General features: G+C 42.3%; 1 long non-coding RNA gene across 1 annotated transcript; it reads right to left on the minus strand.

The window, feature by feature from the left end:
- Positions 1–43205: 43205 nt before the first annotated feature.
- Positions 43206–46385, minus strand: LOC111090305. Its single transcript, XR_005371536.1, has 3 exons — positions 46220–46385; positions 44216–44560; positions 43206–43556 (listed from the first exon to the last, which is right to left on the minus strand). It is a non-coding gene; the product is annotated as an uncharacterized LOC111090305 (long non-coding RNA).
- Positions 46386–72089: the final 25704 nt, after the last annotated feature.

Consider the following 72089-nt stretch of genomic DNA (forward strand, 5'->3'; position numbering starts at 1 on the left):
GACACAGAGACACAGGCAGAGGGAGAAGCAGGCTCCATGCAGGAAGCCCAATGTGGGACTCCATCCCGGGACTCCAAGATTACGCCCTGGGCCAAAGGCAGGTGCCAAACCACTGAGCCACCCAGGGATCCCCTCTGATAATGTTCCTTGTCTTGAAGTCTATTTCGTGTGGTATTAATATAGCCTCATCTGTTTGCATATGCTTTCACTCATTCAACCTTTTATTTTCTACTTCCTTATATTTTTAATATATAAAGTGTGTCTCTTATAAATAGTATACAGTCAGGTTTTGATTTTTTAATCCATTCCCTTATACTACCCCCACCCTATTTTTAAAAAAATATTTTATTTATTTATTCTTGAGAGACACACAGAGAGAGGCAGGGACATAGGCAGAGGGAAAAACATGCTCCTCATAGGGAGCCTGATGTGGAACCCAGTCCCCAGACTGGGATCACACCCTGAGCCGAAGGCGTAGCTGGACAGCTCATTTCTTTTTTATCACTGAGTAACATTCCATTATTATTATATGGATATTCTATGGTTTATCCATTCACTTACTGAAGGACACCTTGGCTTCTCCCAAGTTGTAGCAATTGTGAATAAAGCTACTATAAATATTTGTATAGGTTTTTGTGTGGAGATAAGTTTTCAGATCCTCTGGGTAAATACCAAGGAGCACACCTGTTGGGTCATATGTTAAGAGTGTTTAGTTTTTTTTGTAGGAAACTGCCAAACTCTTCCAAAGTGGCTGTACCATTTTGCATTCTCACCAACAATGAATGAGAGTTCCTGTTTGACATGCTTGCCAGCATTTGGTGCTGCTGTCCGTATTTTGGATTTTAGCCATTCTAATAGGTGTTTACCTAATTGCTTTAATTTGGAAGTTTAATTTCCCTAGTAATATATGATGCAGAACATCTTTTTATTTGTTTATTTGCCATCTATATGTCTTCTATGGTAACATGTCTGTTTAAATCTTTTGTTCATTTTAAAATTGGCTACTTATTGTTGAGTTTTAATAATTCTTTGTATGTTTTGGGTGAGTTCTTTATCAAATATATGTTCTGCAACAATTTTCCCCAAGTGTGTGGCTTGTCCTTTTATTCTCTTAATAGTATCTTTTGCAAAGCAGAAAATTTTAATTTTGATAAAATCAACTTAACAGTTTTTTTTTTTCTTTCATGGATCATGCTTGTGGTGAAGAGTAAAAATCCATCACCATATCCAAAGTCACCTAGATTTCCTCCTGGGTGATCTAGGATTTTTACAGTTTTGCATTTGACGTTTAGGTCTGATCAATTTTGAGTTAAGTTTTGTGACAGGTGTAAGGTCTATGTCTAGATTTCTTTTTTCATGTCACTGTCCAGTTTTTCCATCACCATTTGTTGAAAAGACCATGTTCTCTACTATGTTGCCTTTGCTCCTTTCTCAAAGTTGATTATTTGCATGGGACTATTTATTAGCTCTTTTTTCTGTTCCATTGATCAATGTCTATTCCTTCACCAATACTACAATGCTTTGATTACTGTAGCTTTATAGTAAGTCTTGAAGTTAGAAAGTGTCAGTCCTCTAACTTTGTTCTCTTTCAATACTCAGTTTGTCAGTCTCCACAAAATAACTTGCTGCCATTTGACTTAAATCGTGATGAATCTACAAATCAATTTGGGAATAACTGACATCTCGACAGTGTTGAATCTTCCTATCCATGTACCTGGGCTATTTCTCCATTTGTTTAGTTCTTTGAATTTGTTCATTAGAGTTTTGTAGCATTCCCCATATAGATCTTGTACATATTTTGTTAGCTTTGTATCAAAGTATTTCATATTTTGGTGCTAATATAAATAGCAGTCTTTTATAATTTTATAATTTTTTATTTTTTTGTCTTTTATAATTTTAAATTCCACTTGTTTATTGTTGTTTATAGGAGAGCCATTAACTTTTATATGTTAACCTTGTATCTTGCAACCTCTCTATAAACAATTATGAGTTCCATGGGATTTTTTTTATTGTTGTTGTTGTTTGATTTTCCATGTAAACAATCATGTCATCTGTGAACAAAGACAGTTTTATTATTTACATCCAAAGATACACAGATCTGTGTATCTTTTATTTCTTTTTCTAGTCTTATGGCAATAACGAGGAATCCTGGTACCATGTTGAGCAAGTAACAGTGGGCATCTTGTCTTGTTTCTGATCTTATTGGGGAAGCATGTAGTATGCTGTTAGTTATAGGTTTTTATAGATGGTCTTTATCAGGTTAAGGAAATTCCTATTCTATTTATAGTTTGCAGGGAGTTTTTATCATGAATGGGTGTTAGGTTATGTCAAATAATTTTTGTGCATATATTGATTTGATCTATGATTTTTTTCTTTAGCCTACTGATGTGATAGATTATATTAATTAACCTTTTCCCCTCCTTTATTGATTTATAATTGACATATAACACTGTGTAAGTTTAAGGTATACAACATAGTGATTTTTTTTTATTTTATTTTTTTTTTACATAGTGATTTTATATATGTATATGATGCAGGAGGAAATGATTACCACAATAAGGTTAGTTAACATAACCATTACCTCATATAGTTACAATTTTTTTGTGTGTGTTGAGAACTTTTAAAATTTACTGTTAGCAACTTTCAAGAATACAATAGTATTAATATAGTCTCCATGCTGTACATTGTATCCCTAGAACTTATTCATCTTATGACTGAAAATTTGTATTCTTTGACTGCCTCAAACCATTCTCCTTGCTCCATACCCACTGCCCCAGCAACTACCAATCTATTCTGTTCCTACAAATTTTTTTTTCTTCAGATTCTATATTCGTAAGATCATATAGTATTGGTTTTTTTTCTGACTTATTTCATTTAGCAGAATGCTCTCAACATTTATCCTAAGGTTGTAAGTGGCAGGATTTCCTTCCTTTTTTATGGCTGAATAATATTCCATTTTCTATTAAGTGAGTTGTGAATGATGAGCCAGTCTTGCATACCTAGGGTAAATCCCATTTGGGCATGGTGTATGGTTATTTTTATACAATTTTGGATTTGATTTGCTAATACCTTGTTGAGAATTTTCACATCTATGTTTATTGGTCTGTAGATTTCCTTTTTTATAATGTCTTGGTTTTAGTATTAGGGCAATGTTGCCCTCAGAGATTGAGTTAGAAAGCATTGCTTCTGCTTCTATGTTTTGAAACTGATTGTAGAGAATTAGTATAATTTCTTTCTAAAATACTTGGTAGAATCTGACAGTGAACTTATCTGGGTCTGATCGTTTCTGTTTTGGAAGGTTATTAGTTATTGATTCAATTTTTAATAGATATAAGCCTACTCAGATTATCTACTTATCCTTATGTGAGTTTTGGTAGATCATGTCTTTTAAGGAATTAGCTCATTTCATCTAGGTCATCAAGTATATCAGCATGGAGTTGTTAAAAATATTCTTTTATTATCTTCTTAATGTTCATGATATCAGTAGTGATGACTCCTCTTTTTAATTTTGATATTAGTTGTCTGTGTCTTCTCTCTCTTTTTTTACTTAGTCAATCTGGCTAAACACATTCTCTTGATCATTTAAAAAAACTTCTGGTTTCATTGTTTTTTTCAATTTCTTTGATTTCTACTTTAATTTTTATTATTTCTTTCTATTTACTTTGTATTTAATTTCCTCTTCTTTTTCTAGTTGTTTAAGGTAGAAGCTTAGATTTTTGATTTTATATTTTTTTCTTTTTAAATTTATGTGTTCAATGCTATAAATTTCCTCCATGTCATGCTTTTGCTGCGTCATCCCTAGTTTGTTAAATTCTATTTTCAGTTTTTAGTTCAAATATTGTAAATTTTTCTTGAGACTCTTTTTTGGTCCATCTATTATTTAGAGGGCTGTTGTTGAATTGCCAAGGAATTTGGGATTTTATCATATCTTTATGTTATTTGTTTCTAGTTGAATTCTGTTGTGGTCTGAGCATGCTTTGAATGATTTTTAGTCTTTTAAATTTGTTCATGTTGTTTTATGGTCTATTTTGTGGTCTGTTTTGATGAATGTTCTGTGAGAACTTGAGTATGTATGTTCTGCTGTTGTTGGATGAAGTATTCTATAGTTGTCAATTATATCCAGTTGATGGATGGTGTTGTGCATTTCAGTTATATCCTTACTGATTTTCTGCCTGTTGGATCTGTCAATTACTGATAGTGGGTATTAAAATATCCAACTATAAAAGGGATTCATCTGTTTCTTCTTGCAAGTCTATTAGTTTTGGCTCACATATTTTGATGCTTTATTGTTAGGTGCTTACATTAAAGGTTGTGATATCTAATCAGAGAATTGACCTCTCTATCATGATGTAATGCTCCTCTTTATTTCTAATTTTTCTTGCTTTGAAGTTTGTTTTGCTAGCTACTCCTGCTTTCTTTTTATTAGTGTTAACATGATACGCTTTTCTCCATCCCTTAACTTTTAATCTATTTGTGTATTTATATTTAATATGGATTTTTTGTAGAAAACATATATTTGGGTCTTTTTTCTTTATTCTGACAGTTTCTGTGTTTCAATATTTAAACATTGAAAGTATTATTGATATAGTTAGATTAATATCTACTGTATTAGTCACTTTTTTCTACTTGTTACCCCCCCCTTTTTTTTAATCTGCCACTCCTTTTCTCACATTTTTATTGAGCATTTCATTCTTTTTTCCTCTCAGCCTGTTATACTTCTTTAAGTGGTTGTCTTGGAGTTTGTAATGTCCAAACCTTATCCTAGTCCTCTTTCAAATATCACTACTTCTTCAAGGGTAGTGTAAATAAATTGTAACATAATATGCTTAAATCCTCCTAATTTGAAAAAACATAATATCCTATATGCATTCTTTGATTACTATTGAGGATTAACATTTTTTCACCTGTGATTGTTTCCTTTCTCTCTCTATCTCTTTAGTTATTTGTTGAAATGTAGTTTTTGGTTGTTTCTTCACAACAAATTATTCAATTGAAATGATTATTTTAATGACAGGTTCAGACCAATCTAATCCAATTAGTTGGGTTTTATATGAAGACTTCTTGGGCTAAGGAAAGAAAGATGTATAGAAGTGCAGCCTTGTTGCAGACCTTTTGGATTAGCTTAGCCTGATTGGTAATGAAGTTATCTCTGCTGGACCTCACCCACTTTGTCTTTTGAAACTCCTGCTTTGTGAAGAGTAGAGACATGAAATGTAAGATGTTGGCTGAAGTGATGATTCTTCTGAGCCAAATTATCAGTCCAGGAAGTTCCTGAATCCTAGAATAAGGTTAACACTTCAGACCTGTTGCTAAGGAAGAATCTGGAATGTTCACCTCCAAATGGCTACTTTTATTGTGACAGCCTCAAGCCTGCTCCTTGCCCTTTTAAAATGGAAAGAACAAAGCATTTAAATCTTTTAAAGAATTCAGAGACTTTTGAGATCCCAGAGTGTTAACTTTGTAATATGATGGCAGGAGACCTTCCGATGGGGGTAAGCATAGTTTTTGGGGAACGAGATTAGGCAGTTTAAGGACTCTTGCCTGGAGATTTATTTTCTCTTTGCTACAGGGAACCTGTTCACCCGGTTCAGTCCATTTAGATGTCAACATTGATAAATAAATGACAGAAATGTCTCATCCCCTAAGATGAATCTAAAAGTTGCTTCAGAAAATGCAGTGAAAATTACAGCCTTGTTTGAATGACTGTGAGCCAGCCAGGACTCATCACTCCTGTGAGGGCAAAAGGATGGATAGTTCTGGGAAGCCACTATACAGGAAGAATCCAGGGATTGAAGGTTTCATGGGCAGGGGAAGCTAATGAACAAAATATATGAGTGAGTCTGACGTATGAATGTAGGTCTGCAGGATTCAGTCTTCTTCTTCTTCTTCTTCTTCTTTTTTTTTAAAGATTTTATTTATTTATTTGAGAAGGGGGAAGGGCAAAGGAAGAGGGAGAAGCAGGCTCCCAGCTGAGGAGGGAGCTGGTAGGGCTTGGCACAAGACTCCACATGGCACTTGATGTGGGGCTCGTCACAGGGCTCCTTGCGAGGCTCTATCCCAGGACCTGGGGATCATGACCTGAGCTGAAGGCAGACACTTAGCCACCTGAACTACCCAGGCGCCCCAGGATTCAGTCACCTTTTTAACTGAACTTGCCAGCTGGATATGAATCTCTGAGGAATTGTGATCAACATTAGCAGTTTTTGTATACCCACCTGATCTTAACATCACTCTCTCCCCAGCCTGCCCCCGTTCCCCAATGGTGGTGTGGTCCCCAAAAACCTCTCTGTGGAAGTTCCTTGGCCAGGCCCTATCTTCAGGGAGAAGCTGACCCCTCACACAAAATCCCACAGTCCCTCCCACCCCGATAGGTTACTGAGCACTTTTGAGATCCTGTTGCCTTCCCAGGTTAATAAATGGAATTTCAGACTCTGAGGAGGGCAGAGGCAAGCCAGTCAAGGTAGGCAGAATTAACTGCATTCTAAGGTGGATATAAATCATTTTGGCATCATGATTCATTTGACATTTTAAGGCTGAGTCAATTCTCTTTGGCTTTGCCCTGGAGCTACTATGATGGAGAGTGAGGCTGCTGGCTGAGCAGTCATGTACCTTTAAAGGTGGTGAAGGATGTGTGGGGGCTTCTAGACTTGGCAAGTAATAAATGAAGATGAAAGCATGATACTCTCCCTTGAGTAGTTTATAATATACTAGATGATTAGGCCAAAGATAAATAATAGTAGCAAACAAACAAACAAACCCCCAAACCCCAATGGTACTAGCTATGTCTACTTACTGTGAAACAGTCATTATACTTATATATATCTTTTCATTATTATGAAGGATGCAGTGATGGTCAATTTTATGTGTTAATTTTACTGGGCTCAGGGTGCCCAGATAGCTGTTAAAATATTATTTCTGGATGTGTCTGTGAGGGTGTTGGCTCTTTGGCTCTTCTAGTTCTCAGGCTTTGGACTTAGTGTTGTCTCTGGCTTTCCTGGCTCCCCAGCTTGAAAACAGTGGATTGTAGGACTTGTTAGCCTTTATATCCACGTGCATAAATTCCTATAATAAATCTCTTTTTCAATTGAGGTATGATTTGCCTATGCCGTATTATATTAGCTTCAGGTGTACACTTAATGATGTGATATTTGTGTATGTTACAAAATGATTCTCACAGTAAGTCTAGTTCACAATCATCACCATTGAAAGTTACAAAAAATTTTTTTTGTGGTAAGAATTATTTTTTTAAAGATTTTATTTATTTATTAGAGAGAAAGAGTAAGCATGAGTGGGAGGAGGGGCAGTGGGAGAAGCAGACTCCCCACTGACCAAGGGACCTGACATGGAACTTAATCCCAGGACCCTGGGATCATGACTTGAGCCAAAGGCAGATGCTTAACTGATTGAGCCACCCAGGTGCACCAAGAACTTTTAAGATCTACTCTCTTAGTAACTTTTAGATATGCAATACAGTCACCATAGTGTACATTACATCCTCATGATTTATTTATTTTATAACTGGATGTCTGTACCTTTGACCCTCTTCACCCATTCTGGCTCCTTTTCTTCCCCTTCTCTGCACTCTTACCCCATGAGCTCAGCGGCCTATGGTCTGAAGCAACACTATCCAGTAGAGATATTATGTAACCCCCAATTTAAGGCAAGTATATATTTAAAATTTTTCTAGTAGACACAGTAAGTAAAGGAAAAAGAAACAAATATAATTCATTTAATGATATATCTTATTTAATCAATATATCTAAAATATTATCATTTGAACTTGTAATCAATACAAAAATTATTTATGAGCTATTTCTACACTCCTTTTTAAAAAAAAAAAAAAAGATTTTATTGGGATGCCTGGGTGGCTCAGTGGCTGAGCATTTGCCTTCATCTCAGGGTATGATCCCAGGACCCACATCAGGTTCCCTGCATGGAGCCTGCTTCTCCCTCTCCCTATGTCTCTGCTTTTTTATTTAGTCACGAGAGACACACAGAGAGAGTGAAGCAGAGACATAGGCAGAGAGGGAGAAGCAGTCTTCCTGTGGGGAGCCTGATGTGGGACTCTATTCCAGGACCCTGAGATCACAACCTGAGCCAAAGGCAGACGCTCAGGTGCCTTTCTACATTCCTTTTTTCAACTAAGTCTTCTAAATCTGGTATTTATCTTTTTTTAAAAAAAGATTTTATTTATTTATTTTAGAGAGAGAGAGCACAAGTGGGGATACAGGGGTAGGAGGGAGAGGGACAAGAAGATTCCACACTAAACTCATAGCCCAATGTGGGGCACCGTCCCATGACCTTGAGATCATTACCTGAGCCAAAATCAAGAGTTGGACACTTAACCGACTGAACCACCCGGACAGCCCTAAATCTGGTATATATCTTATATTTATAGCACAGTTCAGTTCGGACTAGCACCATTTGAAGTGCTGAACGGCCACATATGGCTAGTGGCTACTAGATTGGACAGTGCAAGTCTAGAAGGTATCTAGCTTATTCATTTGCCTATCTATTCATATTTATTTGATACTGATTCAACAAATGTTTCTTGAGCAACCACTCTGCCAACCACTGTTCTAGGTTTTTGGATACACTGGTTAAGTCCAGATCTTATATTTTACTGGGGGGAGGGGAGGGACAAAATCATAAATTAATAAACAAAAAAGTCAGATACCAGAGAGTGCTATTGATGCAAAGAAAACAAATCAGCTTAAGAGAGAGAGAGTGAAAGGGTGGAAGGGCTGCTATTCAGAGAGGGTAGTCATGGTAGGTGTCTCTGGAAAGGTGACATTTGTGGTTAGGTCTGCATATTAGTGTGTCATGTGTTAACGGAGGGAAACACACTCTAGACTGAAGGGACAGTGTGTATAGTTGCAGGGGTGGGGCTGAGGTCAGCATTTTGAGGATGAGATGAAAGACCAGTGAGGTGGGAGAGGGGTATAGGGTCGATTTGGGTAAGGTCCTACAGGTTGTAGTATGGAGTGTGGCAGCCAGGGGAGGATTTTAAGCAGGTGGTCATGATTTGAGGGTTGCTTTAAAAGGATCACTCTGCTGCCTGTGGAAAGTGGGCTGGGGGGAGCATGAGTTGAGCCTGAGGGAACCATTGGGGCTGGCTAACACTGTGGTGCCAGGAAAAAATCTATGGTGGTGGGGAGAAAGTGGTGGAATACAGATTGTGAGTCTCCATAGGGCCCACAGCGCCATAAGTGGGCTTGGAGGCAAAGAGTGAATTTGGGGATGACTCTGGAGTTGGGAACCAAGCAAATGGGGCCATGAAGCCATTAACTGAGATGGAGAGGTGGTTTTAGGAGGAACATCAGAGGTGTGAGTGTTTAGGGAGAGAATTGCTGCAAGAGGCACTCACCAGGGCTTAAGGGAAAGACAAAGTAGAAATCTAGGCCTAGCTCCTCATTCCTGGCCAGGCCTCTCCTAGATAGGGTTCTAAGATAAAAGACAAGACAATGTACAGTTAAGTGTGAATGTCAGATAATCAATGAGTAATTTCTCAGTATATATCCCATGCAATATTGGGGGCATACTTAATACCAAGTATTATTTATCTAAAATTCAAATGTAACTCGGCATCCTCTATTTTTGTTTGCTAAGCCTGGCAACCCTTCTCCAGGCCTATTTTGCCAAGTGTTTTGGAGGCTGGGGTGAAGCTAGGGCAAGCACCCTCTGTATTGCATCACATGAGTGCCCCATGAGCTATGGACAGTGGGAGAGACCTTGTATATAGAACTTACAGTTTTTAAAGTGCTTTTATTTCCATGATCCCTTTTGATGCTTCTGTGGGACTGACATTTCCCCCCTTTTTTACATAAAAGTGAGGCCCAGAAAGGTCAAATGACTTGCTCAAGACCACACAACAAGTAGGAAACAGAGCCAGGACTAGTATACTGGAGAATGTTGTGTGCCTATCCAACTTTATAGCATGCTTTCCCTTCCCTGTCAGAACTGTGGGGTCATTTAAGTTCTGCTCATGTCAGCTCTAGAGGAGAACATAGTAAGTATCAGCCCATCCCACCAGGCACTGCCCTGGTGGATGTTAGTGGTCAGGGTAGACTTGTGACCTAAATTGGCTCAACCAGACTACAGGGAAAGATTTCTATGTCATGGTCAGTGGAGATGATTTCCCTCTTGTGCTCTCTATCCAGACATAAATGAGGCCATATACAGAACTCATCCCTCTGGGCAGCCATCTAGCAATCATTTGGGAAACCAGCCTGGAATGAGGTGGACACAGAGTAGAGCAGAGCAGGGAGGCAGAAAGAATCTGGGTCCTTAATGACATCTTGAGCTGCTGGTCTTTGCCTGGCCTGGAGCCATTTGCCTCTGGGCTCCCCCTTGTGTAAAATAATAAATTGCATAGTAGCTCAGCTACTTTGACCCTGGATTTTCTGTTTGCCGTCCAAATCATTCTGACTGCTGCAATGAAATGAAAATTCAGCTCTTCTTCCTCCAGTGTTTTCCCAACTACACCACCTGGCTGCTATACACAAAAGGAGCCAAGTGCTAATGGTTTGCACAGAATTATTCAGGACTAGCTTCAAAGATTAGCACAATTTAAATAGAATTTTCAAGTAGGAGGCAGGGGTAATGTGGGGGCTGGTTGGTACTTGTAATTGCTCAGAGGCAAGAGCATTTTCTTTCTTAAATTTTTTTTAAAATTTAAATTCAATTAACATATAGTGTTTTATTAGATTCAGAAGTAGAGATCAGTGATTCATCAGTTTTATATAATACTCAGTGCTCATTATATCATGTGCCTTCCTTAATGTCCATCACCCAGTTACCCTATCCCCCCACCCCCCTCCTCTCCAGTGACCCTCAGTTTGTTTCCTATGATTGAGTATCTTAAGGTTTGTCTCTCTCTCTGATTTTTGTCTTGTTTTATTTTTTCCTCTCTTCCCCTATGATCCTTTATTTTGTTTCTTAAATTCTATATGAGTGAGATCATATAATTGTCTTTCTCTGATTGACTTATTTCGCTTAGCATGATACCCTCTAGTTTCATCCGTGTCATTGCAAATGACAAGATTTCATTTTTTGATGGCTGAGTAATATTCCATCGTATGTATGTACCACATCTTCTTATCCATTCATCTATTGATGGACATCTGGACTCTTTGCATAGTTTGGCTATTGTGGACATTGCTGTTATAAACATGGGGGTGCAGGTGCCGCTTCAGATCAGTACTTTTGTATCTTTGAGGTAAGTACCTAGTAGTGCAGTTGCTGGATCATATGTAGGGTAGCTCTATTTTCAATTTTTTGAGGAACCTCCATACTGTTTTCCAGAGTGGCTGCACCAGCTTGCATTCCCACAAACAGTGTAAGAGTGTTCCCCTTTCTCCACATCCTCACCAACATCTGTTATTTCCTGATTTGTTAACTTTAGCCATTCTGACTGGTGTGAGGTGGTATCTCATTGTGGTTTTGATTTGTATTTCCCTGATACTGAGTGATGTTGAGCATTTTTACATGTATCTGTTAGCCATTTGTACATCTTCTTTGGAGAAATGTCTGTTCATATCTTCTGCTCATTTCTTGATTGGATTATTTGTTCTTTGGGTGTTGAGTTTCATAAGTTCTTTATAGATCTTGGCTACTTGCCCTTTATCTGATATGTTATTTGCAAATATCTTCTCCCATTTTATTGGTTGTCTTTTGGTTTTGTTGACTGTTTTCCTTGCTGTGCAAAAGCTTTTTATCTTGACGAAACCCCTATACTTCATTTTTGCCTTTGTTTTCCTTACCTTTAGAGATGTGTCTAGCAAGAAGTTGCTGCAGCTGAGGTCACAGAGGTTGCTGCCTGTGTTCTTTAGGATTTTGATGGATTCCTGTCTCACAGTTAGGTCTTTCATCTATTTTGAGTCTATTTTTGTGTATATGGTATAAGAAAATGGTCCAGTTTCATCCTTCTGCATGTGACTGTCCCATTTTCCCAACACCATTTGTTGAAGAGACTTTTTTCCATTGGATTATCTTTTCTGCTTTGTCAAAGCTAAGTTGACCATTTAGTTATAGGTTCATTTTGGGTTCTCTATTCTGTTCCATTGATCTTTGTGTCTGTTTTTGTGCCAGTACCATACTGTCTTGATGATTACAGCTTGATAATAGAGCTTGAAATCTGGAATTGTGATGCTACCAGCTTTGGTTTTCTTTTTCAAATCCCTTTGGTTATTTGGGGTCTCTTCTAGTTCCATACAAATTTTAGAGTTATTTGTTACAGCTCTGTAAAGAGAAAGTTGATGGTATTTTGATAGGAATTGCATTGAATGTATAGATTGCTCTAGGTAGCAGAGACATTTTAACAATATTTGATCTGCTAATCCATGAGCATGAACGTTTTTCCATTTCTTTGTATCTTCCTCAATTTCTTTCACGAGTGTTCTATGGTTTTCGGAGTACGGATCCCTGGGGCAAGAGCATTTTCACACTTAAGAGCCAGGGGAAAAGGAGGAGGTGACATTCAGGATGATTGTGGAGTCTTTTGCTTAGGAGTTGCAATTGATCTGAAGACCACTTGCGAACCCTGAGAAAGGAAGTGATGTGATGAAACTGAAGGTGTGAGAAATGCTCCTGGTTCATATGTTTTGGGAAGAGTAAGCATACTTCATCCTTTTAGATGCATAGGAAAGTTTCAGAAAGCAAATAGAGAACGGGTACTCTTGAGATCTCTCCCTGTTGGTTGGTGTTCATGCAAGTAATTGCCTGGAAGGAAGAAAGTCCTCTTTCTATTTGTACAAAGATATACTCTTCAGCTCTCTCAGTGTTTGCCCAGAGGAAAGTTTTGATTGTGTCAAATATCTACATGGAGCCTTTATTTCCTTCAGGTGCCTTTAAACCGTTGCTTCACCTGCAACTGTGGGGCAAGGCTCTTTCAGAAAGGACAAGAATTTTTTGTTTGTTTGCTTGGTTTGGTTGGGTTGGGAAGAGGGTAGGGCAGATGGGACTAAGGGCTGAGGCTCTGTGCCCTGTAGGACTCCTTTCTAAGACTACCGTGGTCCTCATGTTAGAGTCTGGGGTGATAAAGTTAATCCTTAAACCATAAGAGTTGGGTTCCACCTTGTACTGGTTTTCTTGGGGCTGCTGTAACAAATCTCCCCAAACTTGTGGCTTAACACAATAGAAATGTATTATCTCAAGGTCTAGAGGCCAGTATTCTGAAATCAAGGTATTGGCAGGGCCAAGTTCCCTGGGAAGGTTCTGTGGGGTTCTTTTCCTTGCCTCTGGTGGCTGTGGTGTTCCTCGGCTCAAATTCTTTGAATCTTAACACTCTCACCTGTGAAATGGGTATATAGTCACTGACCTCCTAGTCTCACAGGTTTGCTGAGATCCACCCCTTCACCTGAGAGAATGACCAAGCCTTGGAAAGACAGGATGGGGTGATGTGAGGGAACGGTCACTGTTATTTGGGTAGCCATGGGGTGGAGCAAACAGAAGGGATTGGAAGACAAGGAGAATGTGGTGTAGCTCATTTTATGAGGGAAGGAATGCTTCACAAGAAGCAGCCAGAGCAGGAGACTGCAGGTGGGGTGATGCAGGTTGCACCCAAACATATGCGTACATATATCTGTTTTCTCCTGCCTTCTTGGTCAGGAGCACCATCACTGCCTGCTTTGATGGGGGATAGGCAAGAAAAACTGAGGAGGTGGGCAAGGTATGGCAAGAAGGAGGCTGGAAAAGGGGAAATAAGGAAGAAAGAACTATTCTTTCTTTGGTTATCTGTGAGGCTAAAAATGGGAAACCTCTGTTCTTCTTTGGGTTTGTTTGTTTGTTTTAACCACAGAAGGAGAAAAGAGAGCCAGCAGCTCAAGGGCTATGATAATCTGTTTGAGAGGAAAGTGTCCTGGACACTTGGAAGTGAGGTTTTCTCTGGTAACACTCTCTGCAGTTGAAAGAAAGTGTATGCAGGGGATTTCACCAGCAACAAAGCCCAGGAGGAGCCCTGCTTCGAAGAAACAAACCAGAGTCTCTCTGAATACCATGAAAGAAGAGGAAAATAATGTTTATTGATCGTTGACTCGGTGGGAGGGCTTTTACACCAGACTTCTTGCCTCTTGACAATCTCAGAAAAGGAATTGGTTTTTGTTTTTATTTTTTTTATTATTATTTTTTTTCAAATAGATGAAAACAGTCAGGCTCAGAGCAATTCAGGGACTTGCTAGAGGTCGCCTGACAAAATCCATCTACTCTAGGGTTCTAACTCGAGTCTGTCTGTCATTGAGGTTTATGTTCTAACTACTCCCACCCACTGGCCTGGAGGATGAGACGGATGTAGTCACCAACTGGTGCTTACATATGGCGTATTTTTACCTCTTGCCTTAATTCTTGTTTTCTCTTAAATTTAAAATGTAAATTTCAATCATCAGTGCTTGGTCAAATTCTGTTATTGAACTACACTTTTTTGTTTCATGGCAAAAGACAACTGGCAGACCAAGTATGCCCATATTCATATTATTTCAAGTGCATAAGATAATCCTAAGTGGCTCCCCAGACAGCACCTTTGAGGGTATCCAGCTTGATGGAAAAGTGCATCTTGCAGATTCAACTTGTAATGTACTTTGCAAATGTCATGGCTGTGGTAGCTCTGGCTTAGTCTTCTATCTCTTCGTAATCTTATCTTTGAGGGCAGGGCCAAGAACATGACCTAAAATTCTGCATTAAGGATGAATAGTAGCACCATAGAAACACTGCCACCAAATCGAGATGTCCAGAATGATTCCATTCAAAAACAACTTTTCCACACTGGTGACGTGTTCCAAGGAAGTGAATTATCTACCTGAGTGGAGGATAAACAAAAAAAAATTGTATTCTTGCTCCAGGTCCAGGAAAATCAGAGGGCTGAGTCACACAGTCTGTCAACGTGCTGGTCCTTAAGTGGTATCACATTTTAATCTTCTCATTGGAATTTCAAAGGTTTAGAAGGAAATGTTTCCATTCCTTTCAGAGCCCCCATGTGGGTGAAGACTCACTTGCCTCCCTTACTCTCTAAGTTTGTACCAGAAAGAAGAGAGGGGCCCCCGTCTTAGGGAGAAAGTAAGGGATCTCAAATTTGAGCTGATGAATCTGGCTGTGTAGACATGGTCCCAATGCCAGCCTCCAGGGGTTTGACATGAGCACCAAGTAAACCTCCGAGGAAGATCTGCACTGGACAAGAAAAATGATAATGGTAAGAATGGCAGCATTGGCCACCGTATTCCCTGTTGGTTACGTGCTAGGCTGTGGGATGGCATCCTTATCTGAGTCCCCCTGCTTTTTTTCCCCAACATGACATCCAAGCAATACAGGATCCAACGGGATTAAGAGTGGAGACCATGGGCTCAAATGTAGGCTCAGAAGAAGGGGCATTAATAACAGCAGCTAGGGTTGTGAGGATTCCATGAGTTGATAAGTGAGAAACATTTCTAGTGTCTGGCACATTTTAAGTCCCATACTAGTGGTGGTGGTGGTGGTGGTGGTGGTGGTGGTGGTGGTCCTTCTTCTTCTTCTTTAAAGATTTTATTTATTCATGAGACACACACACACAGAGGCAGAGAGACATAGGCAGAGGGAGAAGCAGGCTCCCTATGGGGAGCTGGATGCAGGACTTGATCCCAGGACCCCAGGATCCCCACCTGAGCCAAAGGCAGATGCTTAACCACTGAGCCACCCAGGTGCCCCAGGGCTTATTCTTCTACACACAAATGAAGACATTAAAGATCAGAGGGGTTAGCTAAGTTATATAACTTAGGCCCAACCCAGGCTCTTTCTCTTTGCACCAGACTGCTCTCCTTTTCTGTTGTGTCTAGGATGGGGTGTATAGCTTGAAAGTGCCACATCACAGCACAGTGGAGCTTCCAGTTCTGAGGCTGGTAGGGCATGAATTACTTTCCCCGGGTGAGGAGCAGGCAAGGCTGTCTCATGAGGCTCTGTGTCTCAACCCACAGCCCCGGTGGGTTTCACTTGCTACAGGCAATTCTTTATTTTTTTATTTATTTTTTAAAAGATTTTATTTATTTGAGAGAGAGAGAGAGAATGAATTGAGGGAAAAACAGATTCCCTGCTGAGCAGAGAGCCAGATGTGGGGCCAATACAAGGACCCCAGGATCATGACCTGAACTGAAGCAGATCTTAATTAACTGAGCCACCCAGGTGCCCCGGGTGTAATTCTTAGTAAACTAAGTAATTCTTCATTTCGAGGATTGGACCAGAGATGGTTTCCCAGGGAGTGATTTTGTTAATTCAATGGTCTTTTTTTTTTAAATTTTTATTTATTTATGATAGTCACACACACACAGAGAGAGAGGCAGAGTCATAGGTAGAGGGAGAAGCAGGCTCCATGCACCCGGAGCCCGACGTGGGATTCGATCCCGGGTCTCCAGGATTGCGCCCTGGGCCAAAGGCAGGCGCCAAACCGCTGCGCCACCCAGGGATCCCCTAATTCAATGGTCTTGGCAGAGAAGGACACTTTTTTTTAAAGATTTTATTTATTTATTTATTTATGACAGAGAGAGAGAGAGAGACAGAGAGAGAGACAGAGAGAGAGAGAGAGGCAGAGACACAGGCAGAGGGAGAAGCAGGCTCCATGCAGGGAGCCTGAGGTGGGACTCCATCCCTGGACTCCAGGATCAGGCCCTGGGCTGAAGGCAGCGCTAAACCGCTGAGCCCCTGGGCTGCCGTGAGAAGGACATTTCTTTTGGTTACTGACTCTGACCTGATGCTGAGCTGTGTCTCCTAGGTTGTCAGTCTGTCCTGGCCTCCCCAACCCTTCTGGCTGTGCAGCAGGAGTGGAACAACCCACCCGACCCTTGTTCTGGCTCACGGAGATCCTCCCCAATCTCTTCAAGAGCATTATGGTGTTCAGTGAGAATGGTGGAAATTAACAAGACAGGAAACCCCAAATGTTGGAGAGGATGTGGAGAGAGGGGAACCATAGCCAAACTATGGAATGAGCCTCGGTGTCCATCAAAAGATGAATGGATAAAGAAGCTGTGGTCTATGTGTACAATGGAATATTCCTCAGTCATTAGAAACAACAAATACCCACCATTTGCTTCAGCGTGGATGGAACTGGAGGGTATTATGCTGAGTGAAGTAAGTCAATCGGAGAAGGACAAACATTATATAGCTTCGTTCATTCGGGGAATATAAAAAATAGTGAATGGGAATAAAGGGGAAAGAAGAGAAAATGAGTGGGAAATAATAGTGAGGGTGATGGAACATGAGAGACTCCTAACTCTGGGAAACGAACAAGGGGTGGTGGAAAGGGGAGGTGGGCGGGGGGCCAGGGTGACTGGGTGACAAGCACTGAGGGGGGCACTTGGCGTGATGAGCCCTGGGTGATAGGCTATATGTTGACAAATTGAACTCCAGTAAAAAATAGCATTATGGTGTCAAACTAGATCATTGATAAGCTCCCTGGCATCTCTAAATTGCCATAAATCGAAAACCAATTAATATTAGAATCAACTTTGGGACCTCGTGTGATCACCAGGAAAACATCTTGTTTTCCCCTAGGGCGCCACCAAGCTCAGGGAGGAACTGTCTGAGGTTTCTGGCTCACTGGCCGAGCTCAGTGGTGCAATGTCTGGGGAAAGCGCAGTCCTAGGGAATCCAGAGCAGAGGGGTCTTAGTGGATGCTGTTATCAGCCACTGACTGACTGTAGCCTTTACTTTTACTTTCAAAAGTGCAGCGAAAGAGCTATAAATGGAATAGGCAGGAAGTCTGGGTCGATTACAAAGAATCCAGCCCAGTTGATTCATGAATAACTTGGGGAGTAGTGGGCAGTCAGGTCACTTCAAATTTAAACGCAAATTAATTTGTACTTGTGACCATTCTTGAGAATTTCAGGAGGAAAAGGGCCATAGCATGTCACAGCTGGATACGAACTAAATATGGTAAAAATGAGCATGGTCTTCCTGAAAACTCCTAGGATTTTGGATTGATTTTGTACAAAGGACCAGAATAGATGAACTAGTCCTGGATATTTGTGTATGGTGAAAGTAATCCAGGGGCAGATACGGTTATTGTGATGGACTCCATGCAAGGTCAAGAAGGAAGACTCTAGAAGAAGTGTCATCTGGATCTTGCTCTGCCTCCTTGAAATGCATAACCATCCAGATGCAGGATTCATTATGGGCCTGTTGCCTTATTGGATGCTTCTTCCAAACTCTCTGCCAAAATCCTTCTTGATAAATTTGATAGGGGAAGATTTTGTTGTTGTTCTGTCTGTCTAGCCCTTTCTTCCTAAAATGGATAGATTCTGGAACTGGGAACTTTGGTTTGCTAATCCCTGGACAAAGAGTTATGGGAGCTTGCAGGTAGCAGCTGGAAGAAAGGGGTGAGAGAGGGAGACCCGGAGGAAGATTTTGGAGCCAAGAGACTGGAGCCCTGGGGATGAGAGCTGCAAGAAAAATCAAAAGAGACCCATTGACTGAGAGCTGGGGAGAAATCAAATACTAAATGGAGATTCAAAGAGTTTGGTGTATGTGAGACAAAATCTTCTTCTACCTTCCCGGGAGGATCTTCACTAAACTCTTACACTGTTGTTGAGATGTGACTAGATTCCTTCTGGAGAGTGGAAAGTTTGGATGAGCTCTGCACGAGGACAAGTAGACAACTGACGTGGTGTTACTGGGGGTTACTGTGGGTTGTGACTGCTCCTCAAACCAGAGGAACTTGTTGAATACATGCACTCTCCCCTCTACAGCTGCATGGACACTCACTGCCTGTGTTGTGTGTGTGTGTTTGGTGCACTAACCTTAATCATCTAATGCACAGACACAACTGCATAGGTCTCTATGTTCATGCACTTTGGTGTGCTCACTTTACCTCCTGGCTTTGTCCCATAGTTTTTATCTTCCTCCCTGGTTCCTCACTTTTTATTTTATTTGGACATTCACGACTTTATAACCTGTTCCTAATCTCTCTGCTTGGAGCTTGCATAATTAAGTGCATATCATCCAGTTCCAACCACATTCTGCAGGTGCAATAGCCAATGCCATAGCGGACAGGCTATTACTGTGTGTCCGATGTCACCAAGATTGCTCAAATTACTTTCCTTTCAGCTGTATCGCAATTGGAAAAAGGGTGTGATTAAAAATACACATTGACCAAATGACTGTGATAACTAGTGCTTCCTGATGTCCTGGCTGCTGACGCCTGTTGCCCTGGTTCACGCCCCTCTGCTGGGAGGGGGTGTTTCTCACTGGTGATGCTGTCTCTGGTTTTAAGCATCCCCAGGCCTGGCCTCCTTAATTTCCTTTAAGTGTGACTAAGGCACCTTGATCAGATAAAAGCTATTTTTGCTCTGGCTCTGCTAAACTAGATTCCATCTCAGATTACATTAAAGGAACTGCCTTCTTTCTTTTTCCTTTGTTGCTAAGAAATAGCTTTTCCTTTCAGGTTGATTTTTTTTTTCTCTCCAAGAAGAAGCCCCAACCTACACAACACTTGGTAGTAATTTAAAATGAGCTGGAGATCTACAGCTCCTATTAGAGGCATAAAGCGACCCGCCAAGCATCTTCAGGGGTCCGCAGGGCCTGTCTTTTAACTCAACACCCAAGTGCTATTTTAGAACAAAGGAGACTTCTTCTCTTTGGCAAAACACTGATCTACTGCTTGGTTTTTCCAATTATGGGCTGAGCTCCCCCGGCCCATGAGCCAGCTAATCAGACTTTTATTAGTCTTGCCCAGGGTTCCTAGCTGAATGCCGGCATCTGTGGGGAGAGATGGGTATGCTTTCACTGCTTCCCACTCTGATCTATGAGTCAGGAGCTCCACTGGGCTGCTCACCTGCTGTGGAACAAAGTGCATTAAGTGCCCACTCCTCCAGATCCTGTGTGTGTGCATGTGTGTGCATGTGTGTGATTCCCAGTGTGGTAGGGAGCTGGGCTGCAGAGCCACCTGGGAGCAGCTAACACAGGGTGCGAATGTCGGTCTCACCCAGGCTCTGTGGGTTGTTCATGCCTTGTCTCTCTCAGCAGTGCTGGGTTCCACACCTAGGGCTACTGTGAGTGGCTGTGGCCCTGGGGATCAGACTGTGCTTAGTTTTATGACAAAACTAATTAACAAAATTCTGTCGTTGCTGAAGGAGTTGTTATATGGAGGCTGGGCTCGGGGAAGCCGGTGTGTGGGTAGCAATATACCCTTTTTTCTTGATAGTGGACATGGCCTGGTACTTCCAATCTCTGTAGACTGGGCTGGCTCCAGCCTGTTCCGTTGGCAAGCTCTGCCTACCTAGATCCCAGCATCTGTGACATGTGAGGAGCAGAGTCCGGGGCTCTGGGAAGCAATAACTAATAACTCGGGCCTTGCTGGATGTTGGTAAAGAGAGGAAGACAACTGGTTATTCAGTTTGCTGACTCAAGATGCGAACACTAATTCTCTAAGTGATTTGGACAAACTCATTCAAATGCATGTGTATTTTTTGATATTTTCCTGCTTCTGTATGGATCCTAGTTTTCTTCCACGACTCTCTTCTCTTCCCTCTTAGTCAGAACTCTGGGACCCTGAGCCCCACTCTGGTTCCCAGGGCTCTGGGATTCTCTAGCAGAGTCTAGCTTCCATCAACAGGGGACAGCAGGATCCTGGTGCAAGAGAGGGCCTGAGAGATGTGCCAGCGCATCTGCACTCGGAACTTGGGATGAACTCACCTGTAGAGCCACCTGAGGGTGGTTGCTTCATGTGTTGCACGATCAGGGTATAGGTTAGATATCTAAACATGTGTGTGTGTGTGTTTATATGTTCTATGAGAAGCTGTGCTGATTGCCCAACAATTGAAACACAAATGGTAACACCTAGAAAGGGCCTTGAACTCATGGTAAATACTGATAATTCCAATCATTTTTTTAAATCCCAGCGAAGCCTAAGTTTTAACAAAAAAGACAAGCTTTTCTTTAGAATATTCTGAACATTATGGCAGCATATTATACTGACTAACAGCTGACTAACAGCTGACACAACAGAGAACAACAACAAAAGGAAGTGGTGGTGGCTGAATGGTAGGCTCTCTGCAGCAGCAATGATACAGGACACCAAGATCCCACTGGGACAGCTCTGTCGTGGAGGGAGGGAAAGGGCAGAAACAAAGAATAGGGCACTTCTGTGCGGAGGGTTGTGTCTCCATGGCCCAACGACCCTGTGTAGGAGGCTGACCATAAAAGCTGGGCCCACAGAGACCTGGGATCTTTGAAGTTTCTTTTTCAAAAGTGATTTCAATTTATGGAGCAATTCCCATTTTAACAGTATCTCAGGTGAAACCAGACTCAAAGATTTTAAAATCTTGATGAGTAGAAACTAGGAAAGCAGTTTGAAAGCTGTTAGCCATTTTGGTGAAAGCATTCATTTACTTTTCACAGAGACGTTGTTTTCTGGCAGCCTCTGTGTAGGCTTCTTAGTTAACCCATATTGAAGCAGGGAGAGCTGGGTATCAGATGTGAATGTCTTGCCCCAAGATGCAATAATCTGCTGGGTAATGTTTATCTTGGGGCACGACTGAGGTAGATCCAGGGCTCTTTAAGTGTGTGACTTTTTGGTAGGGGACAAAGGGACACATCTCTCTCGGGAGCCATAGCTGACTGGAAATTCAGCCGGAAGGGACCTCACATAAGGCTCTTCTGACACCCTCTGGGTGCAGTTATGTTCCAAGTGCCTGTATTCTATTTCTCTTCTCTCAGCGCCCAAACCTTCCGTCAAGTCTTGGCCACATTTTCCATCTGGTGTCAGCAATTGCTGTGGGGAGTCAAGGGAAGGGTGCTGTCTGTCCATGGGACCATGAGTTAAGGAGAGAGCAACCAAGGTGATGCACAACTGAAGGCTAGAGTTTTAGAGAGGATGTTATGGCATGGGGCTCAGCAGTTGGTCTTGGAGGTGAATCTTGGAAGAATATAAGAGAATTCTTGGTGGTGATGGAGGATATCTCAGAAATACCTGAGAAGGGAAACTGAGTGAGACATAGGACTATATACAGTGATGGGATGGATGTCGAACTTTGTGATATTCACGGGTACATGACTTCACAGGCTGATGGAGTCTGAGATTTCTCAACTGATGATTAGCATCCCATGGTTCTGATGGCCAGGCTTGGTTATCTAAGGCTATCAGGGAAACTTCATTCTTTTCAAGTTTTTGGACTTGCTTTGAGTTTGATTGCCATGGACTCTGCCTCAGGGTTTGAGGTCCATTTAGTGTTTTGAGAAACCTCTCTTAGGTCTTATTTATTTAGATAGATGGCTGATGGAATAGAGTCTGATCACTGCATGGCATGGTGATTAATAAATTAACTCATTTCCAGCCAATTCCTATGCCAGAATCACTACATCAGAGCAGGAGAGGATGATTTTCATAGATGGTGCAAAAACATCTAATATAAAATAATAATTTAAAAAATAGCTCACATATATTGAACTTCTGCTTTATGATGGGCATTGTGCTAAGGGATTTTAAAAAGCAAGATCTTATTTAGTCTTTACTAAGGCCCTATTTAGTTGAGACCACATTATCATTGAAAAAAAATGAGGTTAAGGAGATTTAGGTACTTTGCTCAAGGTCACAGAGGTGATAAATGGCAGTGCTGGGACTCAGGCCTGAAGCTGCTGAATGCTGGGCTTGACGGTGCTGGGAGGGCTGGTGTGTTGCCAGTGCCAGATTATATAGGGAGAGTACAAGCATTGGCTATACATCTGGGAAGCAGAGAGTGTTAGAAATCTTATGGCAGTCATGGGAGCTGGAGAGTTAGGTGATGGCAGCAGCACCATTAGAAAGCCTACAAAGGAAGAGAAACAGAACTTGCTAAAATACAGGCCTGAGTCAGCCACTGTATTTGTGTCACATTAAGATAAAATTATAGTCTGATCCACACCTTGGAGGCACAGGATGTGACAGAGTTGGAAGCACGACACAAGTTTACAAAATTCACTATTTTTGTCTGTTTTTTTTTTTTTTTTTCCTTTCAATTAGTCTCTCACCTTCTTCTAGTCCAGTGGTCCAGGGCCCCCACTTCCTCACGTTGGATCCCAGTAACTCCTTTTCCACTCTACTCTGGTCTCTGCTTCATTCCCTAGTAAAAGTGATCTGCATGAAGCCCATCTCAAAAACAAGGCACATATCTAAGGGAGTTAGCAAGGAGGAGAGATTCAGAAATTCAAGATCACTGTCCGGTTCCTTAGAGTAAGGAGGAGTGAGGGACATTCTAGGTCAACCATATCATCTCCACCTAAATGCGAAGGCTCTCTCATCTACTGGCAAGTTCAAGGACCTGAAGCTGAACTATCTCATGTTATTACTTTTTCATTTTTCCAGAAGTGAGTGGAAAATGAATGCTATCTATCTACCACATGGGAAGATAAAAATGACTCTAGAACAGGTTGTTTGTTAAAAAATATTAATGTTTATAACCTGAATTCTCACTTCAGGAGCCCCAGGGAAGAAACCCAGAGAGAAGTGTTACATGAGTGTAAGCAATGACTGCATTAGCATCTTGGCATCCTGTTGGTTTATGTAACACTAGCTTTTTTTAGAGTTCTCAGGGACTGGAAAAATGAAATATGAAAGAACAGACTCAAATGGAAATTACTCATATCGATTATGTGCACGCACACACAACACACATCTTAATTTAATTCTTGGAAAGCATATTGGTAATGAATGACATCTGAGACTGTAACTGCAGTATTTTTGGAACCCTCAGGCTGATTCAATTTCACCTGCCATCGTGGGTCCCACTGAGTTCTTTAGTAGCCTCAGGCACTAGGTGGTTTCTCAAAAGCCACAGTAGCTGGAGGTTGGAAATTTTGGTGTCTTCTGATGCCTATGGGGTCGGTCCCACAGGCCACATGAGAAGTCATCTTAAGAAATCTGTGGTTCCAAGGATGTCTAGTTTGGTTCATTTTTATCTCACAGGGCAGTGGTAGCACCTGCTCTATGAGGGCTGAGTCTGCCCAAATCCAGAGAGCCCAGTAAAAATCTACCCAAGTTTGTTATTAAAAAGCAACTCACACACACAAAAAATGAAATCCAGCCAAGAGCTATGATATCAGTAGAAGACTTAATGTATCAGTTAGAAAATTCAGATTAGCAGGACATCATACATCAGAGTAGCATGATTAGATGGATCAGTGTGTGAACTCCTGTGTCCTCATCAGTTCTATTGATTTATCCTTAGTTCTGACCAGCTGTATGTTTTCAGCTTGTACCGGGCCTCAGTAGCTCACAGTTTCTTCTTTTTCTTTACACATATACACTTAATTTAGAAAAAACATGGCCTTCCATAGTTAGCCTTATCCCTCCCTTCAGTGTGCAACCTTCCTGGCCCTCCTGGCAATGTGTCACATGCTCCCAAATGCTGCTGCTGAGTGTGCCCTTATGGGGTGCATTAACTGTTCAACAGTGGGTCTCCCCACTTCCCTATACCTCCTGAACTGTGGGATCCTCAGGGGTAGGACTGAGTTTTATCTTTGTGTCTCTGGCACCTAGTACTTTACCTGGAACATGATTCCCTCAGTACACATTTGTTGAACAAATAGTGGAAAATAGTGGATGACCTTTCTACACATAGCACTTTACCTGGAATGGTATTTGTTGAACAAATAATGGGAAATAATGAGTGAGCTTTCAACTTGTGTCTCTGTCAAAATTATACAGCACTAATTGGTCTTTTAAGGGGATATATTTATTTTACCCTGTATCTGCTACCCTCTATCAGTCTAAAGATACCAAAATTACTCAGCAGATACGTTCTGTTAGAACGTCATTTCCAGAATTAGCCTTAGGCTCTGTCCATTTGAGTGGATGTGACCTTCCTGTGAGATAAAAACAACTGAATTTATTTCAAGTGGATTGGGAATAGGAAGAAGAGAATGAACCCATGCAGCATAAGTCAACTAATTAAAATAAAAGGTGGATTTGCAACTACTCTTAGGGTCCTTTAGAAGAAAATTTCAGGGCAGATTCAAGTTGCTTTTAACATTATTATTTTTTAAAAGTATTTAATTTATTTGTTCATGAGAGACATAGAGAAAGGCAGGCTCCCTGTGGGGAGTCTGATGCGGGACTCGATCTCAGGGATCACGATCTGAGTTGAAGGCAGACGCTCAGCCACTGAGCCACCCAGGTGCCCTGCTTTTAACATTATTGTTAAGAGACACTGGAATCAACCTTCCCAAGGTTGAGTTGTTAGGTTATCTATCCTTTGTCAGCTTCCACTGGAATATATTTTGATTATAGATCCATTTTATAAACTTCAGTTTAACAAACGTCCTGAAGTTGTGAAACACTTCTAGAAACCATATTTTTGAGGCCCTTAAACTTCACCTGGTGGAAGATAAAACTTAAGATGGGCAAAGCTTAATACTTGGGATTTTTCAGTGAGAGAACATTTGTAATTGACAGTAATTACAAATACCCCAAATGTCATTTTCTAAATCAGAGCTGTCAGGGGTCCAGCTGAACAGTTCAGAAATAATCCCTGCTTCACATTTTGCTTTTTTAGGTTCACAGAGGAGGGGGAGTGAACACAGTTGCATCTATATGGTTTTATGTTTGTTACTGTAGGCCCTGACTGCCCAAATCCTGCAGGAGAGGTCACAGAGACCAGAAGTTGCATGTTCAGTCCCTGAGCCCTGCAAGGCTAGAAGTGGTGTGCAACCCCTAAGCACACTGTCAGAGGTAAGCTGCCCCTAAACTCCTGCTGGGCTTCTGCTCTGGTTCCTGGTATCTCCGTTTTTTGTTTTGTTTTTTTTTTTCTTTTCTTTCTCTCCTCTTTTCTTTCCTTTTTTTTTTTTAAAAATATTTTTATTTATGATAGTCACAGAGAGAGAGAGAGAGAGAGAGAGAGAGGCAGAGGGAGAAGCAGGCTCCATGCACCGGGAGCCCGACATGGGATTCGATCCCAGGTCTCCAGGATCGCGCCCTGGGCCAAAGACAGGCGCCAAACCGCTGCGCCACCCAGGGATCCCCCCTCTTTTCTTTCCTATTGAGAGGTAATTGATTTATAAGTTTAAGGGGTACAATGTGTTACAATGTGTCCATTTGTTGCATTTTTAAAAAGATTTTATTTATTAATTCATAAGAGACACAGAGAGAGGCAGAGACATAGCCAGAGTGAGAAGCAGGCTCCCTGCAAGAAGCCCAGGGTGGGACTCAATCCCAGGACCCCAGGATCATGCCCTGAGCCAAAGGAAAAAGCTCAACCACTGAGAACCCAGGAACTCCATTTGTTGTATTTTTATATTGCAATATGATTACCACTGTCTTGTTAGCTAACACTTCTATTGTGTTACATAACTACTATTTCTTTTTTGTGGTGAGAACACTTAAGATCTAATCTCAGCAACTTTGAAGTTTATAATACAGTGTTGTTGTTGAGTATAATCCTATGCTGTGCATTTGGTCTCCAGGATTTACTCATCTTCTAATGGTGAGTTTGAAACCTTTAACAATATTTTTCCAATTCCCCCTTCACCCTTCAACCCTGGTAACCACCCTTATATTCAGTGCTTTTGAGTTAGGTTTTTTGGATTCCACCTGTAAGTGATATCATGTAGTATTTATCTTTGTCTTCTCTCTTCTCTCACAGTAATGACCTCAAGGTTCATCCATTTTGTTGCAAATATCCATCTTTCTCATGGCTGAATAATATTTCATTATAGATGAATAGATAGATGATAGATGATAGATAGATAGATAGATACCACATCTTCTTTACCCATTCATCTGTCCTCATGTTTCCTTGATTGGGGAGCCAACCCTAATGCACTTGCTGAGACCTTGACATTCTTCTTGTCCTAGATGTCTGACCTTGACCTTCTCTCTACTACCTGGAGTCCTGCATTCAAGAAGGTGGACTCTCTTTGTTCCCAGAGCTTGCTGCCTACCTGGTTGCTAGTACAGGCACTTCTCAGAACCCGCAACCAGGGGAAGGATTGATACTTGCTTGTCTGATATCCACGTTGTCACATTGCCATGAGTATTGTAATTGGGTTGGGAGTCACTCTTTTCAGGGGTCAGTCACAAAGTCGGATCAGGCTCTTACACAAACCCATGCAATCCTATCTCTGCTCTCTGACATCTCAGTAAGTCTCGCAATCATGTCTGCGCACATTATGGTAACAACTTGCTGTTTCAGTTGGAGAAACCAATGATTAAACGAGACGTTTTGATTTTGTACTCTTTTCAGTGACCTCTAACCCCCACCATCATTTTTCTTGTCACCATGAAGAACTTACATTTTCTTTTCCTTTTTCTTTTGGTTAACCATTTTTGCTAGTTGTTGCAAAGAGGGACAAAGGAATCTGCTGTTCTGCTCTAAAATTGCCTGGAAAATGAAATCAAAGCCCAGTTGGCTGTTTTTTTCTTGGTAGAGTTTAATTCTTATGCTTTCGTCATGGCCCCAAATGAATGATCCATCTGAAACAAAGAAGGGCTGGGAGTTCAGGACAAGGCAGACAAATGGGGGGTGGAGGTCAAATGTGGCCAATACCAGACTTAATTTGCCCGGCAGGAGAGCCATAGCTGTGGGTGACGTGGGCAGAATGAGTTTTAAAAGAAAGCAAACAAGTGGAGACACCATTTCGGAGATTGAATTTGGTTTTGTTTATTTTGTGTGCGGAATGAGATTGTGTGGGAAACAGAGACATTATCCATGAAGAATGCTAAGGTAATTTATGTTGCTTCCTTCCATCAATTACATTCTGTGAGCTTGGAGGAGAATTGCGTTCCATCGAGTTACAGCCTTTGTACAGCCAGTCTCTATAGAAATGACTCTCCAGAGTAATTTCATAACCTGCGCTGACAAAGATATAATTCATACTGTGCTGCCTTTTGTGGGGGCTTTAAAAAAACAAGCCATGTACCATTTCACAGTTATTTTTTTTTAAGTTTGACCAAGGAAAGGAAAAATACATTTCTCCTTCCCACTAAATTAGAAAACCAATAGACCTAAGGGAGAAAGGCAAAATCTGGCTGCCTAGCCTTCTGGAAAAAACATGCATCAACACAGACCAGAGTTTTCTCGTATGGAAAATGACAGGATTGAACTTCATCACTTCCAAGTTTCATTTCCACTCCCCAGAGTCTCAGAACCTCTGGTTCTAGGTTTATTTTTTCCCGGGGAATGTGACTCCTGAATGAAAATAGAAAGTTCCTCTAGAGACTTTTCCTTAGATGAGAATTCCTCTGCCGCAGATGGCTTCCATGGCATTCCGGCCGACCGGCTTCCTCCAGGGGATTTGGCAGAAGAGATGGAGCTGAAGATCGGAAGAAAACGTGCCATTTAAGGAAGGCTTGAGCTTGGTAGAGGATCCCCCCCGGCAGGTGGGGGGCAAGATGGTAGGGAGTCAGAGAAGAGCAGAGCCAGGGAGCCAGGGCGCAGGGATCCGTAAGTTCAAACACTGGGAAAACACCCAAGGAAGACGGCCAGTGACAGGAACCAGGAGAGCCCACCAGTGAGGCCGAGGGGCCAGCAGCCTGGGAATGACGTTGATCCGGGAGACAGTGTGCTGTTTTGCCTTTGTCACCTCATTTCTGTGTGGTGCACTCAATAGCCAACAGCAGGAGGTCTGCCTTGTGGGCTGGCAGGGGACCGTTATTGCAAACAGCTCCCTGCGGAGCAGCAGGGGATGTGGAACATTCTCCTGGCCCAACTGATTTCCACCAAAGGGCAGAGCATTCTGTTTGAAGTCATGGGATTGGTCTGAAGCTGCCTGGCTCATTGATCAGTGAGCTGGTGGTATTTGCCACTTTCTGTCCCTTCAGGCTTCTGTTTCCAAACTAAACTTGCACATTTCCTGCTCTATCAGGGTATTTAAAATCTTTATAGGCCCCAGGCACTCTAACTTTTGGGCTCTTTCAAACATATTACAATAATTCACCATTTGCTTATGAAATTGGCCACCCATTTAATTTACATTTGGCCATGACTTCTCAGTAATCAGCTGGCAGACATGGGAATTCTTCTGCAGTGAGAAAAATCTAATGTAACATGCAAATTGTTTTCAGAGGTCATACATTTATATAGATAATAAATGTAACAATGGAGGAAGCTGACCTACTGATGTTTCACTGAACATATCCTAATTTGTTCTTTAAAAATGATCTGGGATCAGATTTTCTTTAGCTTGACAGTGCACTCAACCAAAGTTCATCAGGAACACACCTGCGCCTGAACAAGTTAGGTTTACGACTTGTGTGTGTGTGGGGTGGATATATACCATGGGGGACCATGGGGCATCTCAATAGAAGGTGATAGAAAGGAGCTTTTGGGGAATTTGGGAGAGAGTTCAGGGAAGTGGGGCTTTGCTCTGGTTTGGATGTTTTCAGGAAGTGAGGTCATTCTGATTGGATATCTTTATAAACCTTATCTAGAAGGAGGACATATTAGTGAAGGCTAATGTAATAGGTAGAGCAGCCAGGGTCCTATTTTAGCCAGGACAGGGGGATGTTTGGTATGTTTGGCTTGAACAATGTTCATGTATTATCTGTGTTTTGACATGATTATGGAGTGGTCTTGTTTTGTCTTGATTTATCCTGCTTACACAATGGCCTTGTCTGATGCCATTTTCCGTGAAATTATTTATGTTCAAGAGGAGAACATCAAGATTCTCATACAGGCTTTTTTTTTTTTTTTCATTCAGGCTTTTTGAATGGGCTTCTCATACACACAGCCTCTGTGACCCTTTCCACAAATAAGGAGGATTTTGGAAGCTAGATATAGCTAAGGAAAAACTTTTATAACATCAGGAAAAATTTTTTGGTGTTATTGTCTTTTGTTTGGAAAGAGAACAAAAATCCAACATGTTTCTCCATGTCATAAAGCATGTCAAGAACGTCATTAAAAGCATAATCTTTGGTTCTGGGTTTTCATTCATTTTTTCCCTCCCACTTAGAACTTCTAGAAACTTTATTGTTTATGCCACTTTTTATCACTTGTCCTCTCCTTTTTTTATTTTGAAACTTTTCAAGCCTTCAGAATAGTTGAAAGAATGAACTCAGAGTACTCTTCACTTGGATTCACCGAAAGTTGACATTTTGCTACATTTTCTCTTTCTCTGCCTAATTATTCAAAAGTAAGTTTTATGACATTTTGCCCCTGAATACTTCAGCACATATCTCCTGAGGACAGGGCCACATCCTCCTATATGATTGCAATACTGTGCATGTAGGTGTTAATGTGTGTGTGTGTGTGTACAGTATAAAGATCTTTCTTCTGAGCCATTTGAGGATACGCTGTCACCATGATGCTCCATCATTCCTGAATATTTTAGTGTGTATTTCCAACAAACGAGAATATTCTCTGCAGATCCACAATGTAATCACTAATACCAGGAAATTAACAGTGATCTATTACTGCCATAGAATACTAGATTTCCCTGGTTGTCCCAATTATGTGCTTTATAGCAAAAGAATCTTGTCCAAAATTGCTGTTACTTTGTCATTGTGTCTCTTCAGTTTCTTCAATCTTCACTTGAGTTCTTCACTCTTCCCTTGACTTCAATGACTTTGAGACTTTGGAAGTGTAGAGGCAGGTTATTCTGTAGGATGTTCCTCAGTGAGATTGTTTCATGTTCCCTCCTGATGAGGTGATCAGAAGTGATTCAGGACTCTTTTAGTAGGTTAGCAGGCCTAACCTGCCTGCTGACAGGTTAGGCATCATTTCAATTTTTCCCGTTCACTTTGGTTATTTGATTAGGTTGGTGTTTGCCAGGCTTCTCAAATTTAAATATACTCTTTTCATTTTTGTAATTAATATTGTGTGTGTGTGTGTGTGTTTGATACTTTGAGGCTATTTAAATATCTTATTCTTCTTTCTTCCTTTATTTACATCATCATGGATTCAGGGATCATTATTTTATTCAACAGGATATAGTCTATTATTATCCTAACTTATTTGATACTCAAATTGTCCAGTATTTGGCCAACAAGAGCTCCTTCAAGTTGGTTTCTGGATCTTTTTTTTTTAAAGATTATATTTATTTATTCATGAGAGACATACATGGAGAGAGGCAGCGACATAGGCAGAGGGAGAAGCAGGCTCCCCGTGGGGAGCCTGATGTGGGACTCAAACTCAGGACTGCAGGATCACAACCTGAGTCAAAGGCAGATGTTTGACCACTGAGCCACCCAGATGCCCCCTGGAAAGAGATGTATTATAAAGAATTGGCTTACCTGATTATGGAACTGGTGAGTCCGAAATCTTAGGGTGAGCCAATAGATTGGAGACCCAGGGGAGCTGATATTCTAGTTCAAGTCGAAGGCCATCTGCTGTAGAACCAGAAAAAGCTAGTGTTACAGATAAAATTTGATGGTAGTTTGCTGGCAAATCCTCTTTTTCTTGGGAAATATTCAGTTTTAATTATTTTTTTTTCTATTCAGGCCTTCAACTGATTGAATGAGGCCCACTCACATCGAGGGGGGCGGCAATCTGTTTTACTCAAAGTCCATGATTTAAATGTTAATCAGAGCCAAAGTACTCTCACAAAAACATCCTGAATAATGTTTGACCAAATATCTGGGCACTTTGTGGCCCAGCCAAGTCAACACAAAATTAACCATCACAATTCCTCCATCTAGTCTCCTAGAAATGTGTGAATCTCAATGTCTGCCAGCGGCTCTTAATTTCTCTCAAGCTATGCCCCTGCTTCCTGTTTATCCAACAAAGTGATATAAATTCTTGAGACTCTCTTGGCTTCTGTAGATGCTCATGTAGAGTCACCTCTGTGTTTGTGGCAGACTTGTGAGTGGAGATGCCTTCCAAAGGGCCTCCATTCCAACTGGATATGGGGAGAAGATGCAAAGTCATTGTTAGAGGAAAGGACAAGTTTTCCAAATGGAAGGGGTAATGATATTATACATGCTTCTTTCATATTTACTTGCCTTTGAGCCAAATGGCCTCATTTCATCTCTCTGGGAAGGCCTGAGCCAACTGTGATGGCAATGAGGTAGGCAGTTTAGAAAACTGACAGGATCCCTCAGGAGATCCTTGACTTCAGGGGGAAGGGGGTGTCTCTCCCAATGCCCCTGGGGGATCAAAGTGCCCTGACTCACTGGAGCTGACAGGCCAAAGATTGAGCATCTCAAAGCAGGCTGGCAGCTATGTTGGCGTAGCATATTATCTACCACAAGATCACCCCATTTAAAAATCATTCTTTTAATACTCTTACCAGTTTTTAAAAATTCTCCTTGTCAATCAAGAATGTAAAATGTAGGAGTCTTATCAGCAGTATGCAAAGCAGATCTAAAATGCGATTGCTCTTAGCGCTCTCCTAATACAATCCAGGCTGTATCATCATCTCATCTGATTTAAGGAAGCATCTCCTTGAGCTGAGAAGTGAAACCCTCCATTCCCCTCCCCTCCTCCCTCTCTTCCTTTTTTTCTTCCCTCCTCTATTTATTCACTCACATCTCCCCATCTAAAAGTTATTTATTGAGCACTATGCCAATCTTTGGGGTATAAAGATGAATGAGGACCAGTTCTTGACTTTGAGATGATCACGTTCCAGTGAGGGTGACAGAAATAAAAACAAACCTTTGCAATGCGCTATGGTAAAAATTGTGACTCACGACCAGTTCTGGGGGGAATCGAGGCAGGAATTTCAAGGAAGGTCATGTTCTGCAGATTCTTAAGAGATGAGTTGGAATTTTCTAGGCATGCACAGGGCTGGAGGTGGAGATAGTGAGTGTCCCAAAGAGAGGTGACAAACATGGTGATATGAGGAAATAGGACTCCTAGGTGAATCAAGACAATTTCTGCCCTCAGTCTGAGCTGTGGGGCTCTTATGTAGCATCCAAGACCTACCCCAGTCAAGTGAGCATTTTTTTTCTTTTCCATTTTCATGGACTCTACTCCCCACTCTTCCATTGCTTTACCGACACTTGGGTTGCTGTCTTTGCCTTCTGAAACGTCTTTCTATGTGTGGCAGGCTCTCTCCATGGGCAAGTGACCTTGGCCTTGTTCACCTTTCCATCATCCACTCAGGGCCATGAGCGATCTTGCTGAATTCTTGTGACCCAAAAAGAGCTGCAGCAAGAGCCAGCTCACCATCCCAGCTTTAAGTAAAATATTGAGCAGTGATTCACCATTACTCAGAAACTTGTCAGTTCATAAATTGAAAGAAACTCCATTTCCTCTGCTTTTGAACAAATAAAATTGGGTGGTGCATATATGAAAACCATCGATCAGGAAGTTAAGTGTATCCTTGCACAGGTTTGTTTCCCATTAGTCCAGTGAGGGAATGCTGATGTTTTTGTGTACCTATGTAAAATCGGCAGGCTGACGTCCTCTGGGAGGAGTAGGAGTGTGAAAATGTGGCCGCGTTGCCAATAATATGGGAGGAGGATGAAAATAGCAGATGGAAGTTGTGATTAGGGCCAACAGAAATAGGAAACTGCTGCTAGGTCATCTGCCTGGTACCCAGTGCTGGCCTATTAGCTGTCATTAGCCCTTATCCAGGAAACAATTTACATCCGTTGAAATCCTTATAAAATTGGATTTCTGCCCACACACCCATCATCCTGCTTTTTCTTATGGGTTAAAGAAAACGTGGCCCCTGAACTGGTCCCTTTGTGGGCAGAAATGCTATCCTCTGGCCTAGAAGTGGATCAGATCACCCCTTCTCACAACAATATGACCGTGGGTTATATTATCACAGGTTAGAAGACTTTAAAAGTGTATACTGTCTCCTCTCATGCCCAGCAGACTCCACCCTCTTCCCCAAACTGGGAGGTTGTCAAGTTTCCTTTGGAATTTAACATCTTCCTAGAAAAATCCTTTCCAGGGACTGCAACATAGCCTTCACATTTAGGATTTCTTTGTGTGTCTCCTTTGGTTATTCCCAGTTTTGGATTTGGACCTGATAGGCATATATAACTGGATGCTGTGGGATCCAGCTTTCAGTAAGCCTTCTCGACCAAGGGGATGACCCACCTGAGGCTGGTCACCATGCTGGGTGACCCTGTTCCTAAGTTCCCCTTGGTTTCTGTCTGCTTCCCATTTTCTGTAGGTTGGTCTGAAACCTTTTCCTTCTGCTCAGGTAATTTGAATCTTGATTTTTTCTTTTCAAGAGTAATCTGGACCAACCCAGGAAGCCTGGGTTGAGGCTGTGCTCCTGCCTCTAAGGAAATGTGCGCCTGGGACCTGCTTACCCGACGACGCAGCAACTCTGGGCTCCAGCTTGTCTGTATCTCCTTTCCTCCCTCCCTTCCTTACAGACTTATTACAAGGCTACAAAAACCCTGTTATAAGGATTGTCAAGAACTTTTGTAAATGGACCATGAAAAAGAGATTTAAAGAGGTTCACCTGCCTTTCTGTACCAAAGGTTAAAACTCAAGAAGGTCTGTCTTTTTTTCTCCAACACTGTTTGACACAATAGTCTGTTTGATGCCTCCACTTAAAAATCAGACACAAAATCTTTATGAGGACTTATCACCTTCTCCCTCTCCATTTTTGCTTACCTCTTAAGGCTCACCCCCTTGAAAAAAGTCTTTTTTTTTTATACTCACCCTACAGCAGTCTCCTTCCTTCCTGATCGACACTCACAGACTATGGTTGTCTTTAACACGTATTTTAGCACCTGGCTGTTTCCGGCTGCTGTTATTCAGAAGTTGTCTCAGATTTTTAGTTTTCTCTCCCCAATTAGAGAGCGTAGCTGCAGATTTCACCTACATGGAAGCACTTATCCCATTATATGGAGGTTTTATTTCCCTACTAGCCTGCAAGAGCTTGAGGGCAGGATGGATAGGTCATATTCATTTTTATATTTCTAGTGCTTGGTACATAGTAATTGTCAATAAATATTTGTTAAAATGAACTAGTAAACTTCATTGTGACCTTGTACAGGCAGCATGCAGGGTAGGTAGCAGAAGCTGCATACATGTATGCTGAATTAAATAGGATTATTCACATTCTCTTTTGAACTTTTAATTACTTTGAACACACAATGTGGCAATGAGGTTACTATTCCTGAAGACCCCTGTGCTGTCTGCCTCTGCAGAGATTCTGGTATCACCTGCCCACCCTCCCAGGTGATTTCTCAGACTCAAAATGATATAACTGGGAGGGTGTGTGAACAACATTCCTAGGTGGTCCCAATTTCATTCTCCCTTTCTTCCTAGGTGATGGAATTTCTAGCTGGCACCATGTTCTTCCAGCCATCCTGATGGCCAGTTGTGGCTATGTGTCCAGGTTCTCAGTCATGAGTAACCTCCTTAAAGAGAAGGAGTGTGGCCTCCACTTTCTTTTTCCCCATTCCAGGGGATGAGGGCAAATCTCTAGGAATGGCAGAGCAGTTAAACAAGTACCAAGTACCTGACTCCCTGAGTCATCATGGAGCAGAGCCATTATACCCAGCTTTAGCTTTTGGGTGGGAGACAATGTTCAAACATTGCTACATACTTTGGGTCTGTCTCAGCAGTCAGAGCTATGCTTACCTAAGCAGGGGCTATGAAGATGGCTCAGTCTTATCTTTTGCCTTACAGATGAGGACATTGAGATCCAGAGTGGCCAGCCCGGTTTACACATTGTAGTGGTGGAGTCTCTGAGTTTATAACTCTAGCCCAGGGTTCCATCCCGACTGAGCAGCACATGCTCAAGTGTGAGCCTCATGATAGCTCACAGGACAGGTCTCTAAGATTACAACCCCAAAGATGTGTACGCAGGGGCAGCTTCACTGTACAATGCTCTCTTTCTTTTGCAGGGTGTAAACAGGCTGGAATGGGCAGAGTGGATAGAAATTCAGGGCCTTGCATGGCCATGGAGGGCTCAGCCCCAAACGCCATCTATTTTAATTGGGTCAGGACTAGGCGCCAGGCAGCTGAGAGGGAACACAAATTACTTCACCTCTATACAGGCCAAGGATGGGCCTTAGAGAGAAGCAAAAATAGATCATGTGTCTTCTTACAGGAGAAAACTGAGTTTGAAAAGTAGGATTTTGAACCATTGAATTTTGGAAGGTAACTGAGCAGAGAAGCTGCCTGGGCCAGAGTGCTCACTGTCAGGGGGAGGACAAGAGGAGAAGGAAGCTCCATGCTGAGGTCTGGGACTCAAAGACTCCTCTGACTCTGCATATCTACTTGTTATGCAAGTATGCCACGAGGTGGTGCTTCCACCAGCATATGCCTCAATGGAAGATCTTGTAATTAGGCTCTTTTGTAAATCATGAATTCTGTATACAAAATAGGGAGATGTCCCATGATGACATTATGTAATGAAAGCAGGCTATGTGCTCTTAAAACTAAAAATATTCAAGGTGGGCCAACCAGGTGATTAGACAGAAAGGTATTGTGGTTTCTTGAGAGGAGCTGTGGCAAACCCAATCCTCAACCCAGGGACTCAGGCGAGGTCATCTGACTTCCCCATGCCTGGGGCTTCTGTTCACAGGGTCTCCACGGTGGGGCCTTCTCTGTGCTTGTTGCCTTGAGAGTGCTTTTTGAGCCAACAGAGGGGCTTACACAGCAGGGCAATCTGGTATTTGCTTTGACCAAAGAAAAAGCTCCTAGAACTGGAAAAAAACCCAATTCACCAGTTAATCCCACCCCCCACCATACCCTTTTAACATAGTAAAACTCAGGCTTAGAGAAATAACGTTTTCAAGTTCACAAAACAGGTTACTAGAAAGTCAAGAAAGCCAGGAACCCTGCTGCCCAGAGTGGTTTTCACACTGCCCTAAATGCAAATAGGATTTGGCCATCAGCTTTATAATCACCTAAAACACAGGTTAGGGTATATTTATCCTTAAAAGAAGCAAACACATATGGTAATCTGTATTGAAACCAAAACAGAAGGGTAGCATTCACTTATACACCTGGAGAACACACCCTTAAAGGGTTATGATTTCATGCCCTCACTGCCTGTGCAGAGGCTCTGTAAAGTTGAAGCCAAGCAGTATTGGGCCAGGATCCTGAACAATGGGATCCTGAGTACTTTTGGAAGGAGAGTAACTTTACCTTAATTAGAATGATGGATTGTGTGGGCTGAGGCAAATAGGCATACTCCTGCTTGCCCCCCACAAACATTGTTCATTAATAAACTCTGGGGGTCCCTTCACGTCCAGGCCAGTGGTTTAGAAATGAGAGCATAGTTGTTGAAGAAAAAGGTGAATGGCTATAAGGAAGCCTGAATTTTAGTAATGAAAAGGGTTTCAGTTCTATAACCTCAGCGACTTGAAAGGTTATAGTTCTCTGATATCTTAGGAAGCCAGTCATAGTGAACTAGGGATTGATGGTGGTTAGGAATAGGTGGATGCTACTAGCTGGAGAAGAGTTTGTGGGTCAGTCAGGCGAGGAAGGCTTGGACTGGGCATTGCTTGGGTTTTTTGCCTAGAATGGAAGAATCCAAATTAATGTAGTCTAGTTGGCCTTTTCTGCAAAGCTGGATAAAATTGGATTCTCTCTTCTTCTCTAGAGACACATACTTGGTAATCCATACATAGTATGTGTCCTCAGTCTATATGTTGGTCACCTGTGATAAAATGGGTTGGTTAAACACAGGCCAGGTCTGGAAGTCTGCTGCCCCCAGGATGGCTTTAAAAAAATGTACATATATATTATCATGGTGAAATATACATGAAATAAGACTTGCCATTTTAACCACTTTTATGTGTACATTTCAGTGGCATTAAGTACATTCACAGGGATGTGCAATCATTACCAAGATTTCTTTGCAAAACTTTTAAATCATCTCAAATAGAAACTTTGTACCCATTAAGCAAAAACACCCCATTTTGTCCTCTCTCTAGCCTCTGATAAACCTTAATCTACTTCTTATCTCTATAAATTTGGCTATTCTAGATATTTGATGTAAGTGGAATCATATAGTATTTGTTCTTTTTTGTTTGGCTTATTTCACTTAGCATAGTGTTTTAAAAGCTTATCTGTGTCATAGCACATATCAGAACTATTTCCCTTTTTATGACTACATAATTTTCCATTGTAGATTTAGACAACATTTTGTTTATTCATTCATCTGTTGATGGACATTTGAGTTGTTTCCACCATTTGGCTATTGTGGATACTGCTACGGTGAACACTGGTGTCCAGTGTTTTTTGAGTCTCTGTTTTCAATTCTTCTGGGTATATATATCCAGAAGTAGAATTTCTGGGAACATATAGTAATTCTGTATTTAACTTTTTGAGGAACTGACAAACTGTTTTTCCACAGTGGCTTCACCATTTTGCATTTCTACCAGCAATGCGCAAGTATAGGATAGCTTGTATCTATTATTTATGTATGTATTGGAAAGGAGTTGGTTAGAAAAATAGAAACCACTCTATCACTCTATATGTGCTGAAGATAAAGGGTTTAAAATTGAGTTGGGATCTTCCTCATAAATTGGAAGATTTAGGGGTCTAGAGATCAGAGCAGCTGCACCAAGCGTTTGGGAGAATTGTCCTCAAAAGTCAAAGAGGTTGGCACTGAGGATCTCAGCTTGGAGTTCTGAAGCAGCCAGCTCTCAAAAGGTTGCCTGGCATTCTTGAGACTCTCCCAGAAGCTCCCACCAAATGTCTTAGTCTGCAGTGGTGAAGAACTTACCAGGAGCCTGCGGGGAATCTCTCATCTCCACACATGTGGCCATAACTGTTTCTGAAGATGATAGCTCCTCAAGCTCATGACGGTTCCTCTCATTGGAAAACTAACCCAGAATTATCTAGAGAAGAAGATCTTGGGGAACATGGTTGCCATTCTTAGAAGGGAGAGGCGGTGGTGCCAGCTGGCAGCAAGTAGACCAGCACAATTTACAGTCTTCTTTGTTCAGAAAGGATTATAGGTAGTTTATAAAAATATAGAAATATCCAATGAACATAAATTCGAATGTGAGCAAATGAAGACAAAAAGACAGGAGGAGGGAGTAAAAATGGAGCAAGAAATAAGGCTAAGCATGACCAGCCACAATCATCTACACATTTACCACAGTGTTTATACTCTCCATGAGATAAAAATTGCTTGGGAGGTTGAACAATGTTCTTAAGGTATTAAGGTCAGATGAGAACCTTTCTCAAGGGACAGGAAGTCTTCTGTGGAGATTAAGAAGAGGCCACAGCCATGGGATAGCTTGTGGGTAGTAGCACTTGGCTGTGCCTTGAAGTACAATCCTGGGGGGTTGTAGGTGCTACTAATTTACCTCCTGCTGTAGATGGAATTGTGCCAGCCAACCCCACCCTCCCTATACATATGTTGAAGTCCTAATAGCCAGTGCCTCAAAATGTGACTGTATTTGGAGATACTGTTTTTAAAGAGGTAATTAAATTAAAATGAAGTCATTAGCGTGGGTAGACTGGTGTACTTATAGGAAGAGGAAATTATGACACAGACAAATACAGAAGACAAATCATATGAAGGCACAGGGAGAAGATGGCCATCTACAAGCCACAGAGGGAGCTCTTGGGAGAAACCAGCCCAGTGGGTGCTTTGATCACAGATACCCAGCCTCCCGAATTATGAGCAAAGAAGTTTCTGTTGTTTAAGCCACCAAGTTTATGGTACTTTGTTATGGCAGCCCTAGCAAACTCATATGCTCCCATATCTAAAATTGGCATCATTTACTGAAGTGGGGCTGTGCTCACAATTCTTTGGGGTACATTGTCTTTAGCTTCTAATCTGACAAGTGTTTACTGAGCATAGAGCTACGCAGGCCTTGGTGTAAGGCCTACAAACATGAAGAAGACAGTCTCAGACCTCACAGAGCTTACAAACCAGAAAGCATAACTCCATTGAGATGCAGCAAGTGTAGATACAAAGAATGTACTGTGTGAGCAAAGATGAGGAAGAGACTCATTGCAACAGGGGCAACAGGGAGGTCTTCAGAGAGGTGGTAATTATTTAACTTGAATCTTTTTTTTTTTAAGATTTTATTTATTTATTCATGAGAGACACTGGGGGAGAGAGAGAGAGAGAGAGAGAGAGAGAGGCAGAGACACAGGCAGAGGGAGAAGCAGGCTCCATCAGGCAGGATGGCATCAAGCTCGCCCCAGAGGCAGAGGAACGACGTTGCAATCCGTTGCTGTGTATTATGCTATTCACGTGCATCTTGGGGTTTTGTTAATCTTAGTGACAAGAAAGCCCCTCCCTACCCCCTTTTGTCCCTTTGGGGCCATCTCACTTCGGTGGTGTCCCAGGTATCACGTGTCCTCCCGAGTAGCTTCACTGGCCCGCCGTTCGCCCAGTGCCCTTCGGAGGGGCCTTCGGAGCACCCTCCGCGCCTCGCGGCCAGACGTCAAAAAGCAGTTTTTTAAAAAAAGATTTTATTTATTTATTCATGAGAGACACAGCCTGAGAGAGAGAGGCAGAGACACAGGCAGAGGGAGAAGCAGGCTCCACGCAGGGAGCCCGACGTGGGACTCGATCCCAGGTCTCCAGGATCACACCCCGGGCCGAAGTCAGCGCTAACCGCTGAGCCACCCGGGCTGCCGGCAGGACTCGATCCAGGGACCCCAGGATCAGGCCCTGAGCCGAAGGCAGTGCTAACCCACTGAGCCAGTGGGCTGCCCTAACTTGAATCTTAAAGGAGAATGAGAAGGGTTTTCCTAAGTGTGTGTGTGGTATGGTATGTGTGTATGTGGTGTGTATGTGTGTACATGTTTGGTGGTGTGGGGTGTCTGTGTGTGTTTGTGATATTTGTGGTATATAGTATGTGTGTGTGATGTGTGTGGTTGATGTAGGGTATGGTGTGTATGAATGACTATGCTTGGTATCTGTGGTGTGGGGTGTGTGTGTGTGTGTGTGTGTTTGGGGGCAGTGAGTATCTGTGGGGATAAACCTCTAGATTTCTCAGGAATCGCCCTCCAGACAGGTGGACAGACAGTGCTAAGTTTAGACAGATCTAAATGAATCAATGGTTGAATAAATCAATCCAAAACAATCCAAAACAATCCAAAACACTGACAGAGTGTCCTGAGCACCAGGAAGAGCAGCAGGTAAAGGTGGCTGGTGTGGCAGCAACGCAGGAGGGATTTCTCATTCTAGTCCCTGTGCCCTGGAGAAGAGAAGCCAGGGCTCTCACATCCACCTCTATTCCCAACAGCTCTCAGAATGGAAATGAGACCTTCCTGACAGGAGAACAAAGGGCTGGAGAGTATCTCTGAGGAACTGGGAGGAGGAACCATACTCACTTTTCTTTTGAGTGAATGACTCTTCGTTCACTTGGATTTGGCCTCTGAGGGATGATAGGGATTGTTCAGGAGGGTCTAAGGGTATGCCAAATGAGAGAGATAGAGTGGAGGGAAGAGAAGATGGGAGGGGAGAGGGGACAAGAGGAGGACCATGAAAGAGAGAGGAAGAAAAAACATCCAGAGTTCTAAAAAAAAAAAAAAAGGGAGGGGGGTATTCCTAATGAATGAGGTTTGTCTGGGTTGGGCAGTTTGATTGATGGAGCTCTGGGATGATCAATATCAGATGCCTTATTCAATCTCCATCAGTTGCTGATTTTCTCTGATTTGAGAACACTATTTCCACATATGCACTCTGGATCCTGGGGAGACCCCAAGGAGAGAGCTCAGATGGCTCTATACAAATTCATTCCCAACACCAGAGAAGCAGTTCCACGTACATGCTTGCAGAGTCCTGAGTGAATGGCACTCTCTCAGTAGGAGTGGTAGCTTCTAGTTGGCAAGTGGTCATAATAAGCCAGACATGTCTTTAGCTCTTTAACAGGATTACCTCATTAATCCTTATGGCAACCCTATAGACTAGGTACACTTATTATCCCCAATTTAGGCCTAGCTTGGACAAGTAACTCATCTGAAATCACTTAGCTAACAGGTAGTGACACCTGGATCCAGGTTTGTCTGACCCTGCTGCCCACACTAGTATCTACAATAAACTATGGGCTCCCTAAACAAGAATCATTATCTCCCCGGGGCCAAACCCAAGTGCTCATTGAATGAATACATGAATGAATGAATGATGGAAGGGCAGTGAAGTAAATTATTGTAAGGCTGGTGATAAAATCTGTAACCTGGGGGCACCTCGGTGGCTCAGTGGTTGAGCGTCTGCATTCGGCTCAGGTTGCGATCCCAGAGTCCTGGGATCGAGTCCCAAGTCAGGTTCCCCACGGGGAGCCTGCCTCTCCCTCTGCCTGTCTCTGTGTCTCTCATGAATAAATATATAAAAGAAAAGAAAATCTGTATCCTGGCCCAAGAATCAAGTCTCCCTAATATGTTTCCAAGGCAAGCTCTGAAAACAGAGAAGGTGTGTTTTTCAGCAATGCCCACTACTGTGGTTTTTAATTTTTCTTGTTGGAGCCACAAGGGCCCTTGGCTGACACACAGCTAGCTCCCCTGTGACTGAGCTCAGCATCCTGAAGTCTCCTAGAGGAACCAGCCTTGAGACTCCTGGGAACACTGTGATCCTCTTCCCGGCCCACCCTCACTACGACCTGCACCCCTGAGGTGTCCTCAAATACACTCAAAGGAGACGTATTTTGGAAGAGAGGACGTCACAGAGCCCAGGGCCCCATTCTGCATTTGGCATGGCCCCAAGGACGCTTTGCAGGAGTCAGAAATGTGATTTCCAGTTGACTCCATGGAATGCTTATTTCAGGAGGGTTGTCATTCTTATCTGTTTACTGCATCTCTCTTTGTAGGAGGCTCTGCTTTTCTAGAATTTTTATACTTTCCCTAGCATTTTGTGTTTTGGTAATTGACTTACAAGAATAGTTCTGTAACATAAATCAACAATGAAAAGCAAATTACCCCTGCCCGCATCCTTCCATTCCTTTTTCATCTCAAGCAGTATTTTCAGTATGACTAACCCAGTCTGACGTAATTTGTCCATCGATCTCTACGATGTACATTAGAAAATGCGTTCTGCAGGCCCCAGCATGCAGCCCTCTGTGTGTGCCACATTGCTTTAGAAAACCTATTAGCGGAACAGAAATATCTAGCGCCCAGCCCAGCCTTTTTGCTGAGAATATTAGAACTGGTGATAATTACTTTATTAATCATAAGGGGTAACAGCAGTGCTTATGTCACGGCAGTCGTAAAATAAGTGCTTTTATGGCAAATGTAGTTAAAAAGAAATGACTGATTGGATTTATGGTACTCAGCAGTTGAAAAAAAAAGGGAATCATGCGTTTTCTTTCTTTAGTTAAATGTTCGTTAAATGTGTACCACTAAGAGCTATTTGTAATAATTCCCTAGTCGGTCCATGTCCTAGGAGAATTTATTTTAAAGTACAAATTAAAGCTTAAATTAGCCTTTATTTAAAAAATAGATATATATAGTGCATCAACATTGGATCTCCTGAGAGAAAGGGAAGAGAGAGATGTAGTCACACTGAAGGGAAGGATCTGTAGCAGCAACTTGGAAGCGATGTTTGGCTTTGGGGTTCAGGCACAGCCTGTTGGCACTTGCCACTTGAGTTCTGGAGGCTGTGGTTCAGACTGAAGACCCAACTGAGCTATGCTCCAAAGGCAGGGAAACCACAATGACCAAGGACATCATTGAGGGCGATGTTTACATCTCCGTTGTTAAAGTGAATCCTTGACTTATAAAAGTTGAGAGTTTGTTTCCTTAAAGTCCCTCTTGTGTACAAGTAAATAAAAATAACCTTGAGTTTCCTGTTTGACTTTCACATACCTAGCAATAAAACAATAACAACAAGAGCAAAGCAATAGGATCAGTCAACGTTGCCCTTTTTATTATTGACTAAAGCTGTGTGTGTGTGTGTGAGTGTGTGTGTGTGTGTATTAGTTTGGAAGGAAGAAAACATTTGTTGAGTGCTGACTGCATTTCGCACGCTTCACATAGACTCTCTCACTTAATACTCAAAACAGCCCTGTGCTTTAGATAGCGTCATCCTGAATTTACATGCCAAAACCTAGCCCCAGTGTTCTTGCTCTAAAAGTAGTTCAGTGAGTGGCAGTTCTGGAATTCTGACTCAGAGCTGCCAGATTGCCTTACACCAGGATGTTTGCAACTAAAACAAGACAAAATTATTGAATGCTGAGTGCTGGACAATTTCACGAGTAGAATGGTGAGGGATGTGTTATTATCTCCATTTTACAGGTGGACGCTCGAAGAAGCCAAGTTGCCCAAGATCACACGGCTCAAGTGAGTAAATTCAAACCTAAGTCTGTTTGCTGGAATCACGGGCCATTTATACACATTCCAAGTAACTTATTCTACCCAATAACTACTGGTTCTAGGAACTTTCTCTTTATGTTACATCCCTCTTGGCTAAAAGGGAAGTTCATTTGCTTTTGCTTTGCCTTTTGTGATCAGTAGAAAAAACTCACCACCGTCCTTTGGGTAACCCCATTCACAAAGCACCAAGTCTTCAAATTGTTCTTTAGCAGTTTAAGGGATTCCAACTCACAATGTTTTCTCTCTGTGGAGATAGTGTTACTCCTTCCTCGTCCCGCCCGAATTAACACAGAGAAACCAGGCAAAAGAAACTGCTTCATTAAACAGAACCTGTCACCTTTTGTGTCACAGCTGGGCTAGTTTTGTTTCAAACAGACAGAATTGGAATAGAGGATGCAGCTGAGGTGAAGACTTGGCATTGAGAGGATCCTAACAGATGCTGGCTCTTTCTTCTTCTTGGCAGCCCCACTGGCCCAGAGCAGGAGACCTGAGAGTTCCTACAGGAGGCAGTGGTGGAAGTTCTGATGAGCAGATGGCCTTTGGAAGATTTGGTAACCAACCTTAGGGAGGGGGGTTCTGGACGAAGACTCCAGGTATGGAGTGAGGCAAAATGGTCAAGATAGGAACTTAGCAATCACAGTGGGGTACAGTGTAGGTCAGAAAGAACAAGACCCAAAGTGCACATTCAAGCAAGGATTCGTATCTTACACTACTGAGCCTTTGGGCCCTTAAATTCCTTTACGGACTCGATAGGTCCTGTGGCTTGGGATAAATCTGAGGGCCAGCTATATAATTTTACTGTATAAAATGAAAATGCAAGGTCCTTGTTAAAAAAAAAGACTAGAAAAGAGTTCTGTTAAAAGTGCTAAAATGTAAGACTCTCGTCTTTCTATTACTTTGTTTTTTTATTTGCTATTTAATATCATACTCCCCTGGGCATGGGATGCTTGCAATGTCAGTATAAATCCTCCCAAGTGGCAGGAACCCTGTTACGTAGCAGTGTGGCCTACCAACTTCCAGGCTCCCTTCCTGCCAGCTACCACAATCACAGTGTCATGGAAGCCAATCTCCTCTTCCCCCAGGCCCAAAGCCCCAACTCACTGAGGACAGGTGTTCCCAAAGGGATTGCGACTTCCATACTGGGAAGTGTTTGGTCGTGGGTTGGTGGTAGGTGAGAGGCTTACACCTGCCAGATTGTACATGGCCAGGATGGAGGACAGTTGCCACCATGCTCTGCCCTGAGACACAACCCTGAGCTCCTAGGGTGCCTGGGCCTCCTTTGGCAGTAAGGAGTGGTGGCGGAATGAGGGCTTTCCATCCCTGTCTCCCAGCCTAACTGACCTGGTTGCCACCCCGGGCAGAGGGCAGCAGGATGGGGAGAGGGAGCAGTAGTAGGTGGGTGCAATCTGGGCACCGGGACCCAGAGGCAGCTAAGAACCCATCCCAGGGAGGCAGGGAGATGGTGGAAGGTGGGACCAGTGTGTGAGCCAAGGCTCTAAGTTCCCTGGGCATATTCCACTTTCCCATGCATTTCAATTGCAAAACAGAAATTAAAGATATGATGAAGGATTTTGAGACAGTGACCTTGGAGCCTGGGGCCCTGGACAGTTGCCCTGGCCACATGCCCATGAAGCCAGCCCTGACCTGAGGTGTGGCCTCAGGAGCCCCAGCATAGGTATTAGAAGATGATAGGGCAGGAACACCAGATGGATCGTGGCAGTTTGGCATTTTAATTAAACATTTCTATTTATATGTGCCTGTTATATGTGTTCCATGGCCTTTTGCTAATTTGGTGTGTCATCCTTGTCCGGGTTTTCTCTCTGTAGCGTCACGGGGTGTGTCACTATTTAGTTATCTGATTTTGGACAGATACTAATTTCTCTTCCCTTTTAGCTCCCATGTTCTGGATAGTTCTATTAACTCAGAAGTTTTTAAAACCTCATATTGGATATTGCGATAATGGCATAATTTGGGGTAGTTCTACCTGCCTATCAGTCTGTCTGTCCCCCTTCTGTCTGAACAAAGGAGTTCCCAGTGTTGCCAAATCTGTCATTCGCCATCTGTGAAACTGCTTTTTAGGTGGGGTTTCAGGAAAGTGGGTCCCCTGTGCCTAGTTTTTGATTAATAGGAGAGGAGGAAAAATGGCCTGGACCTACCTCCTATCAGGAATTGATCTTTCTTTCCAGCAAGCAGGACACACTCCAAGGGCTCTGGAAGATATCTCAGCACTCCAGGCATCAAAGAACCCAGGCTGGGAGGGGTGGCCAAGAGCGTGTGTTTGCAGGGAACAGCAGAGGAACAGAGCATCTGATGGGCCGGCCCCCCCTGCCCCCCCCCCCCCCCCCCGCTGCTGTGTGACCACAGGCCAGTCCTTTTCCCCCTCTGGGCCCCAGTCTTTTCATCTTTAAAATAAAGAGACTGGACTAGATCATCTCCAGGGCTCCTTCTGTCTCAAAAATTTAAGCTTTGGTGACTGCGGATCCACAACCTCCCCCTCCCCAGTGACCTCCAGTTAGATCATTCGGAGTGGGGGATGAGGTGGATCACGGGCTTCCCGAGTCTCTGGAGCTTCATTCCGCAGAGCAGGGGCTCAGAGCACATTTCTCAGCTGGCTGGGAAGAGCAGAAGCACCGAGGCACTCTTCAGGCTCTCTGTGCCCTTCCTCAGCTGTAAGGGCCAGGCGCATGGGAAACCCAGGGGCTGCCAGCACAGCATCTTTGTCCATACTGACAGCTGCCTGCAGCAAGAAATCATATGTTAGGTCGCATCAGTGTACGTGCGTGTGAGTGAGCAATGTAGCTGGTGACTCAGAGCCTGCCAGGGACCCCCCACCCATGAGCAGCCTTCTGAAGAGACTGGCACCGCTGTCCTTGCCCTGCAGGCAACGTTGTTCTGCAGATTGTTGCTGAGTTCATTATTGGAACAATACAAAGGAGCCAGCAGTTAATTATACACTGAAGAAGCTCCTTCACATCAGCCTCTACTCAGCTCTCTTTTTCATGCCCTCTGAAAAGACGTAATCATCCATTATAGTCATCACCAGCTTTGTTACTTTTTGTGCCTCTAATTGGCACTTTTCTTTTAGACAATGAGGTATAGTGGAAAATATGCTCATTGAGTAGGAAGGGCCTGGTGTTCTAGTTCTGGGTCTATTAATACTTCAGTGTGTAGCCCTGAGCAAGTCCCTTTACCTCTTTGGATCTCAGCCATCTGAGCAAGTGAGGGGGTTGGCACAGATCTCGCTAAGTAAGCTCTAGTCCCATTGGATATTCTCTTATTTTCTCCCTCGATGTGTCCAGCAGGATGCTGGTTATCACGGGAGACCTGAAAGAGTAAGCGCATGTTCTTGTCTTGGCCCCAAGAGAGCTCTCAGAGTTGGGGAGGCCAGATGAAAGCATCGTTGTGTGGTACTCCAAGGGAGACAGGGGTTTATAGAGAGGAAAAGTTGGTGTTGGAGCTGGAGCAAGAGTGAGGGGGCCATCCTCCAGAGAGCTGAGGGTCTCATGTTGAAAGCAGGAGGCTGAAAGGAAGGGAGAAGTCAGACTCACACGGATCCTAAATAAACGCAAGGGAATTTGGACTTCATTGAGGGACCGATGTAAACATTTGATTCGGGGTATTACAGCATCAGATAGACTCCCTGGGAGAGGTATCACTTCAGAATGCATTTGGCTGTACCGACCACTGTGGTCTAAACTATTGGTGTAGATTTTTCTATTGAATAAGACATCAGGAAGTGGCAGGCGCTGCTGTTGCTTTAGCAGTTAGGCGATGTCTGGGTTATTTCTGTGATTCTCTTGGCTTTTTCCTCATGGTTGCAAGATAGCTGCTGCAGCTCCTGCTCATGATTCCACATAAGACAAAAAAGAGTGAATGTTCGTTGTGTGGTAGCAGCTCGGTTTTTCCCTTTTTATCATAAAAGCTTTCCAGTGAGCCCCCAAGCCCAGCCCCCTCTCTGAAAGAAAAGGAAACTAGACTTTTATTTTTGTCTTCAGGGCCATAGTTTGGTCACTTGACTCCCCTAGCTGCTGGTGGGAGGTTTTCTGACTTTGATAGCAGCCATTCCCAACCCCACTCTCCCTTGAAGCCTCTCTCTATACATTCTGCATTTGTTTTGTGGGGGGATTTTTTTGGGTAGTTAACTATGGGCAAATGACACTTCTCATCTTTGTACCTCAAGTATTTGGCACCGTGCTGGGTTCACATGAAACTTCATTCAAAGCCGTGGGTGTGAAATGAGCTAGGATGGTTGCGCCGGTGAACTCTCTGCCTCTATGACTTTTCTCCACAAACCAAATGTCTGATGTGTTGGCCGGAATTTGTTTTATTACTCTGGCCCTATTCCAACACATTTCACAGAAGCCATTAAAAATATATTCCTTGGTGTGTACTCATAAAACTTTATTGTCTTAATCCATTCGTCATCACGCATTTGAAGCTGGAGCCCTGCAGTACAGTCTTAGCTACGGGGCCGCATCTGCCTGCTGTCCATGAACCGTGGGCGACAGATGCAGCGACTGTCCCAGGCTCCATACAGCCTCTGTCAATGGCAGGTGATTGTTTGCAGTGGGTTTTGCTCTTTCCTGAATGACTATAACAAAAGTCATTGTTTGGTCAAGTAACTGACTTTGTTTCATCCATAAATGTGCTTTTATCTCAGCAGAGCTGTCGTTAGTACAGGGCAGGAAGGTCCCTGGATTCTCGCTTCTGGACGAGTTGATTTGTGAACCTTTTCTTTGCCCTGCTGCTTTCCCCCAGTTTTTGTGGTATGAAACAAATCATTTTTACCCACCATGACTGCAGGCTGAACGTTTCCCCATGAACCTAGAATTTTATAATCTAGGGACAAAATGCATTGCTGGTGTAAATCCTCCCCCTTCTTCCCACCTTGGTCTGGAAGAGTGGCTTCTCTTGTGCTGGAGTTATGATGAGGTCTGCGTTCAGCGCTCCAATATTGCAGATGCCTTCTCGAACCCCATAATGGACCATTTACAGCCTTGATGTTTTGCCTCTTTCTCAATGAATTAAATATTTTCTCCATATGTGAGCTGAATTTTTACTCCTGACTTTCTCCATCAATCCAGTACCGAAATACATGTTTCCTTATGCCTAGAGCCTTATGGAATGTTATTACAGTATGGAAGGATTATTCACACATCCTAATATGCATATTAATCTCACGGTGATATGGAGCTGGTCCCCACAGAGTTGTGCCTCATTAAAGAACATTTGAACCTGATGTGCTTTCTAAATTGATGGCCTAGCTATGGCAACTGCCCCACTGCTGCTGACTGTGTCTATGCTTGTAGTGTCAGCAAACATGGCACAGTGGTGGGGTGCTGAGGGGGAGCATATGAAAAAGGGGAAGGGACCCTTGTGAGATTGGGTTGTTTACAGACAGTCTGGATGCCCTGGACTGGAGGCTGTCACAGGAGTCTCCTATATTGCAGGCTGCTGACTTAGAGACGGTGGATGAGGGAGGGAGAGATGGGGGCAGAAACACACCCACCCCACGCATTCATATAGATCCTCTTTCTCCTCACACTGGATGTATTCTTGCCCAACAATGAAGCCATTCTGACACCGCCCCAGCACAGAATTCCAAGTTCCTTTGTGCTCAGAGAACAATGATTTGGGTTAGCTGGGACGAAACCACAGTTGAACCACAGAGGGAATAGTTTCTTGTCTCTTGGTGAATTGAGGAAAACACTTGACAGTTTCATGAATGGGATTCATTGGCCTGATGCATGGCGCTGAGTTGTCAGGCGATGGGGGCAGGGCAAACTGGAAGGTCCCCACCCCTGGCGGTCTCCCGATGTGTGTTTCTGTGTCTGCAGTCAGTCCAAAGGGGCTCTGGGTGGGGACCTGATGGCAATCTCACCCCTTTGCTCCCCTGCTCACAGACCACACAGGCAAATACCAAGCCTTGTGGTTGGCCCTCCCTAATGGGACCATCTTAAAATTTTCAAAATGTCCTTGTGCAAAGAGCCCGGAGCCTGCATGCTTTAACCCCCCTATGTGGCAGAGTCTGGTTTCCACAGTTAGAGGCAGGTCTTCACATCTGTATAAAATAGTATCCACTAGATGTTGAGGACTATGCATGAAGTCATTTAAAATAGGTTGTAAAGGCAGATTTTGATAACCTGATTCAGAATTGTGCTTTGTTGTTGTTTTTGAAAGAGGGGGTAGATGGGAGAACCATGCATCGAATATAATTAGTCCTTTGTTGGAAAATTTGGAAATAGATGACTCCGAGTCCAATGGATGCCATCCACTGTGCACTCATCTTATTTCTCTAAGATAATAACATGTCAATCTCCCTTGTCAGCCCCCCACCCACAGCAGTCAAGGTGAATAGCGCTGAATAGGTTCATACTATTCTTTGCATTTCTGTACTGCTCCTAGGGCGGTAAGTGTGTGGGTACCAAGATAACAAGTCTACAGTCTTGGAGGAAAAAGAGGTAAGGAGGACAGAATGAACACTTAGTGCACCTCTGCTGTGGCAGGCTTCACAGGTCTCCTTATATTAAGATGTGGTGAAAGTATCCTCACTTTAGAATCGAAGATGCCACAGCTCAGGGAGATGCAGTGATGTTCCCCAGTGGAGACAGAGCTGGGTCTGCTTGAACACAAACTCCTCACATTACACTTAACCCCATGTTGCCTAAAAAAATAAAGCCTTTAATTCCAATCATTTTTTTTTCAATCACTTTAATTAAGTGATTTAGTTCATTCGTATTTGCCAACTTCCATTATGTCAATCGTTGTGCTTTAGATCATGACGTTTTATTGGGATAGTTTATAAAGGGCATCCTAAAAATACTGAAACAAAATCTAAATACTCAAACGTTTAAAGTTTAATCACAGTCTTTAGCTGCTGAGATCTTTCTGGAACTCTTAGCTCATCCCTTATCTTGGGCCGTGGCTGGGAGATTCTACAGGGGGCAGGAATTGGGGCACCCTAGGCCCTGTTGATTTCAGACCACAAAAACCTGTACCTGTTTCTTCCAAGGCATTGCCTTAAGAACAAATGCTTCCCCAGGTTTACCTAATGGTGGTATGGAGGGTACAGGGAGGGAGGGTGGGAGTGGAACCGGGGCAGAGCTGGAGTTGTATGGATTGGTACTCACCTGCTGCTCCCTCCCCAGGCTCGGGTCCCTCTCTCCAGTCCTTGGGCTAGGCTTGCCTCTCATTCTATCTGGCACATATACCCATTCACTCTGGCTCTCCCTTACCCGCACCACAGCACGTACAGAGATTATATCAGATTAAATGACATCATTGACTAAGCCTCCATCAGCTGATACAATCAGTAATGAATTAGGCATCAGCAGTCTGGTTGATGATAACATTAGGTTGACGTTGAGAACAGACCTTTCTCCTGTACTATTTTAGTCCCCAGGGATCTGTCTGGACTGATCTTTAGAGGGACCAGCCCCAGACTTTAAGCTGTAATGCATCTAGATTTATCCTCCTTCCTTGTGTGTACTCTCGGTGGAGCACCCTTAGAAGCCCAGGCCAGTTAAGAGGATGGCTCTTGGTGTGGCCGAGTTTGACTGTCAGAGGAGTGTAGGGTAAATACCATTAATATGAGCTTGATGCTGCTTGATGGAGCCGAGTGAGTGGTGCCATATGGCCAGGCTGTCATCATTAATCACAGCAGCTGTGTTAGGAATGAAAAGGTGTCTCTGTGTGCAGAGATGTGGGGGAGGGGCATTTGACATACGTCATGGAACTCTCTGGGGAAAAAAAGAAACAGGAATAGAGTCAAAATGTAGGTTAACCCCTTCTTTCTCCCATCTGGCCCTCTGAGAGCAGAACGGGAGTCTCACAGCTGGGCTTTCCCTTTCTTTATGATTGTGTCACTCTACTTTTTCAAAAAAGGGGCTAGTGGACTCTAGCCCCTGTGCTTTTCACATCGACTTTGGTGGGGACACACTTTGGACGCTAGGTTGTCAGGCCTATATCTGGTGGAAGAGCAATGGAAGGTGGGGATGTGACGATGATGGCAGAGGAGAGCCTGCAGCCCATGCCTTGGAGTGGTCAGGGTCTCCGAGGTCTGGGCGACAGGGGCTTGAGGGGGTCTCACCTCTGAGGGGAGGCCAGGTCTCGGAGCAAGTCATCCTGGGGTCTTTTCCACATCCCTCGGAATGCTTGCATGTAGTTGGAATCTGGATAAAATGAGCTGCCTTATACAGGAAAAGTGAAGCTGTCATAAGAAGCCAAGTGTAGCCAGAGAAATGTGTGTGGAGAGAGGAGGTGGGGGTGTCTTGCCTGAGAGCCAGTTCCAGGCCCACCTGCATCGCCTTGGCAACGGTGATGGGATAGAATTTATAGGCTCATTCCTAAGTTAGTACCTTCGGTCCTTTAAATACCTGCTGGCTCCTCTAGCCACCCACCACTTCCCAGAATCAGTGCACAGGACTCTGGGAAATGCTCCTACAGTCAGGGAATGCGTGGTGGGGTTTAGGGGCTGGGGTGCAGCTTTCCATTGTTTTGCTTTGGCTCCTAGAATGTCAGTTCATGGGCTGAGATGGAAAAGTAATTCTTTGAAATGTTACTGTTGGAATCCCCTTTATTATCCTAAAGCATGACCATCTGAAGGGCCTTCTAAATGGTTTGGCAATGTATAGGGGCATCAGGGAGTCAGATGTCCAGCGTCCACTCTGCACTGCTTAATGGTGCCACTTTGAGTGAGTCTCCCTGTCGCCAGTCTCCTCTAAATGTGGGCACTGGACTATCTGGCCACAGTTGGCCCTCCCAGCTCCAGCATTTTGTGTGCCCTGATTGGGCTTCTCCTTGGCTGATCATGGCCAGTTTAAGAGCACAGCACCTGTCCCACTTCCCATTGCCAAGAACTTGCAGAACCAAGCTAAGCAAGCTGCCTCTGTCAGTGCCAGTGAACAGGAGTCGAGAGCCAGGACGCAAACCAAACTTGGTGCCAAAACCCAGAAAAAAACTAAACCAAGTGCTCAGCTCCCAAATTACAGTTTAAAAAACTGAACTTAGAAACCAAGAACCAAATGTGTATTTTTAAAAATAAAACAAGCCACTTTTTGAACTAGTTAGAACCAGAACCAGTTCTTTATATTTTTGAAAAGTATTTAATTTGAACACCAAAATATCCTCTGGACTGAATCAAACAGATATTTCCATCAGTTTTGGTCTCTGGTTAAAAACAGACAAGCGAGCAAGCAAGCATACAGATTAAAAAAAGCTCTCTGACATTTAGGATGAGATTTTGTTTGGAAAAAAATCAGAAAAAGGAGATTTTAGTACATGTTGGTCGTGCAAACCTTTTATAACCGAGTGGGAAAATATCGATCACCTTCACGATTCAAATGATCATGGATATACCATGGTTCACCTCTCAGTTATTAGGTCACAATTTCCAATCACTTGTAAGGGTCTCCCTTTGTGTACCAACTACATAGCACATGCACTGTTGGGGATTTTCTAGGATTTTCTGAGGAACTTGTTTGTCCAAAGCTCATATGGCATTTGCTTGGAAGCTGGTCCCTGTGACTTGGGGAGTGTTAGGAAAACTAGCCAGTGGCTCTTGTGTATGTAGTCTGGAGCTCATACCTGATGCAGTCTGGGGTATTTTACCAATGAGTTATTTGGATTTTGATGAATGAACCTCTTCTTAAGTAATGACATGGGAACCATGCTGCTGGAAGTGGGCAAATCCCTGAATCCCAATAACATTGGCTTAGTGCTGGGTAGGCTAATTTGTTTGGGTGGTACTTCTGAGTGTCAGGGAATCATTTATGTCCAGAACCTTTTTAGTTTGAACATTTCCTCTGGCTATGATTTCATTGGCCCTACTTATCTCCAGTTTATCCCTAGTAAAGGCATTCAATCTTGGGACTTGGTAAACTCCTTGACTGAGGGGCATAAAATACTGAGAGAGAGTATTTATCACCTTTTATGTTTGTCACAACCCTTGGCTAAAGAGATTGGCATGGAGCCTTGATGAAAAGATGGATATAATTTCTGGGCTTGGTCTCCAAAGTGACCCCTTCCCCAGGGAGCTCTCTCTGACCAACCCCATATCTGAGCACAGACCTTTCCCCCATTACACCTTGTCTCTGTCTAAAGGTTGTGCACAGCACTAAGTAGGCACCTCTTGATTCCTCCATCTTCTCCACATGGCTGAACCCCATGACCCAAATAACTGGGTCTGGTATCTTCACTGCTGTGTTCTTAGGGCTTTACATGGGGTATGGCAGAGAGAAGTTTTTCTCACAGGATGTGGGCTTTTTAGAGAGCTCTGTCATGAGATTGTAACACTTTGAGTAATGAAGTCTCTCTTCATTGGTCCCATTTTAAAGATATCAGCATTCATGGTTAATAAGAATAGCTCGTATTCGTTGAGCTCTTGATTTGGTATACCATCATTGTATGTGAATGATTTCTTTAAATTCCTTTTTTTTTTTCTTCCAGCAAAGCTATATATGCACATAGTTTAAAAAGTCAAATTATCTTCCATAGTTTGTTAGGAAAAACATCAGTCCCTAAAATATTCCATTCCTCAGAAGCAGCCATTTTTAACACTTCTGATGAATTTTTGAGTATTAACTTCCACATCTTTTTAAAAAACGATTTTATCCATTTATTTGAGAAAGAGAGAGGGAGAGTAAGTGAGCATGAGGGGAGGGTGAGAGGGAAGAGCAGAGAGAGAGGGAGAAGCAGGCTCCCCCCTGAGCAGGGAGCCTGATGCAGGGCATGATCCCAGAACCCCAGGATCATGACCTGAGCAGAAGGCAGATGCTTAACTGACTGAGTCACCCAAGTGCCCCTTAACCTCCAAATCTGTACATAATATGCTTGTGTTGCTACTTAATTTATCCAGACTTCTTACCTCTACAAACTGATTTGCTATGAAGACACACACACACACACACACACACACACACACACACACGGACCTCACATTCTTGCAATATGGTTATATTGTCATTTTGATTGCTATGATAGTCATCAATTTATGAATATATAAGTGCTTCACACAACTGAGCCCTGTGGTTAACTGTGACTGCTTTCCCTTGCTGCACAATTTTTCTGTTTTCCTGGAGTTCACAATTAGCTCGAGTGTACATGTGTGTGCATGTATGTGTGCCCTGAATAATCTGTGATTTACCCTAAGTCAAGCTTGGACTCTCTTCTAGCTGCAAATCTCTCAGTTCTTTCAAACATATTAGGTATTCCATTAATGACACTTTTTGAAAAAATGGTATCTCTTTCCTTTGTCTTCTTATTTTGCAAGTTGGGAAGTATGAAGAATTTTAGGTTTTCTTCCCTAAGATTTTTTGGCCATGAGGCCAAACCAGTTTGTAAGTTCCCTAGGCCTGTATTTCTAGGTGAGAGTTGGTCTAGGTTCAGATATTATTCTTTTACTGTTGAGATACTTTTTTTGTTGTCTACCACCCTCTAATAGCTGCTGGAACTTTCCAGGGTAGGACCTATCTGCAAAACACTTGGGGAAAAATAAATGTTACAAAATATAAGCATAAAAGCAGATGTACCATGGATCTACAAGATTCACCTTCTTATGTACCCTGCCTGCTTCACCCTCCTGTGGGCCCACAGGTACCTCCTCTTTTCATTCTTAACTCCAAAGTAAGAATTAAAAGCACTTTGGTTTAGAATATTGGGAGGCAAAAGGGTATCCCTTGTGAGGCTTAATCCAGTAGGATCCTAAGGGCTAGGACAGAAAGAAAAAAAGCAAGTGAATGTAGGAGGTTTGTATCAATGAGGCCTTTGAAATCAAGGTCTCCAAACTATCTGTGCCAGTAGTACGGAGCGAGATGCGTCCATCTTGCTTCTGCATTGGCCAGGTCATTGGCTCATGAGATGAGCAACTTAGATTTCAAAACTGGCATCTGGCTGAATTTCCATCCTACTCCCCTTTTCTCTCTTTTCCTTTCTAATCATAGCCTATATATCGATAAAGGAGCCCTAGATACAGAACAGACCATGAACAGATAAACATGCATTCAAGCAGGTAGGATAACGAAGTCATTTATTTGTTCTTGTTTTTCTTTCTTTCTTTCTTTATTTCTTTCTTTCTTTCTTCTTTCTTTCTCTTTCTTTCTTTCTTTCTTTCTTTCTTTCTTTCTTTCTTTCTTTTCTTATTCTCTTTGCCACCCCCCCACCCTTCCTCCTGCTCTTCTTCCTTGTCTCTGTCTTTGTCTTCCTTTCACTTCAGAGAGGTTAGGCATAAAGATAAAATTATAACCTTGGGTTCAAATCCCTGCCTGGCCAGCTATAGGATCTGAGAGGTCTACACAGGCCTCCTAACTATTCTTCATCTGTAATATGGAATAATAAGACAACCTAGTAGTTATGAGGATCAGACTAAATCATGCATGAGAAGTGCTTAAGGTGTAGGGTTTGGGATATGAAAATTGCAGAATAAATGTCTTCATAATAACAATGATAGTATTTTAAAAATGTCACTCCCCCCAAATTCAGTGCTGCTTGAAAGAGGTATTGCCACTCTAGGAGATTTTGGCAATGCTTGTACTACGGCTCCTCCTTTCAGGTCTTGGGACTATTGGAATAAATAATAAAATATTAGTTTGGCTCAAAGAATATATTTTTTAAAGATTTTATTTATTTATTCATGAGAGACACACACACACACACACACACACAGAGAGAGAGAGAGAGAGAGAGAGAGAGAGAGAGAGAGGCGAGAGGCAGAGACACAGGCAGAGGGAGAAGCAGGCTCCATGCAGGGAACGCCACATGGGACTCGATCACAGGTCCCCAGGATCAGGACCTGGGCTAAAGGTGGCGCTAAACTGCTGAGCCACCCGGGCTTCCATGGCTCAGAGATTATTTTCATTCAGCATTATTCTGGTGTAATTGTTTTAGTAAATACACAGATTTTATTTAGGCTTATCCTCTGGATTTATTAGAAATGTAAGATTAGGGTTTGGTTTGGGCTTTTCATCCCGGTATTTTATTTTTTATATATCTTATTTATTTATTCATGATAGGCACAGAGAGAGGCAGAGACACAGGCAGAGGGAGAAGCAGGCTCCACGCAGGGAGCCCGATGCAGGAATCAATCCCGGGACCCCGGGATCACAACCTGAGCCAAAGGCAGATGCTCAACCCCTGAGCCACCCAGGTGTCCCTCATTCCAGTGTTTTAGTTACCACCTCGCATTCAAAGCCTGGGGTGGACATGTGGCTCTGATGGGAACTCTCATCTTCTGTCTTGGGCCAGAACAGAACATCCAAGACTTCTGAAATTATGGCTCTCTGGCTCCTTCAGAAAGATACTGCCCAGGTGAAGTGGCACAAAAAGGATCTGAGGAGTCTATCACCTAATCATGCAGTGTCTTCATTACCTGGAAAACAGCAGCTCATGGGCCCCTTTCAAAAGAGCCTCTTAATGTAGTTCCTGTTTGCAGGATTGCATCCAGCGCTCACCCGCCTGTGTGAGTGGCAGCAGGAGCTGGAATGGAAGGTGATGAGGAGGAAGTATTTCTCCGGCTTTTATCTAGAGTGGCACCTCTCCGCTTAGCCTCTCGGTGGCTGTGCGTTGTCTGAGGTCCTGAATCTGGGGACTCTGTGGGCTTTTATCTCAATGGAGCACTCAAGGCTTAATTAGAGAGGTGAGTGTTGTCAAGACAACCTCCTTTTCATTCATTCATGGAATAGAAGTTGGAATATAGAAAAAAGAGCCAGAAATAATGGTTGAACTGGAACTACCCACATCTAGCTAGTTCAGAAAATCCAGGCATGTAACTGAAAGGAAACAAGGATGAGAATATATATAACCAGGCATGGTTGGGATATGCTATTTCTTCTATAGGTTTGATCCGAAGAAATAGTTTGGCAAAGAGAATATTTTAATGTCCCACTCACTCTACAGTGTCAAAAATTGCCACTGTTGCTATGACAGTTTGCAGGAAACACTCCATCTAAGTCTCTTTTCTGTGTAAAATCTTGCACATGTGATAACCGTCTTTTCCCAGAAGAATTTAATGGCCTCTGTTGGGTGCAGGCCCCAATGTGTTCTGTGGCTACATTTTACTCATTTAGTCATGTGCTCAGTCATTCATTCAACAGATATTTATGGAGTATCTACTATGTGCCAGGCTCTGTGCTCTCATGAAGCTTACATTTAACAGATATTTGCTGTTGAATGCAGTTCCGGCATCACACACCGCCGGCACAGGCAGAAAGGATGAATAGGTGCCTGGAGGGCACTCAAGAACACGTGTGTGGGAGGCAGCCTCCCAAGAGAGAAGCTTCTGAGGCACTGTGACTCTTCACAGAACAGCCCAACATAAACCAAACCCTGTTATTCTCCCATGATACACCTGTCACACTACCCCTTCTCTGGAGTCAGGACTTCTACCTTGGGCAGGGCCTTTATCAATTTATGGACAGGTTGTTGGAAGAGCCTCCTAATGGGTCTTCCTAGCTCCCAGCTTTATCCCATCTAATTCACCCTGTGCAGTCTTGAACAACAGATTGTCCTTAAACATTATTTCCCTGAGAAATGATAGTAGCTCAAATCCAAACCACTCAGTTTGACTTTTTTAAAAAGATTTTTAAATTTATTCATGAGAGACACAGAGAGAGAGGCAGAGACATAGGCAGAGGGAGAAGCAGACTCCCTGTGGAGAGCCTGATATGGGACTCAATCCCAGGACCCCGGGATCACACCCTGAGCTGAAGGCAGACATTCAACCACTGAGCGACCCAGACGTCCCTCAGTTTGACTTTCAAATTCTATCACATATCTTGTTCTAGGCAACACATCGGACTTTCTTCCCCTCCTTCAGTTGCCATCCTGAGAGACTCATTTCCTCATTGTGTCCAGAATGGGACCTCCCCACGCTTGATCACGTAGTCCAGCCTCCTCAGGCTTTCTCACCTGCGTTGCTGGCCTTGTGCTTCCACCCTGGCTCCTACCCTTGTTTAAGCCCCAGGCAAGCCTCCCACTTCTAGCTGAGACTGCAGGTTATTCTCCAACATTCATTCTCTCCTCCTCTACAGTAAAAGAAGTTTAGTTGAGAATATGGCTACCCAGAACAAAGACCACATGTCCCAGTCTTTCTTGTAGCAGGGCTTGGTCAAATGAGCAATTCATTCATGAGCAGGTTTGTGAAACCTATGGATCATATTCTCAAAGGGAAGGGCATGCTGTTTCCCTGCTGCTTTCTGTGGCTGGGGTGTGGACAGGGTGTGAGCTAGCTGAATGGCTGGATGCGTACTAAGATGGCAAAACCACAAGGAGAGGAGGAGTCTTGTTTCCCAACAGCATGAAGCTGGCATATGAGCTCTGTGTCATATCAACCCTGGATGCTTACAGTGAGACACAGAAGGGAGAAAGAACTTCTGGCTTGTTCAAGCTTTTTGAAATTTGGGTTTCTGTTATAGCAGCAGAACTATACATTTCCTCCAAGAAGCCTTCCTGGCTCTTCCCTTCTTTAACCTCTCACCATGACCACCAAGACTGATTCATATTCATTTTCACTTTATTCTCCTGCTCATTTTCTCTTGCCAGCAGGTTGCCTGGGGACAAGCACCACAAATTACACCTGGACACAGTCTGACATGATGAAAGAACACTGCACTGGAAGCTAGAAGACCTAGGCTCTAACCTCCCTGATTAACGGTATATATTTGGGCACACTTTTTTTTTCAGATTTTTAAAAAACATTTTTCTTTGCAATGAGAACTGTTTTTATTGAAATTTCAGCTAGTTTACATATAATGCAATATTAGTTTCAGGTGTGGAATTTAGTAATTCATCACTTAAATATAATACCCAGTCCTCATCACAAGTGCCCTCCTTAATTCCCCATCACTCATTTAACCTATCCCTCCACCCACCTCCCCTCTAAGAACCATCAAGTTGTTTTCTGTAGTTAAGAGTCTGTTTCTTGGTTTGCTTCTCTTTATTTCACCTATGTTTGTTTGTTTTGTTTCTTAAATTCCACATATGAGTGACATCATACAGTATTTTCTTTCTCTGCCTGACTTATTTTGCTTATCATAATACACTCTAGTTTTATCCACATCGTTGCCAATGGCAAGGTATCATTCTATTTGATGGCTGAGTGCTATTCCATTGCATATATACTACATTTTATTTATCCATTCATCCTTCATTGATGGACACTTGGGCTCTTTCCATAATTTAGCTTTTGTTGATAGTGCTGCTGTAAACATCAGGGTACACATGCCCCTTTGAATCAGTATTTTTGTAACCTTTGGGTAAGTACCTATTGTGCAATTGCTGAATCATTGGGCAGCTCTATTTTTAATTTTTTGAGGAAACTCCATACTATTTCCACAGTGGCTGTACCAGCTTGCATTCCCACCAATGGTGTAAGAGGGTTCCCCTTTCTCTGCATCCTCACCAATATCTGTTGTTTCCTGTGTTGCTAATTTTAACTGTTCTCACAAGTATGAGGTGGTACCTCATTGTAGTACTGATTTGTATTTTCCTGATAATGAGTGATGTTGAGCATTTTTTCATGTGTCTGTTGGTCATCTGTATGTCTTCCTTAGAAAACTGTCTTTTCTTATCTTCTGCCCATTTTTAAACTGTTTTTGGGTGTTTAATTTTATAAGTTCTTTATATATTTTGGATGCTAATCTTTTATCAGATGCTATTTGCAAATATCTTCTCTCATTCTGTAATTTTGTTGATTTTGTCACTGTGCAGAAACTTTTTATTTGATGAAATCCTTTTTTTAAATTTTTTTTATTTATTTATGATAGTCACAGAGAGAGAGAGAGAGGCAGAGACATAGGCAGAGGGAGAAGCAGGCTCCATGCACCGGGAGCCCAACGTGGGATTCGATCCCGGGTCTCCAGGATCGCGCCCTGGGCCAAAGGCAGGCGCCAAACCGCTGCACCACCCAGGGATCCCTGATGAAATCCTAATAGTTTATTTTTGCTTCTATTTTCCTTGCCTCAGGAGACATATCTAGTAAGAAGTTGCTATGGCCAATATCAGAGAGGTTGCTGCCTATGTTCTTCTCTAGGATTTTAATGTTTTCCTGTCTCATATTTAGGTCTTTGATTCATTTTGAATTTATTTTGTTTATGGTGTGAGAGAGTGGTGGAGTTTCATTCTTTTGCATGTTGCTGTCCAGTTTTCCCAACACCATTTGTTGAAGAGACAACAAAAAATGTCTTTTTTTCCTTTGGATATTTCTTTCCTGCTTTGTCAAAGATTAGTTGATCATATACTTGTGGGTCTATTTCTGGGTTTCTATTCTGTTCCATTAATCAATATGTCTGTCTTTGCACCAGTACCATAGCATCTTGAGGACTACAGCTTTGTAATATAGCTTGAAGTCCAGAACCGTGATATCTCCAGCTTTGGTTTTCTTTTTCAGGATTGCTTTGGCTATTCAGGGTCTTTTGTGGTTCCACATAAATTTTGATATTGTTTGTTCTAGCTCTGTGAAAAATGCTGGTGCTATTTTGATACAGATTGCATTAAATGTGTAGATTGCTTTGAGTAATAGAGACTTTTTTTTAAAAAATTTTTATTTATTTGACACACACACACACACACACACACAGAGGGAGAGAGAGAGCACAAGCAGATGGAGTGGCAGGCAGAGAAAGAGAGAGAAACAGGCTCCCCGCTGAACAGAGAGCTCTAGGCAGGGCTTGATCTCAAGGACCCTGGGATCATGACCTGAGCTGAAGGCAAATGCTTAACTGACTGAGCCACCCAGGCACCTCAACATTTTAAAAATATTTGTTTTTCCAACCCATGAGCATGGAATGTTTTTCTTTGTGTCATCTTCAATTTCTTTCATCAGTGTTTTATAGTTTTCAGAGTACACATCTTTTACCTCTTTAGTTAGATTTAGGTATCCTGTGATTTTTGGTGCAATTGTAAATGGCAATGATTCCTTGATTTCCTTTCTGCTGCTTCATTACTGGTATATAGAAATGCAACAGATTTCTATATGTTGATTTTGTAGCCTAAGACTTTACTGAATTCGTGTATCAGTTCTAGCAATTTTGGGGGGAGATTTTCAGATTTTCTATATAGAATATCATGTTATCTGCAAATAGTGAAAGTTTGGCTTCTTCCTTGCCCATTTGGATGTCTTTTATTTCTTTGTGTTGTCTGATTGCTGTGGCAAGGACTTCCAATACTATGTTAAAGTGGTGAGTGTGGACATTCCTGTCTTGTTCCTGACCTCCTGCTCTCCAGTTTTTCCCCATTGAGGACAATATTAGCTGTGGCTTTTTCATATATGGCCTTTATTATATTGAGATATGTTCCCTTTAACTCTACTTCGTTGAGGGTTTTTACATGAATGGCTGTTATATTTTGGTCAACTGCTTTTTCTGCATCTATAGAAAGCATTGTATGGTTCTTTTATTTTATTAATGTGGTATATCACATTGATTTGCGAATATTGAACCACCTTTGCACCCCAGGAATAAATCCAGATGCATTTCTTTCTTTCTTTTTTTTTTTCAAGATTGTATTTATTTTTATTTTAGAGAGAGAGAGAGCATGAACAGGGGAGGAACAGAGGGAGATAATCTCCAGCAGACTCCACACTGAGGGTAGAGCCCAAATGTGGGGCTCCATCCTAGGACCCCGAGATAATGACCCGAAATCAAGAGTTGGTCACTCAACCAACTCAGCCACTTAGGCACTCCCCAGGTGCACTTCTTTATCTTTCGGAGTTTTAGTGTTCTCAACTGCTTAAGGGTAATACAAGTTGTATCTTCCATGAGACAGATGTTGTGAAAATATTCTCTAAACCACAAAGTCGTGTACAACAATGAGATGATAGATTGTTCTACATCAATATTATTACTACGCTGTGTACACAGTGGTGACTCAAGGTGATGATGGGATTCAGGACCACTTCCACCAGTGGTGTCCATGGACAGTTGTCCAGTAATCCCCAGTGGCCCACGGCAAACTGATCTATTAGTAGATTGCTAGATTGCTACTTATTTGAATAACTATGGAACACTTTGTAATAGGAATAGATTTTTAACAACTAATGGGAAACCTTAGCAAAATGGAACAAGATGACTTATTTCAGCATCTGCCCTATGGATAAGGAGTCAAATTAGAGACCCATAATTTACCATGTAGATTCCTTTTGATAAGTCACTGACATGATATTGTAGAGACTGTATAAGGAAACATGGATATTTGGGAGGTGTGGATTTATAGAGAACAACCCCGTGTGCATGTCTACCTACCATTTACTAAGCACCTTAAACATTTATCCTCCACAGAAAAGCAAACGCCCACCTTTGTTGCACCTGTCCCAGGGTTAAGAGGAGTATTATTCTTTCAAGCCTTTCCACAGCAGTTATCCCCAGTGAACTAGGGTATTTAAATGGCCTTTCACAATAATTAGAAATTTAATTAACCTCCCAGCTTTGATCAGAGCCGTGTTTTCTCATTACCTTTCCCTATGCCTGTTTCTGAGTCAAGAGCTATCTCTGAGCCTCCCCTTTCCAATTATAAAGTACTGTTTATGCTTAATTTAGCCTGGCACAGCTGTAAAGAAAGCGACTCTCCTGCTCAACAGCCTCCAATGACTCCCTGCTGACCACTGAATTAAGTATGAACTCCTTAGCCTGCATTTGGGCTTTCCACAGCCTGGCCCCAGAACATCCTTCTAATCTCATCTCTCCTCCTCCCATACTTGAACTTTATGACTTGATGTTTCTCAACAGGCACTTGTCTTCCTGCCTTGGGGTCTCTCTGCTGCTGCTCCTTCTGCCTAAACAATTGGCCACTCACATCATACACCTGCCTCTGTAGAAATCTCCCTCCTCCAGAAAGTCTTTCCTGTTGGCTCCCTCTCCACCCCAATCACCAGGGTTTATGATTGTTCTCCTTCTAAATTTGCACAGAAATTTATACCTTTCTCATAATCCTATCTTGTATGATAGTTACTGTGTATTCATCTTAACCTCTAGGTTTGCATTATAGATTTTAAAGGCAGGACATATGTTACCCATCTTTGTAAACTTTAGCACTTAAAATAGCATGTAAATAACAACAACCACCATTTCTGAGGTTCTATTTCATGCTAGATGCCTCAAATAAACTCAATTCAAATTCTCATATTCACCAGACAGGATTAGGGAGTCAGTCTCAGACAGGTTAAGTGACTCCCACAAATCCACCATGAGAGAACTCATATGGGATTGTGTTATGTGAGAGACTGGGTACACCTGTACCACACTTGGCAGAAACAGGCATCTGTTGTTACTATTGACGAGCTGTTGAGAGTGTGGACCACCATTTCCAATGGAGAATGATAGCACATGTATTTCTGAACCTCTGCTCAAAGATAAGGACTGATCCTCAGTAATAACCATGACTTGGATGTTTTCACCAGGTCTCTCTCATTGGTGATGTTTTGCTAAGCAGTCTCCTATCACCCTGGAGTCAGGACATGCTTACCTAATGGAGTGCCCCAGAATATTTGAGCTCTGTTTGCATCATTGGTCAGCTTGCCTCAGTTCTTTGGCAATTTCTGAAATTCTCTGAGCAGTTTTGGAAGTTGGGGCCCTGTCCTGAAGCTCCCTTAAGTCTCTGGGAGGACTTCTACCCTGGGAAAGAGAGAAGATGTGTACCCTCCTAATCCAGCATGCCATGGTCATAATCCCCTGAAAAGCCACTGGAAAGAAGGAGGAAGAGTGTTGAGCTCAGCTCAGGGCTACTTGCTCAGGAAATATCTGCATACTGGAGAGAGCTAGAGAAGAGAACTGCGAAGCACACAAAGGCCAGGCTCAGTTACCCAGTGATCAGAGTCGGGGTAGGGACTACGTGGGCATGTAGAGGTGTTGAGGGAGGGAATGATATGTCAAGCCTATTTGACCAACAGCCATATTTTATTATTCTACACACCCCCCCTTCCTAGATAAAAATGTGCTTTTTTTGCACCAGGGGAATAGAGAAATTGAACATGCCTTTGGGATGACCTACTTTCCCTACCTCTTATGCCAAGCTGTATTATTTATAGTCTCTTACCACCCACTTATCCATTCCCCCCATTTCTGTTAACCTGAGTGGGATCACAATAGGCCTCAGATGCTGCAAGTGACCCAAAGTAAGCCTTTGGCATCCCTGTGTTTTTCCAAATTATCTAGTGGCTGGTGAGTCACTTGGTGCTAATTGTGATCCTGCTGCTGAGCAGACCTGGCTGCAAGGTCAAGGACTTCTGCAGGGCTGGTCATGATCTTCTCAGGAATCATCTGGGGCCGATGTAGAACCAGTGAGAACATCCCCTTTTTTGGTCCACTCTGAAGTGAATTTAGTCCAGTACCTTCCTAGAGGATGGGGCGAGAATCCAGTCCTCACAGACTGTGACGTCAGCACTTGTCTTCACCATCCTCTCAACTCTACTCTCTTTCCATTCTACGCCCCTTCTTCCTTTGTGTCTTCTATTTCCATTTCTCTTTGGCATCATCTCCCATCTTCCCATATGTTCCATTCCTCCATTCTGCCGCCCCTCAAACCTTTCTTTCTTCCCATATTTCTGTTTCCTCACCCCCATGCAGTGTGCCAAGCCTAGGTTGGACCTATGGGACACTAAAAGAAAAAATATGGTCTCTGTCTTGAGGAAACTACAAACTAGTAGAGAAAAAAATTGTGGTATATGAAATGTGTGAAAATGGAAGCCAATAGAGACCTTATTTCTTCTTCTCTTTCCATTTTCTTCCCTTGCGCCATCTTAGGATTCAAATATGTTTTCCCACTTAAATATGGGCAAGAAAGGCTTTGGCATTCTATAGCATCAATTCCTGATATCGTGGGTGGACTTTCTGTTACCAGAGAGGTTGGTCTCAAATTTGCATCTTATTTCCTTTTAAGTTAAAAGAGATGTATCTGTAATAGCAATATATGGTTATCACAGAAAGTCTTGAAAATGCAGGAAAAATAAAAAAGTGAAAATAATTCATAATTCTATGTCACAGAGATAACCACTGGTAACATTTTTGTGAACTCTTTTCCGTCTAGGCTTTCCACTCTTATGTATATTCTTGTTTTTATATAATGGGGATTGTACTATGTATATAATTTTGTATTCTGTCTTTTTCACTTAACATAATGTTGTGAGCAATTTCCCATGTTATTAAAATAATATTTGCAAATTTCATATATTAAACTATGGATGCACTATATGATTCATTGAACTGTTCTCCCATTGTTGATTGCTTAGGTTGTTTCTAAATTTGTGTCACTCTGAATAATGCTAGAAAGAACTTTTTGGTATGTAATTCCTTGCCTCAAGCATTAATTTCTTCTTTGGGAAACATTATTAGAAGGGAAATTACTGAACCACAAATGGGGACTTTAAAGATATTTGATTGCTTTCTCCCAAAAATGAGTCTCTACATATTTCTACTTACAGAGTATGAAAATACCTGGGCCAGCAAAAGATAATTCTTACCAACAGGAGTATTGTTGTTGTCTTTAAAACATTTGTTAATTTGAAAGGAGGATAGCTTTCTATAATTTTAATTCCTAATCCTTTAATTACAAATGAGGGCCACCTATGTTTCTTTCCTTAACCATCTAGATTTCTTCTTTTATTAGATGCCATATATTTTTTTAATTTATTAAGTGAAAACTTAGTATTTATTTTGTGAAATAACAATTTCTTATCATTTACATATTTTTATTTTGAGATTTCCATTCATTCATTTATATGTTTGTTAATTTATGAGTAAGAATGAAGTGCCCACTATGTGCCAGCACTGTTCTAGATAGACCTCTGGGACTACTGTAGAGAACTAAATAAAGAGGTGGTGGGAAGAAGACATATAGATATAGAAAAGAAAAGCAAGGAATGAGTGAGGGAATACTGGGAAATACAGTTTAAAATCAGATGGTCAGATAAGTATACAGATGATTTCTTACAAATCTGAGGGAAATTAACAAATCAGCCAGACAGGAATTTTGAGAAAAAGTTATAGGCAGGAAGAATTCCAAGTGCAAAGCCCCAAGGTAGAAACATGTCTAACATGTTAGAGGAGGAACAGAGAGGCTGGGGTATCTACTGCAGAGTAAGAAAAGAGGAAAGTAGTTGAAGATGAAGTCAGAGAGGTAAAAGGATCCAGTTTATGAGGATTTTTTAAAAGTTTTTCTGATGACTTTTTAACATTTTAACTCAGAGTGAGCTGGAAAACTTTTGGAAGTATATTAGTCAGCTATTACTAATGCTGCATAACATACAAGGTTGAATTTTCAATGGTTTATAAGAACAAACTTTATTTTTCACTCATAAGCCCTGGGTCTGTTGTGGAGGCTCTGCTTCAAGCTACAGATTGGATTCTTGACTGCTTTGATTGCCTCTTCAATTTGAGACAGAGCTGCCAAGTATAGTATTTTTTGGCAGATAGCAAAAAGATAAGAGGGAAAGCCAAGCAGCAAACATGTTTCAAATCTGCTCATGTTATACCTGCTATATTCCACAGGCCAAAGCAAATCATTTGATACAGCACAATATCAATGGACAAGGAAATAATACAACCTAGGAGGGTTTTGACTATAGGAGTGAATCAACCAGTTTATATGCTAAAAAGATCACTTCTAGAGCCCACACAGATTACCACTATTTTAAACTATGGTTACCCAATAGTGTCTCCTTAAATGCAATATCTTACATTTTCTGTTCTTAAATATTTTGAGAATGGATTTTTAATGGGCTAGAAATCACATAATAAATACTATCACAATTAATACCTTTTCCCACTACTCTGTGTACATAACAGTAGTACCCTGGGGAGGAAGAAGAGGACGGAATCATTGCAATTATGAGTGAGAAGTGCTGTGAGAGAGATAATGCTTTTCCATATAAAATCACTTTCACTTTTTTAATTTAATTTTTTTTTTGAGAGAGAGAGAGTGTGAGCAGAGAAGAGGGGCAGAAGGAGAGGGAGAGAGAAAGCAGGCTCCATCTACGCCCAGTGTGAGATCATAACCAGAGCTGAAATCAACAGTTGGACGCTCAACTGACTGAGCCACCCAGGTGCCCCTTAAAATCACTTTTAAAAAGGAGAGGCCCTTGCATAACAGTTGGATATTTATGCAGTAGGATGGCTTATCTGCCCCTTCTGCTTATTTGGGGGAGTAGGGAAGTTTATCAATACACATTATGTTTGGCTAGAAGTAACAAGAACCCAACTATCAGGGGCATAAGCAAATAAAAGATTTGTCTCAGGCAAAAAAACTTTTGAGTATAGGCAATCTAGGGTTCACAATGACTTCAATATTCCAGCCTCTTTCTCTCTTTTCACTTTAATATCGCCTTGGGCTTTCATCCTCATGTTTACAAGATAGCTGCACTGGACATAATGTCCACATTCCAGGCAGGATGAATGGAAAAAGGGCAATAGACTAAAGGATATATACCAGCTCAGTCTATTGCTTTAAAAACATTTCCAGAATCCTCTCCCTGACATCTCCTTACTAGAGCAGTGAGGGGGTGTTTTGAGTGGTTCTTGGGTAGCCAATCCATAGTGTCCACAAGAACAGAGAAGCGGAGAGAGATGATAAAACAAAGGGAACCTGCATGAAACAGTGGGCACACTGTTGTTCGGCATGGCAGAGATGACTAAATCTCCCAGGGACTGAGTGGGTGTCACAGCTGGTAATCTGGCTAGAAACTTCTTGCCTAATAAAGGATCCAGGACTGGTCCTACTATCTATGACATAGTCAGGAGTTATTCAATTTCCTATTTCCTTAGAAAAAAATTTAAGAGACTAGTTTTTAGAGCAGTTTTAGGTTCACAGTAGAGGGAATAGAGAGTTCTCATATACCCCCTCCTGTCCCTTCTACCCTCACCACTCCCCACTCTCAATATCCTGCACCACAGTGGTACATTTGTTAAAACTGATGAATCTACATTACGCATCATTATCATCCAGTCCATAGTTTATATCAGGGTTCATTCCTGGCATCGTACTGACAAAGACTCTCCTTGACCATCCTTTAGTTAGGTTCCTCTAAATCCACTTCTTGACCAGGCCTTGATGTTGGCCCTTGTCCTGTCCTTGCCAGGCCTACATTCCCCCAGTCTTGGCAAGAATCCTGCAAAGTCAGTTTAGTTAAGAACCCCCCACACTTGATATCTGAGCAAAGTCCTCTTCTGTTGATATCTGATCACCATGGCCTGCCTTCATAAAAAATCCTGTAAAGCCAGTTTGACAAAGAATCCCTGTGTGCTGAATGTCTCCTCTTAGTGATTGTCCATCCATTGACTGCTCACTCTGCTCATTGGCTATAAATCCCCAGCTGACTTCATTGTATTTGGAGTTGAGCCTGACCTCTCTCCCCTGTTGTGATAGTCTTGATGTTATTGCAATAATCCTGGATGATGTTTTCCTTACCATTCTAACAAGAGTTTTGAATAATTTTTTAACAGTACATTTTATGGGTTTTGACAAGAGTATAATAACATATATCCACCTTTATAGCATCATACAGAAGAGTCTCACTGTCCTGAAAGTCCTCTGTGCTCTGCCTCTTCATCCCTCCCTCCCCTGGCAACCACTGAATGCTTCTTTTGTTAATAACTCCAGATCTTCAAAGATGTCCTGGTTGTGGACATGCGGTAGGAGTTAAGAGGGCCTGTGATCATGGTTTGGCCTAGAAGTGAATGGGCAGGGATGAGTGGTGTGTGTTGCTCATGCTGTGAGTGATGCCAACAGTGGGGAATGATGATGCCATCAGAACTGTGATCTCAGGAAGCTTGAGGGCAACAGAGAACATGGGGAGAGCCTGGATGAGAAGGCCAGAATAGGAGAAAGGAAGGCAGTGGTTCCTGAGCCCAGATGACAGAGCTGGCTAACTGAGACAGAACTGGGACATTCAATGGGTGGGGATTTGAGAGCAATATGTAGTAAGAGCTTCCCCTGTTTCTTTATGAAGACTTAACCAATTATACCAAAACCATTTTTTTTAAAGATTTTATTTATTTATTCATGATAGTCACACAGAGAGAGACAGAGAGGCAGAGACACAGGCAGAGGGAGAAGCAGGCTCCATGCACCGGGAGCCCGATGTGGGATTCGATCCCGGGTCTCCAGGATCACGCCCCGGGCCAAAGGCAGGCGCCAAACCACTGCGCCACCCAGGGATCCCCAAAACCATTTTTTGAGCAATCCTATCTTTCCCTACTGATTATTGATACTATTATTTAAATTTATTTAATGTTTTATGCAAGATTTACTACTAAGCATGTTTATTTACTTCAATTAACCTATCAGTTCTAGGGCTAGTACCACTGTGGTTTACATATTATAACTTTAATAATATGATGGGGCTAGTGCTCTCTCATTGCTTTTATTTTATCAAAACTTCCTTCTATAATATACTTACCCATTTATTTTTGCAGATGAACCTGAGAACTGCTTTATTTCTAAAGAATACCCTTTGGTACTTTAATTATAATTGGTGAAGAATTAGCATCTTTAAATTGTTCAGTTTTCTGTTTTATGAATCACTCTATCTTGTTCATCAGTTGAAGAAGAATGATCAACTGGTGGGGTTTAGAGACTAAGGTTCTAACTCTTGCGAGTCTATGTGACAAGGGAGGGTAAGAAAATGGAAACATACAGAAGCAATGGTTTTTCTCTCTGCTGTATTTTTCTTCTATAGCACTAACTCCTCAGATAACTTGCCCTTCTCCACTTAATATTTTATCTGCAGTCACCCTTTTTCTCCTTCGCACTAGGCCCCCAGCACACACAGTGGGGGAATGAAAGGAGGCTTAAAGAAAGATAGCTCTTGTTAATTAAAACAGATCATTGCATAATTAGATAAGTGAAGGGTGTAACACTCAATCCTTTTGGTTTGCAGCACTATGTCCCCTAGACTGATGTCTTTCTCTGAAAGCAGAAGTTTGTCACAAAACTGATGGGTCTCTTGGAACTGTCCTGGTCATGACCACAGATGTTGAGAATCATTCTATTGTTGGAAGCCTGGAATGTAACCCTGTCTTATATCTGCTGTGGCTGTTATTCTGGTATGAAGAATGGGAGCTGTGCTTCTGGACTGGAAGATGAGAATTCTTGCTGGTACAAAAATTAGCATCCAGGCTTAGGTTTCTTCTTTCCCTTGAGATAGATGGTGATACACATCATATCTCTCTACACTATGAGATAGTGTAGACATTTTCATAAGCCTGTGCCTTCTTTATACCTGCTTTCTCTCACTATTTTCTTCCTTATCGATTTTCCATATGATTCCAGTGAATATTAATTGCTCCTACTGCACATTTTCCTTTGATTATAGGCTTCCTGGCCTTTAGGAGCATACATTTCCCAGTATTACCAGGGGACCTCTGACCTCTTTGCTTAGCATAAAATTGTAGCTATTGGATAAAGTTTCAGTTGCCTTGATCAAGGAAGCAGACAGAGGTATGTGCATTCCTGAGAAGAGGCAGGTGGCACTCTTGCACTGAAGGTACTTCCTAAAAGGGGGCATAAATCCAAAGATGAGTGCATAAGCTCTCTCTGTGTCAGGCATGAAATTTAGAATCATGAAAGTAAAGTCCAGTATAGTTTTAATCAAGATGGCATGGGGTACCTGCCATACCAGGTGGGAAGGGCAGAGAAGAGCTAGGAAGAGCTAGGTTCCAGCTTCTGTAACTTGAGCCCAGCTACGTTAGGAGCAGCTGTGATTTCATCCCCTGGGGAAGCTGATAAGGAAAAAAACACTCTACCAACTCCGATTTTAAAATTATTGAGCCTTTCTGCCTGCCAAGTAGCTCTGTTTCTGAAGGAGCATCTCAGGTGGAAGTTAGGAAGCAGCTTAGTAGAAGTTCTTGAGCTAATATTAACCTAACCATGCCTGAAAGTTATAAACAAATCACATACATAGTCACAATATCCGCTCACACATACACAGTATATCCCCAAAGCAATCTCTTCTTCTGTTTGCTCAATACTGTGACTCTTAGTTATAGCTTGGGATCTTTACCGTGTTCTCTGATAATAATAGCTGACATTGATTGATAGTAATAGCTG

Source organism: Canis lupus, chromosome 16 (assembly GCF_011100685.1).
Source record: "Canis lupus familiaris isolate Mischka breed German Shepherd chromosome 16, alternate assembly UU_Cfam_GSD_1.0, whole genome shotgun sequence".
Taxonomy (NCBI): Eukaryota; Metazoa; Chordata; class Mammalia; order Carnivora; family Canidae; genus Canis; species Canis lupus.